This window comes from Phascolarctos cinereus, unplaced genomic scaffold (genome assembly GCF_003287225.1).
Source record: "Phascolarctos cinereus isolate Bilbo 61053 unplaced genomic scaffold, phaCin_HiC Scaffold_5;HRSCAF=322, whole genome shotgun sequence".
Classification (NCBI taxonomy): Eukaryota; Metazoa; Chordata; class Mammalia; order Diprotodontia; family Phascolarctidae; genus Phascolarctos; species Phascolarctos cinereus.
In genome coordinates, this window is record NW_027555958.1 from 353,188,199 (window position 1) to 353,260,287 (window position 72,089).

Genomic DNA, 72,089 nt, shown 5'->3' on the forward strand with positions numbered 1-72,089 from the left:
ATTCATTAGCGCTTCTGACAACTGGTTCAATGCATAGAAGATTTAGATCTGAAAGGGCTCTTAGAGGATATAATTTCTAACCTTCTTATTTTACAGATAAGGAAACTGAGGCCCAGGATGGTGACATGACCCAAGGTCATACAATAAATGTCTCAGGCAATATTTGAACCCAAGTCTCCCTCTCTCTAGGTCCTGCCCTCAGTTCACCATGCCTTGCTGGTGAGGAGGGCAAAAAGATGGAAATCAAACCTGTCATCTTTGCTACCTAGGAACAGTATAGTCAAGGCTGGTTCTGCCACCAACTTGCTGTATGACTTTAGGAAAATCGCTTTACATTTCTGGGCCATGGTTTCCTTATCTTGATGACAATGGCACGGATAAATATAGAGTTTTAAGATTTACAAATCACTTTTCTCCCAACAATCTCATACAGTAGGTAGAGCAGGTATTAGTATCTCTAATTTACAGATGAAGAACTAAGCTTCATAGAAATAAAATAACATCTTTGGTCACAAAGCTAGGAGTCACATCTGGCTCTTCTGACTAATACTAGCGCTTTTTTAAAAAGTTTTTAACTTAAATTTTCTTTGTTGTTAAGAATGAATATAAAAAATATGAACATTTTGATACACAAAGAATGAGAAAAGAGCATTATATATGAAATTGTGAATCTCTATTACAAGATTTTTTTAAAAGCATGTTAAATTTAACCTAGTAGAAGCAAAACTGCCCAGCTTGTTTCTGTCCCCTTCTGAACTTCTTTCTCTTCTCTTCTGTGTCTCCACAATTCTTTCCCCTTCACCATACCATCTCTGCTTAAAATTTGGGGTTGAATTAGAGGAGCTCTCTTTTTTTTTTGGTAAGGCAGTTGGGGTCAAGTGACTTGCCCAGGGTCACATATAATAAGTGTCAAGTGTCTGAGGTCTGATTTGAACTCAAATCCTCCTGACTCCAGGGCCCAGTGCTCTATCCGTTGTGCCACCTAGCTGCCCCTAGAGGGGCTCTGAAAATCCCTTCCAGTGTTAATGGTCTGTGTCTGAGGTACTTACTGCCCAAGCCTTTGGTGCTTCAAAAACCCAGCAGGAGAAATATATTGCATGGGGGTTTGTGGTGGTGTTGTTGTTGTTTGTCAAATTGCTTAGCCGTCATCTCCTATTCAAAGTCTAGGGTCTAAGAAAGATGCTAAATAGAAATTTTTGGATTGCAAAGGAGAGTAATAAAAGATTCAGAGCTTGAGTTGCTGGGGGCAGGGGTCAGAAGCATCAGGAAGGCACTAGACATCTTGGGCAGAGTAGAAAGGGGAGAAGGGGAAGGCAATAAAGCAGTAAATGGGGCAGGGCTACTAGGGCTTTGTTCCTGGGTACTGACATGGGAAGGCCCTTCCTCCCTCAAATGATCCTCCAGCCAACTGCTTCCACAGTGTGTGGTGGGACCTGACTTCTCCAGATTCCATGCTGAGTTCTGGGCCACTTCCCTTGGAATCCCACTGTCACGGCCTCCCTTTCCTTTGCCCACCTCTACTTGGCCATTGCTATGCTCACTACCGTTCTCCTCTTCCTGCTTCTTTCTGGGGTTTGGAAGTAGGGGGTGGTGGTTATGGACACAGAAAGGCTCTCTGAGGAACAAGTTGGCCCTTCTCGGCATAGAACTGTATCCAAGGAAGCAGGCTGTCCTTTGTTTCTCTCTCCCCAGCCTCCACTGAATTTGGCCTCAGGACCGGGAAGACAAAAATTCCTAGTTAGGAATGATCTAAAAGGCACATAGCAGAAACTCTGAAGACAAACTTGATCTACTCCATAATTTTGCTTACAACCATTCCTTTTAAGGGTTGAAGAAGGGTCTTTTTTACAAAGTTTTGCTTGAGGACCTAGAGTTCAGTTGATACCATTAATTAGCAGCATTGATTTTTTAAAATGCACGGAGGAAATATTTTCTCTGAGGCTGAGGTCATCCCATGCACCATACATAGGAAGCGACCTTGCTCAGTTTCCTTACTAAAGGACATGTTCAATCCATTGGCTCCCCTGTCTCAATGACTGGACCAGTGTCAAAGATGATTGATGATAGAGCCAATAGGAGGTGCTCCCTTGGCAGTGTATAATCTGGAAAAAGGTTCCATCTTCGCTTTGTGGGCTGGCGGGCACTAAGTAAGCAAGGAGTTTTCTCTTTCCTACTCCCACTTCCACCCCAGTAGCTATGACAGCTACCAGAGAGCACTTGGTGATGGTGCTCAACACGTGCTTGCCTCAGTGAGTATGAGACAAAACCTCAAGTCCCTGGCCACTTCTCTGTGTTTCTTTCCTTGAGAATAGGTAACCAAACAATAAGATATGAATATTTCCAGCCTCGACAGCTATCTTGAGAGGTACAGCTTTGTAAATAGGGACTAGTTGTCCAGCAGGAGTTGCTTTCAAAAACCACGCCCTTCTTAGAGGTGAGCACTGCTAGGAGGATGCTACAGCTAAAAGGACTAAGAAAGCCCCGCTCATGCATGCCTAACCAGAAGATTTGGATTTTGTGAGTTGTTTGGACAGTACAAATCTGAGGTGAACATGAAATACGTCTATATAGCAATCCCACAAATTTTTTGGGAATCTTCATCTTCCTCAAGAGTATAAAAGAAGTGGTAGGTTATTGTTTTATGCTTTAAATATTTGTTGATGTGCACTTAGGAGTACTTTGTGTTTTAAGCATTTCCTTTGCCATAGAGGAAAATATATAGCTGTTCTACATATGGTATTTACTATTTTATTCAGTATCTTTCTAGAAGCAATACTGACATGAGCCAGATCTAAGCTTTGTTTAAGAGTTTTTCTCCTAGGAACTCCTGAATGGGAGCAATGAATCAGAGAAAGTGAGAAAAAGACAGGTTCTTCTCTTTGGGATCAGGGTTCCTTGGATTGAATCTGGTGCATCTGGGGCATAGATCTGAGGGGTGACCTCTGCTCCATTAACTTCCCTATTACATCCTCCCAATAGTACAGATAATCAAGAGATGACTTATTAAGCTCAAACTAAGTACAACTTAGGATCATAGCTTAATAGGATTTAGAGTTGGAAGGGGTCTTGAAGGTTATTTCTCTAACCAGTTCATTTTATAGATGAGGAGATTGATGCTCTTATGTTTGCAAAGGAGCAAAATACAATGAAGAGTGTTGGATTTAGATTCAAAGGTCCTCAGTTCAAATCCTTGCTCTTCTACATCTAGCTGTGTGATCTTAGATAAGTCACTCAACTTATCCAGGTCTAAGAGGGTTAGATTCATTGATTTATAAGGTCCTTTGCTACACTAAATCTATGATCAAATGATTCTATTTGACTTGAAAGGGTTAAACTAGGTATAATGGGTAGAAGTCACAGAGGCAAATTTTGACTGAGAAAAAGTTCTGAACAATTTTGAATTATCGAAAAGTCCAAAATTGTGGTCTCTCCCACCACTGGAAATCTCTGAATGGGAGCTGGATGACAATTTTCAGGGACCATTTAGAGGAAATACCAGTGCCTTCTGAGGTCCTCTTCAACTCTGAGATTCTTTGATTATGTGAAGTGTTAAAAATGATAGAGCTATCCATCAGGCACTGAAAGCATAAGTAATTTCTTTGCAGAAAACAGAGAAATTTTTAAATGCTGTGGATAAATTCACTCACTCACTTGGGCAGTATACTTTCCAGAGAAGTACACAAAGATGATGAAGTTGATGAACACATTGCCAGAGCTAGCTCAGTGTTTGAGAAGCTCCAAAGGAAAGTGTGGGAGAGAAGAGGTATTAGGCTGCCCACCAAATTGAACACCATTGTGCTGACCTCATTGTTGTATGCCTGTGAAACCTGGACAGTACACCTGTGTCATGCTAGGAAGCTGAATCACATTCAGCTTCCATTTGAATTGTCTTGGGAAGATTTTTGAAGATCACTTGACAAGATAGGGTACCAGACACGAGGTCTTTTCTCAAGCTGGACTGCTAAGCATTCAAACTCCACCTCAGAGAGCACAATTCTGATGGGCTAGACACATTGTTCAAATGCCAAATGTTTGTTTGCATAAACGACTATTTTATGGAGAATTTACACAAGGCAAGTGATCACATGGAGGTCAGAAGAAGTGATACAAGGACACTCAGAAGGTCTCTCTGAAGTACTTTGGAACTGATTGTGAAACATGGGAAACATTGGCACAGAACCACCCATCAAGGCATACCCTCAAAGAAGGCTCTGTGCTCTATGAGCAAAGTAGAATTGCAGTAGCTCAAAAGAAATGTGAGATCACAAATTTAGAGACATCACTCCAAATGTTCACATGGACTATTTGTTCCTGACCTATGGTAGAGCCTTCTAAACCCATACTGGTCTGATCAGCCACAGTCAGACACACTGTACCTTGACTCTGGCATAGTGATGCCATTCTTGTCCTCTTCAATCACAAAGGACAACCCCCAACCCCCCCCCACCAGTTTCTTTGGTTCACTTATTTACATCTTTTTGGGGGTGGGGGTGGCTTTATTCTCTAATTAAAATGAACTGCCAAATGGTGCTGGAATTGTGGTCCAAGAAAACAGTGGTTTCTGACAAAAGAATTGTAATAGTCTCTAAGTTTGAATAATAGCTTTTGTTTGAAACTAATAATAAAAAACTCTATGAATTAATTCCTATTTGTCCCTCCCCCTCTCCCCCCCATTTATTAGCTTGTTGTAGAAAGGGAGTTTAATTCTTACAGTGTGGTATATAAAACATGAACACATTCTCATCTCCCTCTCCCTTCTCTACTATTCTCCTATCCGTTTCCCCCTCGCAGTGTGCTACTTTTGAGATAATCAATGCTGAAACAAGATAAATATTTTGTAAAGTGCTTAGCTTAGTGCCTGGCACACAGTAGGCACCGTATAAATGCTTCTTCCTTTCCCTTCCTCTTCCTCTTGGTAAGCAAAACTGGCCCTGTGGTCTCTCTCTCTCTCTCTCTCTCTCTCTCTCTCTCTCTCTCTCTCTCTCTCTCTCTCTCTCTCTCTCTCCCTCTCTCTCTTTCTCTCCCCCCTCCCTTTCTCCCTCTCCTCCCTCCACACCACACACACACACACACACACACACACACACACACACTTCAAAGGTGACAAAAGGAGGATTTTCCCACTTACTCACTTGGAACTAAGGCTAATTCTGCTCAATCAGTTTATTAAGTAACTACTACGTGTCAGGTACTGTACTATATGGTCAGGATGCAAAACAAAAACAAAAATGAAAGAGTCCCTGTTCTTGAGACTTACATTATATGCCAAAAGTTTCCGTTTTCATGTTTACCAAGAGATTATCACCAGAAGATCAGTGAGTGTTATTTATCATGAGTGTTATTTAGTTTTTATAGTGTCTATGCTTCATGAATTTTGGAGAATGATCTCTCTTCCCTCTCCCCAACTCCTGATCTGAAAAAATATTCTAGTGGGCTCTATAGTTCAGTATGAGGCTTCAAAAGAGTCATAATAATAATCACTGTCATTCTAGGCTGTTATAAAAAAAATCTTTCATCTAGAGATCTCAAAGCACTTAGCAAGCATTAATTAATCTCACATTATCCCTGGGAAGTAAACTAACTACTATTATTCTATCCCTCCTCTCCCTCTCTGGTGATTCTCCATACTTGCAGTAAAAGTCCCTTCTTACTCATGCAAAGTTTATCCCCCTTTTTTGTACTATTATATCTTTAAAAACAAAATTTTAAAAGTAGGATTGGGGGGCTGCATTGTAACTTTTTATTTCTATGAAAAGGAACTTAAAGAAAAAAGGAGAGGAGTATTGGAAATCTAAATGTAAGTCAACCTGCCTGATGCATGAGAGCCAGTATATGTGACTAGTTTCATACAAATCAAAACTAAAGAAAGAGGAAGCCACATCTCATCCTCCAACATTATGTTACAGGGGTGGGAATTTTAGTTTAACTTCTTGTTCCAACTACTAGTTGTCAATTACCTGGATTATAGCTTCAATTGTAGCCAATTTATTTTGGAGGGTGAGGGAGGAGGCGTGTTTTCCACTTCACTTGCATTATAAAAAAAGGCATAGGATTTAAAGTTGAAAAAAACTTTGGGTATAATTTAATCCAATACCTTCATTTTGTTGTTGTTGTTGTTCAGTCATTTCAGGTATGTCCAATTCTTTGTGACCCCATTTGAGGTTTACTTGGCAAAGATACTGGAGTGGTTTGCCATTTCCTTCTCCAGCTCTTTCTACAGATGAGGAAACTGAGGCAAAAAGGGTTAAGTGACCTGCCCAGGGTTACACAGCCAGTGTTTGAGGCCAGATTGGACTCAGGTCTTCCTGACTCCAGACCTAGCATTCTATCTACTGTACCACCTAGCTGCTATGTTAGTTATTATTATTACTATTATTATTATTATTAGTTGTCATTGTTATTATTCAGTCATGTCCAACTCTTTGTGACCCCTTTTGGGTTTTTTTTGCTAAAGATAATGGAGTGGCTTGCCATTTCCTTCTCCACTCATTTGGCAGATGAGGAAACTGAGGCAAATAGGGGTAAGTGGCTTACCCAGGGTCACACAGCTAGTAAGTGTGTGAGGCTAGATTTGAACTTAGGAAGATGAGTCTTCCTGACTCCAGGCCCAGCACTCTATTCACTGCACCACCCTGAGGTCCAGAAGGTCACAGAAGTTGTAAAATGCTGAGCTCAGAAACTTTAGAAAAAGTTTGCACAATGACATAATCCTGCTGTGGCTCAAGGAATTACCTCCAGATAACAGATTCCACCAGAGTTATGACCCAAAGATGGAGGGCCAGCTGGTCTGCTCTCTGTAGTGAAAGTTGCCAGCAGCTTAAGGTTTCTCTGTCAGCTAGTTGTCATTGGATTGTAAGCAACCTGAGAGCAGGGACTGTCTTTTGTCTTTCTTCACATCCCTAGCACTTAGGTAGAGAGACATGCCTTATGACAAAGGGAAAAGAAAGAGTTCAAAACTGAGCAGCACACAACTAAAGTCCAGTGTTGTGTTCTGTGTTCCACAACCACTGCTTCCACCTCTGTCTGCAAAGAAGGAGAGCAAGTGTCTTCTCCCATCTCTTCTCCAAGATCAAACTCAGTCATTATGATTTCCTAGGACTCCATTTCTCTTGTTTTACTGTTGCTTCTTCCATTTCCACAGTGCATGTTATCTTCCTGGCTCTGTTTCATTCTTCATCAGTTCATATAAATCTTACATACACTTCTGCCTTCATCATTTCTTTCACATGAGCACCATAGTTTCTTTAGCTATTTATCCACCAACAGGTAGTTACTTGGTGTCCAGTTCTTTGCTTCTACAAAAAGTGCTACTAAAAAAAAAAAGACATCCCAAAAAACCCTAAACACCTAGCCTAGCACATAGCAAATTCTTAATAAATACCTACTGACATACTACAAGGTTCTTATTTTGGTTGACTTGGGTTGATTCTATGTAAACAGAATTCTGAATTTAGAAATATTTTGTTAAAGTAAGGAAGCATGGTCCAAAGGAAGAAACATTGGAATTGGAGCCACAGCATCTGAGTTCAGATACCGGACTTACCAGATTCTACTTTGGACAGCTCACTTCCTATCTCTGGGCCTCAGTTTCCTCTTTTGTACAATTAGCAGTTTAGACTAGCTTAACTAATCCAACTCTAAACCTACGATCCTTCCTCTGAAGAATGTCTTTCTGATTCTGTAAATATGAAGAAAGAATAGCTCCAATGCTGTTTGCAGGCCTGGGCGTAATTAAGCACTAAATCACATCAGGATTGTAGTATGTTGGAAGCTATCAAATGCTATCACCTGCCAGCAGGGGAAAAACCATAACTGCCAGAAAGGCCTTTTCTGGCAAGGCTTGTAGCTTATGTTCGCTAAAACTTCTATTTGCCCACATTTTGGTATGAAGCACAAGAATCAACATACACCAAAAAGCACTATAACACCTGGCAAAAAAAAAAATCAAATTCTCTATCTTAGAAGATGGGTCAGGTAAGACACAAGATATCACCTTTAAGGTATATACGGATTGTGTAAAAATGAATAGGCTTAAAGGTACCAACTTGCTATGAGAGGTTTAGAGTGTCATGCTTAGGAATGCTACAAAATATTTTTAATAATTTTCCCCACCACTACAGATTGTAAACCATCTACACATTCTCATTCTTTGCAATTTTTTACCCATGCCTTTCCATAGATCCTTCACAGAAAAACTACCTAACATCTTTCATTTACATCCTATTCTCTTCTTTGATACTTCCACCACCCTGGTGAAGGCCCTCAACACTTCATGTCTAGGCTACTGCTATAGCCTGCTGGTTTCTCTCCCTGCCTCAAGTCTCTCCCCACTACAATCCATCTTCCACTCAAGGGTCAAATTGATCTTCCTAGTCACAGGTCTACCATGTCACTCCGCTATTCATTAAGCTCCTATGTGATCCTCCAGAATCAAATGTGAAATCCCCTTTTTGGGTTTTAAAGCTCTTCATAACTTAGTCCCTTCCTATGTTTCCAGTCTTATTATACTTTACTCTCTTCCTTCATGTACTCCATAATCCAGTAACACTGGCTTCTTATAGTTCCTTGAACAAGATACTCCATTACCCAACTCTTGACGTTTTCCCTGGCTGTTCCCCCATGCCTGAAATTCTCTCCCTCCTCATCACCATGTCCTGGTTTCCTTCAAGTTTCAAGTAAAATCCCCTTATTCAAGAAAACTTTCCCAGTCCTTCTTAATCTTAGGCTTTTCCTCTAAAATATCCAATTTATTCTGTATATGTCTTACTTATACATAGTTGTTTGAATGTTGTCTCTTCCATTAGAGTGCCAAGGGTGGGGAACCTGTGGCCTCAAGGCCACATATGGCCCTTTAGGTCCTCAAGTGCGGCCCTTTGACTGAAGTTGGATTCCGTCAAAGGGCCTACCTGAGGACCTAGAGAGCCACATGTAGCCTCAAGACCACTGGTTCCCTACCCCTGTATTAGACTGTGTACTTCTGAAGAGCAAGAGTTGGTTTCATCGATTAACACAGTGTCTGGCATATAGCAGATGCTTAATACATACTTGCTGACTGTTTACTGCTCTGTAAAAAAAATTATAAATATGAATTCAAAGAAGTATAGGAAAACTAACATAAATTGATAGGGTAAATTAAACTGAATTTAGAACATGATATACACAATAACAATGTAAGTAAAACGGAACCTGTGTAATTATAATGATCAAGGCAACCCTTTAAGAGGTGCTGAGAAAATATACCATTGCTCCTTCACTGCAGATGTAGGACCAGTTACAAGTGTGGAATATTGCCTATCATGTCAGATGTAACTTATATGTTGGTTATTTTACTGAACTTTTTTCTTCTTTCTCATCTTTGTTATTAGGGAAGGATCACTAATGTGAGAGAGGGGAGCTATAATCAGAGATTAATATGATTTAAGAACAAAAGGGATCAATAGAATGAAAAGTATTTCAAAGATGGCAGCATACCAGTTATTCCTTACTCTTGCTGTGTCACGGGTCCACTTCCTTTTTGGAACATACATGTGCTTAATAACTTTTATGTAGTTTCTCATGCATAATTTATCATGATTAACATCTACAATGCATCTTTTTACTGCCCTTTGGGTCAATAGCAATTTTGAGTCTTCTGCAAGTATGGTATTCCATTATTTGTAGCTATATAGCCTCACCAGAATTTTTGCGTCAAACAGATGGGCTTTTGCAAAAGCAAACAGCTTGGGATTAATTGGCAGTTGAGCTAAAACTAAGTGTGCATACAAAGGTTCCATCAGAGGAATGTAAGTTCTCTCTTTCCTGGTAGCAACTGAGGAATATATGGTGTAAGCTTCTGGGTGGAGAATAGTGGTAAACGCTGCTACTGGACACCTCATCTCCCCACAAGGCTTCCATGCAGTTACAAACCCATAGGACTGCTATTTTTTGTCTCTGCATATTTCTTTCTTGATTTTAGGTGAAGGAATAATGGAGATGGAAGGTACGAGTCTACAATTTTATGACCTTCAAAAGTTTGGAAGAGCCTTCAGAGGTCCCCCTTTTAATTGGGATTGGTAGCTGTTGCAAGGGAGCCAATAAAGTCCTGAGGAGTGACCTGTTTGACCTAGTCCAGCAGCGGATTGATCTGGCAGCTGAGACACTGCATTCTGCAAGCAAGGGAGGGACTTGTCCATTTGGTATGGCACATGCATAAGAATATTTGGTGCAAAGAATACTTTATAGCTACCATTTTAAGTGTGAACCCATCCTCTTTAGGGACCAAGAAATAGAGTGGAGAGGGTGCCCCTTTGGGGGGAATGCTTTTATACTTTGGTTCTTGCCCATTTTTCTTTGCAAGTATCCTCCATAGAAGTTAATTGATATTAATTGGTTTTGAATGATATTGAGGAGATATCAACTGGTGTGCTAATCACTGGTTAGACAAGATTGAGGAGATGTTGAATGGTCAAATGATATTGGAAGAACCCACTGGGCAGAGGCTAATGAAAAATAGCATTAGAAGGACATTCACCACCCCTCGAGGTTTCTTAGAACCCTGAAGGAAGAACCCTAATTGAGCTCTGGGAACCTGATTTTTTATGCTAGTGAGCTGAGTGAGCCCAGAGCCTATATGTGTTACACACAGAATCATTTAATGAGCTATATATCAACTGTATTAGTATTATTAGGAAAACAAATTGCAAAGAACTAACAAACTTTTGGAACATCATCTCATTTGTAAGGCAGTGAGATTATTAATAATTACTTTTAAAACATTTTCAGAACTCTGGATTAAAAAGGACATTTTACAGTGATAATATGATTATATTATTCATTCAGAAAATACAGTATTCATATTTGTGTAAAATAAGTTTTGTTCTTTATTCCATGTCCTAATTTCTCCATGTAATGAGTCTGATTTTCTCCTTTGCCCCAAAAGTGCTGAAAATTATCTTCCTATATGAAGAACAGACCCTCTCATCAGAATTCTCTTCTAAAATCGGGATTCTGTTCAGTTCAAAGAGCTTCCTCTGAACAGTCTTCTTGGTCACTGAAGAATTGCTTCTTTGTGCAATTCAGAAGCATCCTAGGGATGCTGAAGTAAGGGATGTTCAATCACAGCTGCTGGATGACTGGGAAAATAAATATGTTATTATGCGCCATGGGAGGGCTCCTCCTTCTTCTGGGGCTGCCCAGGCTGGGAAACATATGGTAGGAACAACCATGTGTAAGCTTACTCTGTTCCTATGTGGGTGGGAAAGCTGATGGCCTGGGTTATCCCACTGCAGGAATAATCAGCCTCAACGATCCTTTCAACCTGCCTCACCAGGGTGTTGTCAGAATAAACGACAATACAACCCTGAATGCTCTCAGTGATTTGAAAGAAAGGTCCCGGAGTACAAGGATTCTTTCCAGAAGCATGAATTTATATTTGCAATATGAACCTTTTGTGTGTCAATCAATCAGTCAATCAACAAGCATTTAATTAAGCATGTGCTGCTTACCAGGAACTGTATTAAGTTGAGAACTCAGAAACAAAAGGGAAACAATCCCTGCCCTAGAGGGGCTATCTTCTAATGAGGGAGATGATAAGAGGGCTTCCACAACCCTCTTCAATTAAGGTGATGAAGATTTAAATGTATAACCAAGATAGTTTACTTCCTATGATCTCTTTTGGAAGGACTAGATACCCTAACTAAATCAACCATTTAAAATCCCCAGAGGTAACTAACTTGGTTAGTGTGTTTGGTTGGCTAATCAGCGATTCCCTTCTCAATGCAATCTCAGTTCATACTTAGTAAGGTGGGCACTGGGCAAAAAACATCTTTACACATTTAAAACTTAACCTGCCTTTTCAATGATTATGTGTGTGGGTTCGTGGGAAGGGGGTTAAAATCATCTTCCCTTTTCATATGCACAGACTTTATTTTTACAAAATGACTACCAGGTAAGTTTGGGAGAGAGGGCACTAGCAGACTGAGGAGACAAAAGGCTTCATAAAGAAGGTGGTATTTGAGTTGAGTCTTAGAAAGCAGAGGTTCTAGGAGGTGCAGATGAAGAAAAAATGAATTACAGGCACAGGGGACAGCCAGAGCATAGTACCTGCGATAGGAGATGGATCACTGTTTACAGAACAGTGAGTTGGCGAGTACAGCTAGACTGAAGAATTCGTGGAGGGTAGTGACATATAAGACAACTGGTGAGGTAAGAAGGACCTAGGTTACGAAGAGCTTTAAATGACAAATAAATGTTTATATTTGATTGTATGAGTGATAGAGTCACTGGAGTGTGCTGAAGAGGGGATAGTGGGGGAAAGCACAATTTGGTTTAGATCTGCACTTTAGTGTAATCATTCTGGTGGCTGTGTGGAGGATGACTTTGCATGGGACAATTCTTGAGGTAGGGACCAAATAGAAGGCTACTGCAGTAGTCCAGGTGAAAGTGATGAGGGCCTGAACTTGTGTGGTGCCCAAGTAGAGAGGAAAAGATCTTTTAGAGATGTTGTGGAAATAGAAATAAAAGGTCTGGCAACTCATTGGATATTTGGAGGAAATGAGAGTGAGTAGCTGAGGATAACACTGAGGCTATGAACCTAGATGACTGGAACAACAGTGGTGCCCTTGAATTTGGGAAGAAAGGTGAGTTTTTTTGGGGGGGAAAGATGAGTTCTGTGTTTGGACATGTTAAGTTTGAGATGCCCACAGGACAGTCAGGTTGAAATGTTTCATATGCAGTTCATGATGCAGGACTACAGCTCAGGAGAGAATTAGGGCTAGATATATGGATCTGGGAATCAACAAATAAAGATGGTAACTGGACCCACGGGAACTGGTAAGATCACCAAATGAGAGTATGAAGAGAGAAGAAAAGAGGGCCTAGAACAGGATACACCTTTCATAGGTATATGAATGAAGAACCAACAAAGACTGAGAAGTAGTGGTCAGACAGGTAGGAGTTTTATCACTTAAATCTTATTGTGTATCCCCCAACATTATATAAATTTAAGTATAAACTCCTTGAGAATAGGGCCTATGTTGCTAATTCTCCTCAAGCCAATAACCCTATAACTAAGTACCTAGTATATTCACTCAATATTTATTCAATAAACAATTACTGAATGCTTAATGAATGCAGAGATAACTTATTTTGCTATGGTGCGTGTATGCAATGGGTGATTAGTAATTATCCATTAAAATATCAGACCTCTTTTCTTCTTCTCTACCAGGGGTTCTTAACTTGGGGGGGCCTATGAACTTTTAAAAATATTTTGATAACTATATTTCAAAAGAATTATTCTCCTTTGTAATCCTATGTATCTTATGCATTTAAAAATATTCTGAAAAGGAGTCTTCTGGCTTCCCTAGATTGCTAAAGGGGTCCATGACACAAAAGGTTAAAAATCCCTGCTTCATATTATTTCCCTTGGTGATCTCATCAGTTCCACTGGGTTTAATTATAATTTCTCTGCATATGATTCTCAGATCTATTCATCTAACCCTAACTTCACCCTTGATTTACAGTATCATATCACCACCTGTCTCTTATACATATTGAATTGGCTGTCCCATAGACATTTCAAATGCAACATGTCCAAAACAGAACTCATTATCTTTCCCCACAAATTCTCCCCTCTTTTGACCTTTGTTATCCCTGTTTCTTATAGCATTTTATTTTTCCCAATTACATGTAAAGACAATTTTAACATTTTTTTTTAATTTGAGTTCCAAATTTCCTCCTTCCCTCCCTCACCTCCCTCCTCCCTAAGATGCTAAGCAATGTGATATAAGTTATATATGTGCAATCATGTAAAACATTTCCATATTACTCTTGTAAAAGAAAAAACAGACCAAAAGAAAAAAAACACACCCCAAAAGTTGAAAAATATTATGCTTCAAACTGCATTCAGACTCCATCAGTTCTTTCTCTGAATGTGGACAGCATTTTTCATCATGAGTCCTCTGGAATTGGATCACTATTGCTGAAAATAGCTATTATTCATAGTTGATCATTGTACAATATTGCTGTTACCTTCTCCTGGTTCTCACTTCACTTTGTATCAGAGTTCATGTAAGTCTTCCCAAGTTTTTCTGAAAACCACCTCCTCTCATTTCTTACAGCACAGTAGTATTCTGTTACATTCATATACCACAACTTGTTCAGTCATTCCCCAGTTCTTTGCCACCACAAAAAGAGCTGGTATAAATATTTTTGTTCAAATAGGTCCTTCTCTTTTTTTAAAAAAAAAATCTCTTTGAGATACAGACCTAATAGTGATATTGGTGGATCAGACGGTACACACAGTTTGGCTGTCCTTTGCACACAGTTCCAAATTGCTCTCCAGAATGGTTGAATCAGTTCACAACTCCACCAACAGCTTCACTATCACTGTTTGAGAGCACTGTCAGCCTCCCAATCACCAAAGCTCACAACTTTAAAACCTTATAGCCTTGGGATCTTCTTTAACTCCTCACTCGCACTCAGCTCACATATCCAATTTACTGCCAACTCTAGTCATGTCTACATGCACAGCTCTTGTATTATGTTCCCGTCTCTCCACTTGCACAGACTAAGTCTCATCACCTCTAACCTAGACTATTGCAATATCTTTTAAACATTCATCCTGCTTGTATCAATGGCAGCCAAAAAAATTACTGCTTAATATGCAAAGAGAGTACAATGTGTAAGACAGCGAGGTCAAGCCTCCCTAAAGTCAAGCCTATGTTTTGAGATGTGTCAGGAAATAAGATTGGATAGGTAAATAGGGGCAGACTAAAGATGCAGAGGAATTTGGTTAAGTATGGTGAATGATGGCTAGACGGCCAATGAAGTAGATATATTGCTAGACTTGAAGTCACAAAGACCTGTGTTTGAATCCAGCTCTGATACTTGATTGGCTATGTGACCATGAACAAGTCTGAAGCCTTAGTTTTCTCATCTGTAAAACAGGAATAATAATACCTGTAGTAACTTTATAGGGTTGGTGTGAGACTCAAATGAGATAGTATAGGGTTGGGGCAGCTAGGTGGTACAGTGGATAGAGCTCTAGTGTTGGAGTCAGGAGGACTTGAGTTCAAATTTGATCTCAGACACTTGACACTTACTAGCTGTGTGACCCTGAGTAAGTCACTTAACCCTGACTGCCTCCCCAAAAAGCAAAAGAGATAGTACAGGGTATCCTAAAAGCTTTGGTGTGATTTTAAACTTTAATAGCTTAAAACTACACTAAGACTTTTGGGAAACCGTGTATATATAAAGACTTTGAGCTGGGAAAGATTGAAGGCAAAAAGGAAGGGGATGGCAGAGGATGAAATGGATAGACAGTATTATGGAAACAACTAATATGAACTTTGACAGACTCTGAGATACAGCAGAGGACAGAAGGGGCTAGCAGGCTATTGTCCATGGGGCCATGAAGAACTGGACAGGACTGAACATCTGAAAAACAATAACAACAGTGTATGTAAGTTGTTTCGTAAACTTTAAAATGCTATGTAAATTTCATCATCATCATCATCATCATCACAACAATAATAATTGTTACCAATATCACAGAGCTCTAGACTAAGATTCAGGAGATATGGGACCTACTGCTGGCTTGGCAACTAATGAGTTACTAAGTTTGGGCAAGTCTCTTTATTCTCTGACAAATAAAGGGGTTGAACTAGATGATCTTAAAATTCTATGATCCTATGAATACATCTCTCATTACTGTATTTGTTCAGAGGAATACCATCCAGGATGACTAGCTTATACCTGAAATCAAATGTGGTTAGACTTCTTTACCTGCAATTGCCTTCATAACCCCATTCCTGGCTCTATTGGAAGAACTGCAGCCAACTTGAATCTGTGGGTTTCCTATCCACATGGGCATCAGTGATCTTCTCTTGCAAACAACTGCTGTGAGTTTAGTTTTGCTTTTATCATGACTCACAGTAACCAAATTATCATGGATAACAACTGAATATCACTGTAAATTTGTGATAAAATCAATAACAGGCTGCACATGGACCCCAGGTGTCCAAAGAGAAAAAGGATAAGAAGGCACTCTGCAGTCAGTCTTTAAAGAACAAAAGCCCAGCCAGGATTTCCTGCAGCAGAGATTTTTCTGCCCTGTACTTGATCCTGAGGGTTTATAGTTCTACTGTGGGAAGGAAAAACTCAAGATCAACTGAATTCCTTCCTGCTGTTTCCTCTATGACCAACTATTTAGAGTCTGGATCCAAGATCCAAATCCTCTTGGCCACTAGTTACTACTCAGCAAACCTCCAGAGTTTTTACAGCTTTGTTGACAACAAATCATTTAGTCACCAATTTTAGGTCTCTATGACCTTCAGCTCTCTCAGTTCTGTAGATCCTCCAACATACATGACAAGTTTCCTTGTACAGTATTTATTAGCTCTGCCTTTCTCCTTGCCTTCTTGGTAATGCATTGGCTTGGATTTAATACATAAACAGGACAAGTAATTTAGTTTGGTCCATTTCCTGACCATGACCCACCATGAAAAAGAAGTCAGGAAGAATGCTACCTCATCAGATTTGGCCCTAGCAAACAGAACAAAGTATGGCTATGTGGATTTGTTATTGTTAGCATGAGAGACAGCTTCTTCATTATTATTATTGTTGTTGTTCTGAAAAGTTACTGAGCCCTCCAACTTATTAAGAAATAGAGAGTTACTTTGTGATGAGAATCTCTGGTGTCTAAGGACACCATATTAAATCATCTCCCTAGCTTAACATTAATATTTGACTACTATATCCTAATTCTGTCACACTCCTTAATAGGAAAACATCCAAAAAATTTCCTCTATTATTTTACCAAATGTTTTAAAGACAGTTGATAGGATAAATATACAGTTCATATTCTGTCTACTTCTTAGATGTATGAATTGGGACCAATGTTAAACCTTCAGAGAAATGTCCTCTGATTTATGAGGCGCATGGGGGAAGAATATATGTCCCTTTTCCATCATTGATACTCTTCCCCAAGAATGTCACAAGGGGAGAATTGGGCTGGTTGTATAACAAACAAATTTGAAAAAGTAATATGCTTTTTGAGAGGCAGTATGGTATAGTGTATAGAGATCTGGTGACATAAATTATTAGAGATGGAACTAAATTTTTATATCCACAAATACTGGTTGTGTGACCCTGGACAAGTCACTTAAGGCATTCCCAGGGCTTTAAGTTGCAAAATAGCTGCTGATTTGTATTGGTGGAGGGAATTTCTCCACCAGGATACATCAATGAAATCTCAACCACAAAAAACAGCATCTTTTAGCTTGATGATATCACACCAAAACACACTTCCCTGGATACCAAACATCTATATATATCGTATCCCCCTATTAGAATGTACACTCGAGCTTTCTTGGCCACATGATCAACAAGATAGAGGAATAGATGTTTTCTCTGATCCCCTTGACCTCTGGAACCTCTCCAAAATAGAAATTATGTGTCAAAGACACAGCGACTATTTAATAATAATCTCTACCCCACATGTAATAATAATGTTAATATTATTATACAATATACAATAATAAGCTCAATCCCACATCCTATCCCTGATACCTTCTTCCCAGAGCCTCAGAGACATAAACTATAGAAATCAACCCTGTAGCACCAGTGTAGCAACTGAACCATCAATGCTGGGCAAAAGAATGGAGGAACAGAGGGAACAGGACAGGATGCCAGAACAGGGCACTCTGTGTGTGTGTGTGGGGGGGGAAGGGTCTGTGGCAATCCATTAAGCCTGAGGAAAACAGATCAGCACTGAGCTATGGCCAGTACTGGGATTCCAAAAGTCACTTGGGACAGATACCTAGACCAGTAAACTGTAAATTGCCCAATGTGGGAGGAGGCTGAGATGCTTTGAGATCCAGCTCCCAGGGAAACCACCCCATCAGAGGGGAGGGAGTCAGAGAATGAGCAATAGGGGAAAAAAGGATGAAAAAAAAAAGACTGAAATTACTAAAGATCTCAGGAAGAAGAAAACTCAAAGACCCTGAATTTAAGCAGGTAGATCAACAGGGAAAATTAACAGCAGAAGAAAATATGGCCTTCAGATCTAGTAAATGAGTTTAAGAATCTATGAATAAATACTGCAAAACAAAGACAAATGAGTCAATACTTGATGAGACAGATGACCCTCTGGGATTTGAGAACATGGAATGGCAACAACTCTATTCCTGAGTGGTTTAAAAGAGAAATGAAAATTATAAGAGGAAAATTTATGTCCTGCATGGCAAAATTAATGGGGAGAATAGAATATAAACTCTTTGACATGAAAGTCTGTCTCACTTTTGTAGGTAGCTAGATAGGGAAGTAAAGAGAGTATTGGCTGTGAAGTCATGAAAACCCGAATTCTAATCTTGCCTCAGATATTTACTAGCTGTGTGACCCTAGGCAGTGCATTTAACCTCTGACTCAATATCCTCATCTGTAAAATGAGGATAGTAACAGAACTTACTGCATATGTATTTGCAAGAGTACAGCTTTGAGAGAATCAGGGAAACCACACAGGATTTAGAGCAAGAAAGCATCACAAAAATCACAAAACAGAGCTAATGTGATAACACCAAAAAGACTGCTAAAAGGACTGCAACAATCTTATCATTTTCACTTTTTAATACCTCTTGTATATGTCCCCTTCTCTACACTCACACACCCACCACCACCATCTCCTCACCAGGACTACAGCAATACCAGTTTTAGTTGGTCTCCCATTCTAGAGTGATCTTCTCAAAGTTCAGGTTGGACCAGGTCAGTTCCCTACTTGATAAACACCACTGTCTATCTATTACCACCAAGATCAAATATAAAATTGTTTGTCCTTCACAACCTGGGCCCTTCCTATCTTTCAAGTCTTCCTACACTTAACTCCTCTCCACACACTCCACCATCCAGGTACATGAGAGGACCTACTGTTCCTTACATCCTCCACTGCACTTCTAGCCTTCATGCATTTCCATTGTCTGTCCCCCATACCTGGAATGTTCTTGCTCCTCACCTCTGCCTCCTAGCTTTGAGTGCCTTCCTTTAAAATTCAGCTCAAATTTCACCTTCTGCAAAGAGACCTTTCCAGGTCGTCCTCACTTGCTAGTATCTTCCCTCTGAGTTTAACCTCCATTTACATTGTATATACCTTGTATGTACATAGTTATTTGTAAAAGTGACCTCCTCTATTAGAGTTTCTTGAAAGTAGAGAATGTGCTTTTGCTTTTTTTGTGTCTCCAGCACTTAAAGTAGTTGGCACACAGTAAACATTTATCAATTGCTTATCGACTGATCTGCCAGCTATTTAGGGACTAGAGGTGCCCTGCTTCTTTACCATTACATATTTGCTTGCCACACACCCACACAGGAGATACAACAACCTTGGTTGAGGTAAATTGTAGCCACAATTCACTCTTTTTCCCTCATCTTATCTTCCTTACCTTCTATGACATTCTTCTGGAGTGGGTGGAACCTGCTATGGCAAAAAAAGTAATCTTTATGGGTGGCCAGTAATGATACCTCAACCATTAGACCCTCCTCTCAGCTAAGCCTTATTTCTTCCTAGTTCTCCTACTAATATGTCTTGTATGCCTGGCTAAATTATAAAATTTCAGGGAAGGAAGAGATCTTAATCCCACCCTCATTTTAAAGAGAAGGTGGTCCAGAGAGATAAGTGATTTGCCCCAAAGTCACACAGGTAGAGTGACTGAATTAGGATGAATCCTTCTTGCAAGGCAGTTCCAATCTGAGGAGGTAGTGTGGAGTACTGGATAGTGTGCTACATGCAATAAAAAATTTTGGGGTTCAGATCTTGCCCCAGACACTTGATAGCTTTCTGACCCAAGGCACTTAACCTCTCTAAGGCTCAGTTTTCCCATCTGTAAAATGGGGACAATAATAGTACATACCTCTCGGTATTGTTGTGAGGTTCAAATAAGTGTATGCAAATCTTTAAATGATACATAAATGTGAGCCATTATTATTGACTGTCAAAGTCATCAGTTTACCAAGGAGAGCAGAAATCTGTAAACATTTTCCAAGAAATGTTTCCACAGACAGATATCATGGGTGCCTCACTGGCTTGATGCCTCAGTTTCCTCTTTATAGGAGGAAGCCAACACTAGTCCTCAAGTTGTATATGGTATTTTTAGTTCCTTGGGATAAAAAGTCAAGTATGAGTATAATGACAATACCAGACAAACAGCGGTGGATAGAGATCTGGCCTTCAAGCTAGGAAATCCTTCAAGTTCTGCTTCTGACTGTGTGACCCCAGGCAAGTCACTCTCAGTGCTCTAGGTGATTCTTGAAATCTGTAAATTGCAGAGAAGGTATCAACCTGAGTTGGTAGAGGGAGTTTTTGTCATCCCTTTTTTTCCCCTATACCAACGAAATCACCCTGTATTTCTTTGGGTCTACATTATAGTTAACAAGAACCCACCTGTGTATTCATCAGCCAGGTGATACCATTAGCTCAAAGCAATGCATTTACTGAAATGGCATAGTATGAGCAGGAGTAACCAAACATTTTTTCTGTAAACCTGGAAATCACTCCTACAAAAACAGACATACTATCAGTGGAAAGAGTAGGCACACACACATAGCATATTAACTAGCACAGAGGCACACATGTGGTGATAACATGGCCAAGACAGTCATGCTTCTAATACTACATCACCCTAATATCTTTTCTCTTTTCCTACTGTTCTCACCTAATGCTGGGCACAGTACCTCTACTGGGCACACTGCTCTGCTGGGCTCCCTGGGCCCGCTCTTTTTTGCAGCTTAACTCAGCTCTCCAGCTGGACTCTCTCTGGGTCAATTCTCTGCTGAGTATATTAGCTCCTAAGGGGCCCTATCTGAGCAAGTTGCCCGATGGCAAGATGCCACAGCTGATGGGGTGGCAAGAGAGGTATAAAAGCAAAAAAACCAATTCCCTCAAAGGCTGAATTCTTTCTCCATAGTTGTTTATTTTCTCAACAGCCAAAAATGAGTCTTCCACTGACAGAAATCATTCTCATGACTGACTTCAAAACTGGCTAACCTGCTTTTTAAAATTAGCTCAATCCTGGTTCAATACTTCAGCCAATCCATAGCCAGCTACCTTATTTGATGGCCTCTTCAAATCTCCTAAAGGAGTAAGAACCATAAACACTTTTCTATAAGCAGTTTATTAAAATAAAGGGTGGGGCACTCTGTTTCTTACTCTTTACACTGTTGAATGGGGGAAGGGGTTGGAAGAGAAGTCAGAGTAGGAGTTATTCAGTCTCACACATCTTATTAAAAGGTGCAAAATGATCCACTCGAAATTTGAAAGGGCACACCCATACCTTTTACTAGGTGCAAGCGGTACTGAAAGAAGACTGAAAGAAGCAAAACCATGATACCTTATTTTTCTCTGTGACACCAACATAAGGACATTCTGTAATTTCATCCCTTAAGGATGCCTCATTCCTTCTCACCCTTCCTGTGTCATCCTGCTTGAGAGACCCTCCGGCCCATTCCTCTCTTGACAAAAGTGAAAGTCAAATACCAGGATTTTAGAGGCCCTGAAATTCTGGCATTGCCCATTGCATCTCTGCACTTATGCTATTCTAGACTTTTTTACCCCCCCTTTAGGTTTGCAAATGTCAAGCATCTTTATTAGCAGAGAAGCAATTCCATAGGCGGCAACCTACGTCCTTAACATGTGAGTCAGAAACTAGGTGTTAGCATATAACCTTTCTGACTTTCCTCTACCACCCATCTTTAAAACCGTTCCAAATTCTGGAAACAAATACTGGTGTATATTGGGAGGCCTCCCTGTATCTGGAACCTTTGCAGCGCTTGTGCGCGATGCAATCATCGGAGGCGCCCCGCCCCTTAATTACTTTAAGGTTGGTGTAGAGGAGGACGGCCAGTGTGTCTCCTCTAGGATGAGCAACTCCTCCTGATGGGGGCAGGGCGCAGCCGGAAAGCAGTCGGGACGTGCGGGGCGTGCAACCTGAGGCTAGCTCTCGTTCAGGGGAGGGAGCCCGATGGTGGCCCGCGGCGGGCCCGGGTAGGGCAGGCGAGCTGAGCCGAAGCACAAAGCCTCCCCCAACCCCGGCGGCCAGATTGTCCCGACCCTGCTCCGTTCTCGGCGGGCCTCAGCGCCCGCCTTCCAACAACAAAACAGCGGATTGGCTGTGGGGCACACGTGACGAGAAGCGGGGCTCCACGGCGCGATTATCCTAGACAAACAGGCCAGCCGGGAAACCGGAACACGGGGCCAGTTGCGGCCACGGCCCTTATATAGAGCGAGTCCCCGAGCACCGCCCTAGCAACCGCCCCTTAGCAACGCCTCGCCCTGGTTCCGGACTCCCTTATCGGCCTCCGCCAGACCTTTCCTGTTCCCCGCCGGAACCCCCGGGGGCTCGGTTCACGTGACTCTTCTGGGGCGGGGAGGGAAGGGGGGAGGAGAAGCGGCTGGGGGGCGGGGCGAGGCTTTGCCGTGTGGAGAAGAAGGTGGGCCTAGGAGTGGAGCCGCTTTTGCGTCATCAGGACGCGCCGGACGCGGTTGCCGTGTTGCGCTTAGCTGTTTAGTCTCTGGCTGAGAAGATGGCGGCCGGGCAGCCCGTGTTGGTCAGCGGCCCCGGCCCCGAGTGCTGGGCGGTGCCGTGGTCTTCGGCTCGGGCTTTGGTACGGGACTTCATCGGCTCTTACTGCCGGCACAGGGTAAGGGGGCACGGGCGCGGATCGGGGAGGCAGAAGAGGGGAGAGACGCGAGCGACAGAGGCTCTTCTTGAGGTCCCCAGGACTGGGCTGGGCTAGGCTGGGCCAGGCTGGAGGGTCAGGCTGGTTGGGGGAGTCTCTCCGTCCTCGCATTTCCCTCGAGCCTCTGAACGTTCATGGCGTGAGCCCCTCGGACATCAGGAGCGCGCTGGGGGATGCCCTGCTTGGTGTCAGCCTTTCTGGGGCTGGGACCCCATCTCCACAGCAGCCCGCGGCCACCGGGGCTGGTTGTCTGCCATGAGGGCCCCAACTCCGTGGCCAAGATTTATCGTGACCCTGAGCTCGCCTCCTCAGGAGGAGGCAGAGGAGATGAGGGTGTTGACGTGGTCACGGGTGCGTAGCTCTTCTAGTTTAAGAGGCTTGTGTTATTTGAAGCATTTCCCCTTTGTATTGGGCTGTATTTTCCTTTCTCGTTCACACATTAAACAGGCTAAAACAACAGTAGTTATGAGTGCTTTCGAAGTCTTGGACTGTTTCCATAAGGAGGAAATGTCTGTTTGCAAATACTCTGGTTTTTCAGCTTCCTCTTTTTCTTCCCACACACAATCTACTTTACAAACTGCCAACAGACCTGTTTCAACCGTGACCATTTGAATTAGAGAACACTTCCAAAAGTGAGTCGGATGTTAGTGTTTCTGAAATGTCTAACTCTTAATCCTTTAAATACAGGTTTTAAATCGATAAGTTCATGCAAAATGGGACCAGGGGAGGAAAATGAGCTCTTGCCAATGGAAAGTAAAAAGTTAATCAGAGCTAAGAAAATTGAAAGTATTAGTCAAGTGTTTCAGAACCACCACAATGATGAAAGACTTTACCAAACTCCCTATAACATTTAAAGTTGCCAGGGAGACTGTGTAGTACAAGAGAAAGAGCACTGGCTGGAATCAGAGGACCTGGGTTAAAATCCCCTCTCTGGTTACCTTGTGTTACCTTGGGCAAGTCACTTAACCTCTCTGGGACTCTGCTTCCTATCTGTAAAATGAAGGGGTTGGATTAAATGGTCTCTAATATCGCTTCCTGTTTTAGAGCTATGATCCTTTGAAGTAATCAGGTTTTGGACAATAAGACTTTGAATATATTTCTAATAAAACACAATAACTATATTCTCAATGACAACAAAAAAGAAAACCCATGGGGGAGGTGTTCATCTGTGAAATGGCTAATAGTTTAGGAAGTCAGCAAACATTTATTAAATATGTGTGGTGTGCCAGGCATTGTGCTAAGCCTTTGTTTACAAAGAAAGGCAAAAATGGTCCCTGCCCTCAAAAAGTTCACAACCTGATGGAGGAGATAGCATGCAAACAGCTATGTACCAACAAGATATATACAGGATACATTGGAGATAATCAACAAAGGGAAGGCATTAATATTAAGGAAGACTGGGAAAGACTTCTTTAAGAAAGTGGGATTTAGGGGGGACTTGAAACCAAGAGGGAGAGAATTCCAGGCATAGGGAGAGCCAGGGAAAATGCGCAGGATCAGGAAATGGTGTGTGTTGTTCAAGGAATGGAAAAGAAGTCAGAGTCACTGGATCGTAGAGTATGTGAAGGAGAGTAAGGTGCAAGACAACAGGACAGGTAGGAAAGGACCAGATTATGGAGATCTTTAAAAATCAGAGGATTTTGTATTTGATCCTGAGGTCAGTAGGGAGACTCTGGAGGTTATTGACTTGAAATTCGAGGCTGGGGTGGTGACATGATCCAGCTTGCACTTTAGCAAGATTAATTTGAGAACTGAGTAAAGGATGGATTGGAGTGGGATGAGACTTGAAGCAGGAAGGCCAACTAGAAAGCTATTAACAATAGTCCAGGTATAAGGTGATAAAGAGCTTTTCATGATAAGGAAGAACTTTTCATGCCTTTTTTTCTCTCACTTTATCACTGAGGGCTCCTAGAATGTACTAAGTGTTTATTTTGTGAAGTGAAGCTAACTAACCTGGTGCTTTGGGGAGCCAGGGCTATTGCAGTGATTGGCAGTGATTCAAGGAGGCAATTAGCAGAGCCAGCTGGCGCTTTAAAAAAGAACAGCAAAAATGGTAATGTAGCTGTACAGCTCCTTAAGGCACCCCTCCTTTTCCATCCCACTTACCCACACCTCAGGCTTCTTTTTGCCTTTTTGTGATTTGTTTTTCCCCTCTTCAGGCTCTTCTTTATAATTCGTTTTAGCTTGATTTCACTGGTATAAAAATATTTTATGGAAATCACTGTGTAATTTGTTCTTGGCCCTAAAACTTCTTAGTATGGCCAAGCCAGATGCTGTGCTATACAGAAGGTAGCAGTTTTATAACTAAAAGGGGTATGAGAGTCTTTTAAAATATGCTCCAAGAATCTGAGTTGAATTATACCTATAATCCAGTATCTACAACTTATTTCTTTTGTATTTCTTGTTTTTACATACATTCATACTTATTTTTAAAAATTATTATAAACTAATTATCAACAAAAAAAGATACAAAATAAAGACAGATATCTTACATAAAGCCCCTAGTATGTGACAACATGAAGCCAAACAGATGAATGAGGTAACAAGTATATTTTCTTTTCAGGTGGACCTTCCAAGTCCACCTGAAGTTCTTGGCTTTGTTTGTATATGTAGTCAGTGTATATACAGTTAGTTTTCCTGATCTTGCCTGCACTCTTAATTTTTAAAAATGTTTGGCATTTTTTGAAGAACTTTTTATTTTGTTTAGGGTATTCCAGTGGATTGTTTCTATGTGAAGTGTAATGGACAGCTAACTAATACTGAAGATGTCATTCAATATGGAGCAGTTTATAGTCTGGAGCCCAGACTCTGTGGAGGAAAAGGAGGTAACTTATGTTTGATGTTACCAGGGAAATGATATATCTAGATAATTATGTCCTATTTTTGTTCCTATTTAAATATTTTCCTTTAATTTTTAAAAGGAAGAACTTCTTCCCTAGCATTCTGACAACTCCTGATCTCTGAAAACTTTGGTAACAAGAGTCGAAGAGAAGTTATTGATTAAATAGTTTGCTTAAAATAAAAGGAAGAATATTATCATAATATTTCTTCTTCTACCAATTTTTCAATTGGTTGCTAGAGATCCAGTGGAGTTCCAAGTTCAAACTAAGGACTGGAAGTGAAAGTGAGGCAAAGAGTTAGTAGAAAGATTATATTTATAGTTTCAATTTGCAGGAATAATTTGTCTACAGTAAAATATTTGAGAAGGATGAGGGAATAAATTATGGAAGTGAACACAGCATGTAAATGCTTCCTAGGATTTCTTTAGATATAACACACAGCGTCTGTTTGGAACCTTAGATAACTTCAAATGTTGGGGGAGCTAGGAAATAGCAACTTGGAATATTTAACAACTTTGAATCCCACAGGAGGAACTCATTAGACTAACTAGTTATAGCTTAAAATTATATTTCCTTTAGATACTCTGCAATCTTCTACCAAATGACTTCCAGAGCTATTCGTCTCAGAACCCTTGGCTGGCTGCCTGTCCTTTTGGAATATCTTAGCCCAGCACAGGTGTTTTTATGAGAGAAAGAACTGTTTCCATAAGGAAAGAAAAAGAACCTAAAAGGAAAAAAATCATTTAGTTGAAAAAAAGTGGTTTGCAAATTCTTTTATGTATGTTGCTTGGGGTGGTCAGAACCTTAGTTTGTTTTGCAAAATTTTCAAGAGCACTGTTAATCTTTAGAGTTGTCAGTGGTACAACTTCTTGTACAATTAAAAATGCTTTATAATCCTTAGATAAAACTGCATGTAACATATTATGTTTTTAATGAGCTTTTCTCTCCCCCCACCCCCCAGTGGATTTAAAGTTTGCATAGCAGCTGTTTAGTGTTATAAAATTTAGCAACTTGGAAATAAAAAAAAATGTTTATCTATTGGACAATTCTTCATTTGAAATTTTATCACTTTTCCTCAGGCTTTGGATCTATGCTTCGAGCTCTTGGTGCTCAGATTGAAAAGACAACTAATCGAGAAGCATGTCGAGATCTCAGTGGAAGGAGACTTAGAGATGTCAACCATGAAAAGGCGTAAGATAACTTTAAAAAAATAAAGCTCTCTAAAAACTATAGTCTTGTATTTAACTATATAGATTTAAAAAAAAATGAAAACTTTGAACATTTCCCATCAAATTCATAGGATCGTAGATTTAGACTTGGAAGGGACCTTTAGAGGTCATCTAGTCTAGTCCCTTCATTTGACAGATGAGGAAACTGAGGACTAGAGAAGGAAAGTGACTTGCCCAAAACTATACAGGTTATTAGTGGAAGTCCTGGAATTTAACTAATCCCAGCTCTAAGTCTAGTGCTATTTTCATTGCACCACAGTGTTTCCTCAGGAGATTTTTGTTGCTTTAATTGGAATGAAACCTGTGCCTCCCACATTACAGATGAGAGTTATAACACTGAATTACCATTGAAGATGATGGTAATATTGTTACACTGAAATTTTGTTATTACTGGTAGAGAGAAGTTATTTTTTAAAATTCTAGTCATTCATAGTCAACCTTGTTAACCAGCGGTATAATCGTAAGGCTAGGGGACCCTTAGAGGTAATGTGCCCAGCATTTCTCAGAATCTTAAACATCCTTGCAGGTCACTGCCAAAGATCCGTTTGAAATCCTCTGCTTATATTTGCATACTGCCTTTAAGGGGGTCCAGACATTTATAGGAACATTGATGGCCTGAGCAACTTTGAAAGGTATCCTTAGAAGCATACCTTTCATTGGCTTACTCAGGTACTCTGATGGATCAGTGATCTCATCAGTTTGGTAGTTCCCAATGATGTTACATGTTGAAACTTGTTTATATTCCTCCAGAAGTTCACCGCAGAAAGTCCCCCCAACAAGCTGGAGGGTTTCCTCACTCCTGATGTTTTGTGGATGCCAGTAGAGCATTCTGGCTGTCACCCTGTCATCTCTTGCTCTTGCTACATGATCAGCCCATCTCTTTCTATTACACAGTTCTTTGATGACATCCTTTTCCCTTGTTCTTCAAAGTTGTTCGTGTATGGGTTAGATAGTGCAGCCTGCAGACACCAGCTTCGTGATGCACCATTGCCCTGTGTGTGACGTTGATCCTTAGTTCTTAGGCAGTGGTGGTTCACATCTTGCAGCACATTGTAACACTGATAAAATGTCGGTATTGAATGACTTTGCTTTTATGGGAAGCTTGAGGTCAGTAAAAGAGCTTTGCAATTTCCTGAAAGCAATCCAACCAGCTCTCCTCCTCCTTTTCAACTTCCAGTGCCCATCTGTATTGTGTTCCACATTTTCTTATTATTTGACAGGTTCTATAATAATTATTTCTTAACTTTGTGTCATAGACATAAAATAATGAGATCACAGATTCCATTTGGTAGTCTGGTGAAAGTTGTGAGCCTCTTAAAATAATTTTTTAAATATGTGAAATAAAATACATAGAATCATAAAGGAAATCAATCAAGTTGAAACCAAGTATCAAAATATTTAAAAACCAAGTTCATGTTTCCAAGTTAAGAACCCTTGCTTCACAACACACCTGATAAGGGGGCATCCTACTTCAAGTTCTCCAATAATGAGGCACCTTCTGAAGCAATCCATTTCACTTTGGGACTGTTAGGAAGCATTTCTTTATATTACGCAAAAAGATACTTCTTCAACTTCTACCCATTGCTCCTAATTTTGCCCTCTGGGGCCACCCAGAACAACTCTTTCTCTTCCATGTGACAGGCATTTATATCAGAGGTGATCAAACAGGTATACCTCTGAAACCATATTAAAATATAAGTGGAAAATATCTAACAAAATAAATGAAACTACAGTAGAAACAGAGACAGTGTTAATAAGTGGTTTTCTATGTCAGTATGCACCTGAAGGGATTCTTTCTGCACTATTTGAGTTTGATGCCACTGAATTACGTAATCGACAGATACCATTCCTCATAAACGATCTCTTTTTTTTTACCGTAAATATTTCCAGTTCTTTTGATCCTCATATGGCATTACCTTCCCAGTTCCTCTCCCCTGAATGCTTTCTTTTTTTTTACCAATTTTCTCCCTAAAATATGGCCAGAAACATGTAATTCTCCAGATGTGGTCTGACCAGGGCAGAATAATATAGGACCATCACCATTCTTGGAAGCTCCATCTCTCTTAATATAGCTCAAGGTTACATTTTTGGTGTCATTTTGCTAACTTCTCCTGAGCTTGTGATTTACTAACTTCCCGAAGTGGTCAGTTAATGTTTATTATTAATCACCTACTACATGCTAGGAACTGTTCTAAATATTGGGAATACAAAAAAAGGCAAAAACCAGTCTGTGCTCCGAGGAGCTCATGGTCTGAAGGGCTGAAGGGGAGACAGTATGAAAACTGTTATGTACAAACAAGTTATGTACAGAATAAATTGGAGATAGTAGACAGAGGGGAAAGTACTAGCATTAAGAGGGATTAGGAAAGATAACCTGTAGAAGTGGAGTTTTAGCTGAGGGTTGAAGGAAGCCAGAAGGCAGGGATGAGAAGGGAGAGCATTCCAGGCATGGGGGAAGACCAGTGAAAAAAGTTTTAAGAAGCCTGGAAAGGTTAGAGGACGCCAAGTTAGTAAAGGTTTTGAAAAGCAGAAGATTTTATATGTGATCCTGGAGATAATAGAGAGATTCTGGAGTTTCTTAAATGAGGGAGGCATGACAGTTTGGCAGCTGAATGGAGGCTAGACTGGAGTGGGGAAATGCCTGAGGCAGGGAAGCAAGCTGTTGCATTAATCTAGGGACGAGGTGATTTACCACAGGGGTGGCAGTGCCAGAGGAGGGCGAAGGGAATGGAATAAGCATTTATATAGCTCTTCCTATCTGCCAGGCATTATGCTTAGTGCTTTTTACAAATGTTATTTCATCTGATCCTCACAACAGCCCTGAAAGGTAGGTGTTATTATTTTTATTATCCTCACTTTACAATTAAGAAAACTGAGGCAGAGAGGTTAAGTGACTTGCCCAGCATCACACACAATTAGTAAATGTGTGAAGCTATATTTGAACTCAGATTTTCCTGACTCCTGGCCCAGCATTCTGTCTATTGTACTGCTGTGTCTCTAAGGAGGCAAAGGAGGGAGGAGGGTACCTATTAGAGATGTTATGAAGGTAAGATTGATAGGCCTTGGCAACAGATTGGATATGGGAGGTAAAAGAGAGTGAGGAGTCAAGGACAACATCTAGGTTGGAAGCCTGGGAAACTGGGAGGATGGTGGCACCTTTAATAGAGAAGTTCACAAGAGGGGAATATTTGACAATAAAGCCTGCTTTAGAACTGTTTGGGTCTGGGAGAATGCCTATTCTCTTGTATTTTTATTAAGGACTTCCTTAATAATCATTTCATTTCCATAGATAGTTTGTAGACAGGGGAAAGTAGGCATATGGGTTGGTAGTTATTGATGGCCTCTCACTTCCTTTTTTGAGGGATAATTATAGCATCTGTGCTTTTTTTTCCCTAGTTATTATTTTCCTGTTTTTGCGAAATCTTGAAAATTGACCTTTCTTGTGCTTTCAAAATTGTTTTGCCTATAGACACATGGGTTTCTTCTGTGTCTATTTGGTTTGGTCTACCCATGATTTCCATCTTCCTTAGTACCATTTCCACATCCTCATATAGCAGATTGGGATTTAAGGTGTTGAGTCCAAATGTAGTGCTTTCACTGTAAATGATGTTAAGATTACTATAGAAATTTAGGCAAATGTGTTATATTTTCTATCTATTTGATATTTTTTATTTCATTGTGAGGTATAATGGCATATATAAAATATATATATATATATGTATATATATATATGTAAACCAAACTTGGCTTAGTTAAGTTTAAAGGCAAGCTTTCTGTAGATTTATTTTCCCTTCTATGGCTTCTTGCTGTTTCATGAGGTTACCCTGTTCCTAGGCTTTCACCATCCTCCTCTTTTGGAAATGAGTTTTACCTTTGACTGCCATGCTCTCATTTTGGCAAGGTCCTTTTGGCTTTTTTTGTGGCACTTGCTTAACATAAACTTTTTAAAAAGCAGCTATAGTCCATGTCAATATCTTCATATTTATCTTATTTACCAATTTTCAGCATTATCCACTTGTTTGAATGGATCATGCTGGAGGCATTCTTTTTTTCCCTTTTCTCTTTTTCAAAAAATTTGTTTAGTATTTTTTTTCCCCAGTTACATGTAAAAACAATTTTTAACATTCATTTTTAAAACTTTTGAGTTCCAAATTCTCTTCCTTCCTCCCTCTCCCCCCCCCCATTGAGAAGGCAAGCAGTTCAGTATAGGTCATACATGTGTCATCATGCAAAACATTTCTGTAATAGTCATGTTGTGAAAGACAATATAGACCAAGGGTGGGGGCCTCAAGAAAAATAAAATTAAAAAGTATGCTTCAATCTGTATTCAGACACCCATCAGTTCTTTCTCTTGGGATGGATAGCATTTTTCATTGTTAAGTCCTTCAGAGTTGTCTTAGATCATTGTATTGCTGAGAACAGCTAAGTTATTCACAGCTGATCATCTTACAGTATTGCTGTTACTTTGTACACAGCACATTTCATATTGCATCAGTCCATGCAAGTCTTTCCAGTTTTTCTGTGAGCATCCTGCTCATCATTTCTTATAGCGCAGTAGTATTCCATCACAACCACATACCACAATTTGTTTAGCCATTTCTCAATTGATGAGTATCCTCTCAGTTTCCAATTCTTTGTCCCCAGAAAAAACATGCTGGAGATTTTCAACATCAACTTCTTTGAATAGATCATGATTTCACATAGTGTTTTCTTCTCATCTTTATCCCTCTGATTTGGTGTTGATTTTCAGATCTTTGCCCTAACTAGTAAGTAATCTTGACTGTACACATCCATTTCTGCAATTGCTCCCACTTTAATAACCAGTCATTTCTTATTTGTTAACAAATAGTTTTGTTTTCATAGTGGTATTCGGTATACAGTATGTCCAGTGATTTCAAACAGCTCCATGTCTACCCGTCCCCTGCCGTGATTCTGTGAATGCATTTTGTAAAGCTTTACTCAGTATGGTTGTTTGGCCCACTGAAGGAGTTAAGGTATATCATAAGCTTAACTCATTTCTATGGATACCCACAGAACTGTCATATATTGTCAAGATGGCATATGTTGTCAAAAATACATGTTAGGTTATCACCTTCCTTTTCCTTTTATCTGCTTGTGATTCACTTGTGGCTTTACTTGCTGGCAACATGTAGTTTTTCTTGGAATACCTAATTGACCTTTAGTAAACACACCAATCCAGGGCACAAATCTGCGATCCAAATTTTCTACTCAGTCCAGATTATGGTGGCTCTTTAAGTCCTGCCTTTATACTAGAGGACTTAAATATTCAAACAGATGCATCCTCAAACTCCCTAATCTCTCAATTCTCAAACCTCCTTAAATTCTATGACCTACTCCTTCCCTGTACCTCAACCACAAAGAAATGGAACACGTTAGATCTCAATGTGAACCACAAGTGTCCTAGTAGGAACCCTGACAGTCCTCTATCTGACCATAACTTCTATCTTCTATATTCTTCTTCCTCTGCCTTTACCTAACTAGGCCTGTTCTCCACCATCATGGACATCTCCAGTCTCTACCCTCAATATGTTCTCAGGCCATTAACCCTGATTTTTTATTTCTTTCTCTCTCCAGCCTCAACCCCATAGTTAGTCATTTCAGTTCTACACAATCTTTTTCTCTTGAATCCATCATCCTCTTGTCCTGTTCCTACTTATCCCTTGCCATATAAGTAAGTTAAAGGCGGTTGTGCCTGTTGGCTTTCTCCTTCCAGAATGGCTGAATGGGTCAAACAGCAAGCTGATCGAGAAGCAGAAAAAGAACAGAGGCGCCTCGAGAGGCTGCAGCGGAAGCTGGTGGAGCCAAAGCACCACTTTACCAGTCCTGATTACCAGCAGCAGTGTCACGAGATGGCTGAGAGATTAGAGGACTCGGTCCTCAAAGGTAGGAGTGGAGGCTGCTGGGGAATAGTTCGCATCATGACAAGAGCTGTTGCTAACTTTAGGGTACTGTTTTTGTCTGGATTTGTGATTTCATTGGTTTGAGGACCTACGTTAAGGAAGTTCCCTCCACTGAGGCAGATCAAACAATTGTTCTTCACCTTAGAGTGTTAGAGTTAGTGGCTTTACCCAACAAGTTGCATCCATCAGAGGTGGGTAACCGGGTCTTCTTGACTCTGATACCAGCTGTTTACCCACAATGCCATGCCAGCCTTTGTTCAGGTATTTTATCTCCAGTTTAGACTCTTCTCCATCTGCTGATGTCACTCCTTTCCTTAGAAGTCCAAATTAAATGTAGCATTTCCCCCTCCCAGGTGAAAGTTATCTCTTTCCTTTCAAATAGCCCTTAATCCTTTGTTTAGACAAGGGGTGGGGAACCTGTGGCCTCCAGGTCACACATGGCCCTCTAGGTCCTCAAGTGTGGCCTTTTGACTAAGTCCAAGTCCTCTTATTAGGAGGATTTGTTCTGTAAAACTACCCCGGATTTAGACGATAGTTGTCAAACTCTTGGCCTGCCTGCAAAGCTCTAGAGTGCCCTTCCTCCAGCCTGCCACCAGATTAAAATAGAATTGGGAAATGTTTTGGAAAAAAACCAACAATATAACATAAAAAGTAGTAATATGCCACCCTCAGGGAATCTGTTTCTCTTTGAATTTGACACCACCCTTTTAGACCTTTTCTTTGCACTTTCCCCATTAGATTGTCAACTCTGAGAGCAAGGTCTGTAGGTTCGTGTCTTCAGTGCTAAATACAATGTCTTAATAAATGACATTTAATAATAAGGCACATAATAAATGTTTGATTTGGCTTCCTGTGAATAAGTTTATACTTTAACTAAACTGGCTTTCAAGAGAAGAACAAAGGTTATTTGTTTCTAACTTCATCAGAACTTTAATGCTTTTGACTGTATGCTGTTATTGAGAGTTTCCAGTTAAAATCTAGTAGAATATATTAAGAAATGGCTCACATGTTAATCATAAAAAAAAATGAAGTCTTAAGCAAGTTGGATCCTAAGGTGGTGTTTGTTTGTGTCTGTGAGTAGGTATCCATGCATGCATGCATGCTTGCCCCTTTTTAGTTTAGACAGCTTTCATAAATGAACTAGATAGGAAAAACTAAGTTGTTCAATTTTCTGGTCAGGTATGCAGGCTGCCTCCAGCAAGATGGTGTCACCTGAGGTGAGTGACAGTAGGAAACGACCTAAGGAACCTGAGATAAGTGGTGGAATCAAATCAAAGAAAAGGAAATGCTTTTGGTAAGTTACATAATACTAGTTGCAGTGTTTAAGGCCTTAAATTATTGAGCAAATGACTGTGGAACCACCTATTAGCCTTATGTAAAAATGTTTATATGATAGTGAAATGGGTGCTCAAAAATATTGTAGTGGAAAAAGTGTTGGAATTTGGAATCAAAGTACTCAGGTTTCAATTCTGCCACTCATCCTTCCTATATCTGTGACGTTAAGTTATGTCAATAATGTAGGGAGGTTACATTAGATGATCTCTTGGTTCTGAATCCTAGAAACCTTTTCAGGGCTGCATACAGCCTTTAAAATGAAATACTTTCCACTTTGCTTAATTTAATAATGATGGCTGAAATACTGCTATTATAGATTATTACAGAAATAGAAGCAACAAAATTCTTTTTCTCATAATCAGGGTGGAAAATCACAGAAGAGCAAATGTCTTTATTTTCAGGGCTTTTGACTTATGGGAGAAGTCAACTTCATATACTGTGCAATAGATAGATTGATTACTTGTTTGTGTTACTCTTTGTGTTGGCCTATTCTTTTCCTTCTTTTCGTCATTATTCTTCAGGAAAAAAAAAAAGAGTAAGTCCCTAATTGAGAAATAGTTCAAGGATATGAATAAGCTGTTTTCTAAGAAAGAAATCCAAGCTATCATAACCGTTTGAAAAAATACTCCATATCACTAATTAAAGAAATGCAAAGTAAAGCACTTCTGAGGTGTCATCTCACACCCTTCAGATTAGCAGAGTTGACAAAAACAGAAAATGACTTGTTGGAGGAGCTGTCAGAATGTTGGAAAATGGATATATTAATGCACTGCTGAGGAAGCCGTGAATTTGTCTAGCTAATTTGGAACTATGCCCCCAAACTAAACCGCATTCATTTTGATCCATTGATACCACTACTAGCCCTTCATATCAAAGAGATAAAAGAGGAAAAGAACTTGTGAGCAAAAATATTTATGGCAGCTCCTTTTTTGATGGCTAAGAACTGAAAACTAAAAGAATACTCATCAATTACAGCATGGATGAACAAATTATAAAGTGGAATACTATTATGCTGTAAGAAATGAAGGTTTCAGAGAAACCTGGAAAGAGTAGTATGAAGTAATGGCACCAAGAGAACAATTTACAACACTATAAAGAAAGACAACTTGAAAAGATTTAAGAATGCAGTGATTAAGAACAATTCCAGGGGCCCATGATGAAGCATGCTAAACATTTCCTGACAGGCTCAGGATGTAAATTAAGGCATATAGTTTTGGGATGTGACCAGTGTAGGAATTTATTTTTCTTGGTTATACATATTTGTTTCAAGAGTTTTTTCTTTTCTTTTCTTTTTTTCTAATAGAGAAAGGAGAAAAGGAGAGGGAGAGAAAATAGATTTTTTTAATTTAAAAAGTGAATTTTAAAGTAAATTTTGACATTTCCTTTTAATATTTGTGGCTTTATCTAATTTCTTAGGATTGCGGTTAAATCTAAAATAAAAAATACTTTTACAGATTAAATGAATCTCTTAAAATATAATTTACTAAAAATCAAAATTCATTATGAAACAAGGGTACTTTCCAGTTTCTGGATCTGTTATACCATTGTACATCCTATATCCTTAAAATTCTCTTACTTCTCCTGCCAGTTAAGCTCCTTTTTACTTACACTAACCCTTTCTCCTGGACAGATAAATAGCAGTTTTTCAAAACTAGTAGCTATAAATCATATTGTTTATTTTCTGACAGGATGGGCATGGAAGGCCTGGAGGATGCTGGAAGTTCAGATGATGGGGACAGTGAAGAAGTCCCCAGCACTTCAGGAACGAGCTTCTACTCGCCAAATGGCTGTACCGATAATGCTGACAAGTCAGCAGAATTTTCCAGCAATTGTAAGGATTCTATAGGTTTGAGTGTATCAGAAAAACTACAGGTGCCCACCATTAACCCTGAGACTGTTGCCCCAGTGGAAGTGTGTGGTGAGCTGGACAAGAAGCCTGCAGACAAGCAGGTATTGGGGAAGACAGAAGAAATGGAAGTGGAGAGAGAAATCGGTGTAGAGGAGGAAGCATGTGTGGCAGGAAAGGAAGAAGAGACAAATATAGCACAGGACAGGAAAGATGAGACCAAAGGAGCGACTGAAAAGATGCCACTTGATAAGCCTGAGGGAAGCCTGACAGGAAACAAAGTAAGTCATCATCTTAGGGTGGGTTTCTTAGAAATCCATTTTCTTCTCATATTTATGGTAATGAGAAGTGTGGCTTTTTCATGTACTTCTTGCCCTTTTTTGTCATTAGCCACTTAGTGAAATGGCTTGCTTGTTTAAAAGTTCAGATAGAAATCAAGTTTATATGCTCTGGTTATTCCTGTAGGTCTCTTCTGTTACAGGGCGCTGGAAATTTATGACATTTTGTCACTAGGTGGTGCTCGTGTATTGGATAGTGAATATCTTATCTTGTGTAAGCAGTAATGATTCATTCTTTCCTCCTGAGTAGAAAATAGAATTTGAATGTGTGAAAAGGCTTTCAGGAGAGGAGAGCCCTCTTTTTGAATGAGTGGTCATCAAACCTTAGTGACTCAGGCTTCTGTTTTATAATGATAACATAAATAATTTTCATTTCATATTATTCAGAATAGGTATCCAAAGTAACCTTTAGTTGTCTTCCTTGAGTAGATTTTAGGAAGGCTTTTCAAAGGTCATGCTTTGGTTTAACAGGTTTCTGGATAGAACAGAGAAAATCTGAACCAACAGGATAACTTCTTTGGTTTCCTTTTACATAATTACATTGCATCATTGATTTTATAAATCAGCATCTTGTATTCAAGACATCGCATGTAGCTTTCTAAAATTTCCTAGAGCATTGTTAGTAGAATCCTGCAACAAATAATGAAGCTGGCTTTGGTCAGTGCATCCAGTCTTTCTTGAATTCTTAGGTATTTGTAGGCAAGAATAATCTTATTTCCCCACCCCACCTTTTGGAATATCACAGTTGATAATCTAATGCATAAGGGAGTTTATTCCTTATATTAAGAAAAGCTCTGTCATACGTGCTATCTTGAGTCCCTTACTTTGCAAATGGTACTCCAAGAATGATGTAATAACATTTTTTTAAATTTATTGCGTTGTCTTTGGAAATAGGAAAAAGAAATGAGTAGTCTATCCCTAGAGCTTTATCATCTCAAAATAACTTAAGAGGAAACATTATTCTTGTTCAAAGTTAATGCTTTTAATAGAAAAGGACAGTTCTCCTCTTAGCTAACCTATCACCATTAGAAATTTTTGTTTTGATTAATTTGTTGTTTGTCTACCAAAGTAGCAAGGCTAGAGAGAAGTTAAATATATTTGAATTTACTAAGCCCCTAGGCGGAATCTGCAGCTCCAGCAACACCACAGTTACGCAGCTAGAATGAATGACAGCAGATTACTAGAGTTTATGGGTTCAAGTCAACAGAGGTTTCTTTGAGATAACACCTTTATTCTAGATAACAGTGATAAGGCATTTTTTGAGCATTTTTATGGATAATTGGGGAGAAAAGATTGAACTGAGTGATCTTACACATTTTAAAAGGCCTTTTATTCTCTTTATTATAGTTTTAAAACAAAAAAGTGGTGCTTGTTTATATGAGTATAGGTTATAAAAGATTCTTACTTGATTACTGATAATAGCTACTGAAAAGTTCCTATCAGTGAATGCTTTTGGGGGGAAAATATCAATTAGATGGAAGTTCTACAAAATGGATATTTTGTAGTTTTGTAGTTGAGAAATCTATATTCATGGAAACGTGGGATTTGAATCATTATTTTCTTTTTTCTGTTTCTTTTAGGATGTTCAAGAACCTATAGATCTTCTGGCATTCAGCTCTGTTGAAGAAATCGAAGTGTTGGGTTTGGATAAGCTTAAATTGGAATTAATGGCATTGGGACTTAAATGTGGAGGCACCTTGCAGGAAAGAGCAGCAAGGCTCTTCTCTGTCAGAGGACTAGCAAAGGAACAGATAGACCCTAGCTTATTTGCCAAGCCCACTAAAGGGAAGAAGAAAAAAAATCCGTAAAGACTCATTTCTTACTGTTTTTGTACCAGCATATTTCTTTCTCTGAAAATGTTAACCTCTATTGCTTTCTACAATTATTGTTGTTCGATTAGAACTGAACTTTTAAATTGATTTAGTGGTTTGAAAACTGAAAAAGGCACAACTCTAAATTACAATAAATATATGTTTTATAAGTTATACAAAAGGAGAATTTTATGTTGTAGAAGTCATTACTACGTGTTGTGCTTTAGGTCTTCGTAAAGAAAATAGAAAGCTGCTTTATTTAAAATGTGACTATTATGAAAAATATAGAAATAAAATTATTTCATTAATTTTATTATATTCAGAATATTTTTTAGACAGTGAGATGGGCTGGAAATGGTCAACATGCCAAGTCAAATCAACAATCATGTATTAAGCCCCTGCTGTTATGCCAGGCACTGTGCTCATTGGTAGAAGTACAAATAAAGGTAAAAAACCATCCTTTCTCTCGTTTGAAGAATGGTTGAAGGAGCTGGGGATATTTCTACTGGGACCTGATAAGTTATCTTCAGATATTTGAATGACAGTCATTCTTTGTAACTCCAGATGGTAGTAAGTTTTGAGTTCCAGATTCTATTCCCTCTCTCCCCACAGTAAACAATCAGATACAGGTTGTACACGTGCAATTACGTAAAACATTTCCAGATTAGTCATTTTGTATGAGAAGATTCAAAAGAAAAAAATGAAAGAAAAAAGGTGAAAAATAGCATGTTTTCAGTCTGTATTCAGTCAATATCAGTTCTTTCTCTGGAGGCAGACAGTATGCTTCATTAGTCCTTTGGGATTGTCTTGGATCATTGTATTGCTGAGAATAGCTAAGTCATTCATAATTCTTCATCAAATAATATTGCTGTTATTATGTACAATGTTCTCCTGGTTCTATTCACATCACTATGTATCAGTTCATGTAAGTTTTTTAAGTTTTTCTGAAATCATCCTGCTTGTCATTCTTTATAACACAATATTACATTACAATTATATACCACAGCTTATTTAGCTGTTCTTGAATTGATGGGCATCCCTTCAATTTCCAATTCTTAGCCACCACAGAAAGAGCTGCTGTTATAAAATATTTTTGTACAAATAAGTCCTTTTTCCTTTTTTTAGATGTCTTTGGGATATAGACTAGCAGTGGTATTGCTGGCTCAAAGGGTATGCACAGTTTTATAGCCTTTTGGGCATAGTTCCAAATTGCTATCCAAAATGGTTAGATCAGTTCACCAACAGTGCATTAGTGTCCTTGTTTTCTGTATCCCCTCCAACATCCAACGTTGTCCTTTTTTGTCATATAATTTGCATTTCTCTAACCAATAGTGATTTAGAACATCTTTTCAGATGACTGTACATAGCTTTGATTTCTTCACCTGAAGACTTCATCTGTTCATATCCTTATCAATTGAGGAGTGATTTGTATTTTTATAAATTTGACTTCAGTTCTCTATATATTTGAGAAGTGAGTCCTTTATCAGAGATACTTGTTGCAAAAAAAAATTTTCCCCCAGTTTTCTGCTTTTCTTTTAATATTAGTTGCATTGGTTTTGTATAAAAACTTTTAAATTTTATATAATCAAAATTACCTTTCTTACATTTTGTAATGATCTCTGTATTTTCTTGGGTCCTAAATTCTTCCACTATCCATAAATCTGACAGATAAACTATTCCATGTTCTCTTAATTTGCTTATGGTATTACCCTTTATGTGTAAATCATGTACCCATTTTGACTTTATCTTGGTATACAATATGAGATGTTGGTCTGTGGCTAGTTTCTGCCACACTGTTTTGTACTGTTCCCAGAAGTTTTTGTCAAATGAGTTTATGTTCCAAAAGCTTGGATCTTTGGGTTTATCATATACTAGATTACTGTGGTCATTTACTATAATGTAATTTGTACCTAATCTTATATTACTGATCCACCACTCTATTTCTTAGCCAGTATGGATTGTTTTGATAATTACTGCTTTATAATACAGTTTGAGATATGGTACGGATAGACTACCTTTTTTCCACATTTTTTTTATTGATTCCCTTGATATCCTTGAGCTTTTGTTCTTCCAGATGAATTTTGTTACTTTTTCTACACCCGTAAAATAATTTAGTAGTTTGATTGGTATGGCACTGAACAAGTAAATTAAATAGAATTGTCATTTTTATTATATTAGTTTAGCCTACCCATGAGCAATTAATATTTTTCCAGTTATTCAGTTCTGACTTTATTTGTGTGAAAAGTGTTTTATAGTTGTGTTCATATAGTTCCTGGGCTTGTCTTGGCAGGTAGATTCCCAAGTGTTTTATATTGTCTATAGTTATTTTAAATGGAATTTCTCTATCTAGTTGCTGGACTATGTTGGTAATATGTAGAAATGCTGATGATTTATGTAGGTTATTTTGTATCCTTCAACTTTGCTAAAGTTAATGGTTTCAAGTAGTTTTTTAGTTGATTCTCTAGGATTTTCTAAGTATTACATCATATCATCTGCAAAGAGTGATAGTTTTGTTTCCTCAATGCCTACTCTAATTCCTTTAATTTTTTTCTTCTCTTATTGCTATAGCTAACATTTCCAGTACAATATTAAATAATGGCATCCTTCCTTCATCCCCGATTGTACTGGGAAGGCTTCTAGCTTATCCCTGTTACAGATAATGCTTACTGGTGATTTTAGATAAATATTACTTATCATTTTAAGGTAGAGGGTAATCTTAAGACCCATGGAAGATAGAAGTTAAAGGGAAGCATATTTTGGTTTAGCATAAAGAAGGGTTTTCTAATAGATCTTTGTTCCTTTATCATCTACTTTGCCCAGGAATGAGTTCTCTATCATTGGAAGTATTGAATGATTTATCTGTCAAATATGTTGTAAAGGGGATTCCTACTTCTTATTGGAAGGTTAAACTAGATTATTTCTGAGAGCCCTTCTAACTTTAAACAGGGAAAATTTTGTCTTATGTGGGGGAACAGACTTAAATGTTAGAGAAAAGGAAGATGATCCTCATCAGAAATGTTCCTTGTCAATTTTCACCATGGTCTTGCCTTTTCATTAAAAGCAAAAGAAAAAAACCTGCCCAATTCCTTGGAGAACAGGAAGGTGCTCAGTAAGTGAATGCTGAGTCAGATTTACAAAAATAATCTGTTTTATTTGTGACTAGCAAATCAGGAGAAATTAATAGAATATCATTTACAATAGTAACAATGCTTGAATATCTGGGTATGCATTTCACTTTAACAAACTCCAAATGCCTTCCTTATATGTGCAAAGGCAGTTGCCATGGTGTGCAACAAACCTATGTAAAGAAAATTATAAAGTGATTTTATGCAAATGAAGACCTAATTAAGGAAGAGGGATGTTTTATGCATCATGGCTAGGTTGAGGCCCTAAAATCAATTTGGGAAGTGTCAAAATTTTTACCAATAGCTTCAGTACAATACCAGTCAAAATGCTGGCAGTTATTTAATAAAATTGGATAAAATTATAACAAAATTTATAAGTAAAAACAATATCAAAAGGAGCTATGAAAAAGTGATGAAAAGGAGACTTACGCCTGCCTTCTCCATTCAGAAAAGTTGTGGATTGAAGATTTCATCAGTTCATACCATTTGTAACCTGTGAGATAAATCTTAGTTGCTTGCAGCTTAGTTCGATTAAGTAATTTGCAGAAACAGTTCCAGAGGAAGTATTTGATCTGGGTTCTTACTGATTGTATGTTCAGTCCTCTGTCAGCTAAGCCACGTTGCCTCTCGATTATCAAAGAACTGTTTATCAAGCTATCTGGTGCTACATTACAGAAGACAGGAAAGTAGATGAGTGGGTGAGAGGCAGCATGGCATAGTGAATAGAGAGGTAGCCTTATGTGCCACCTCTGGGGGGTGTATACTGGCCATGTGATCCTAAGCAATCACAACCTCCCAGTTCTTGGCAGCTTTCTAAGACTATGAGGTACAGGGAATGTGGCAACCTAAATTGATAGGAGTTTCCTACCCTAAGAATTCTCTATCCTAGATGAGTGGGATGGATTTAGGGAATCCATTAAATTAAATCCAAAATTTTATCTGAAAAACCTAAGATTGGGGAAAGAAATTCAGTAAAATTTATTAGGAAAATAGCAAAAAATGAATTAAAATCTGCATTGCACACCATAATGAATTTCGGTTTGATCAGTAATCAGATGTAACTTTTTACCCAGAAAATTGGCGAATAGTTGACAACAACAAAATTGTGTATTAGCTAGGTTGTAGGAAATAGGGGCATTGCTGCCTTGAGGAGCTGTGGAGTGGTACAGTTTTCTGAAAGATATTTTGACCCTAGACCAGTAGGTTACAAAATTGATTCTACTAGTTGGCCTGGTGATCCCAATGCTAGAACTACGATTACCTGTCTATGGGAAAAAACCATTCATAGTAGTTTTTGTTTTTTCAAAACCACTTCAAGTCTTGGGGAGAATGGTTGAAGTGAATTAATTGAATGTATTATTATTGATCTATAAAACATGACAAATATGGAAAAAATGTAAAGTATCATAAAGGATCAGAACAATAGACCCTGATTGTCACTACATATATTTTAAAGGCAGAAAATCTGATATGTGGACAGAAGAGGACATAGCAAATAAGATATTTTGCCAGAGTGACGTATGGGGAAGCATGTTGAATTTAGAGTCGGAAGACCTGGGTTTGAATTTCAATAGGAACCTGTGTGACTGTGGCCAAGGTACTAACCTCTCTGGGCCTCAGTTTCCTCATCAGTAAACTGAAAGGCTTAGACTACATGACCACTGAGGTCCCTTCCAGCCCTCCTTTCATGTATTCAAGGTGTTCCCAAAGTCTCAGTGCCATTTTAAGCTTTAATGGCTTACACATTCATTTAAGTTTTAATAGCTTAAAAATCCACTAAGACTTTTGGAATACCCCATGTAATGAGGCGGGTGTATTACAGAGTCACACACCTATTACACATGCAAATAGTAGAATATTGAGGGGGTGTTATGAGCAGTGGCCACCTGAAGGCTTATTAGTGACACTATAGGCTGCAATTCTTAAAGAATGCTTGAATTCTTGATGTAGGCACTTTCTCCATGGATGCAGATTGTAACTCCCTAGTAGTAGATAGTTTTCACCTCATTGGTCAGATCAACAAATACGTCCCTACTGGGCACCTGCCATGTGCTAGGTACTGGGACACAAAGCTCAAAACAACAGTGCCTGCCTTCTGTGAGCTTACAGGTTCACAAGCATCACAAAAAGTAAACTGAAGAGGAAGAGAGCATTAATGAGTTGGGTGAGGAGGCAGGGAAAGCTTCATTTGAGTGGTAACACCTGAGCTGAGCCTGGAAGAAAATATGCAGGGTACATGAATTCTAGACACTGGCCAGCTTGTCTTAGCTGGACTTGACTCCTACTCCTGCTGGGGTTGTCTTTTCCATTTGTATCTGATCCAGTGCTTAGGACGGTTGCTTTCCATAAAGTAAGCACTTAATAAAGGTTTTTCATTAGTTCATTCACAAGGAGGCATTAAAGGCTTTTCATAGAATTTGAATTTTTTTTTTGATCTTTTTTTTTTTAACATCACCACAATTTCTCCTGGTATCCCTCTTCCATTACCCTTCCAGAGAACCATCCCCAAATAAAGATTTTTAAAGGAAAAAAAATTTTAATCAGCAAAATCAATCAATACATTAAAAAAGTCTAAAAATATCTGCAGAGTACACAGATGAGACCCTGCTACCTTCTGCAAGTGACTAGGGTGCGACTTATCTCTTCTTTGGAGCCAGACATATTCTTTGTAATTTTGTAACATTTACTTTTGATTGTTTTGTGATCCTTTCCATTGAAATTGTCATAGTCATTGTGTATGTTTCCTTCACTCTGCAACAGATCCTGTAAATCTCATGTTTCTCTGTATTCATCATATTCATTATTTCTTACCACACAGAAATTCCATTACATTCATATACCACCATTTCTTTTGCAATTCCCCAGTCAATGGCATCTACTTTGTTTCCACTTCTTTGCTATCACAAAGAGTTCTGTTACATATATATCTTGGTGTATATAGGGATTTTAAAAAAAATTATCAATGACCTCCTTAGGGTATAAGTTAAGTTGTGGGATCTTTAAGAGTCAGCTGGGTGGTATAGGACAGAACATTTGGCCAAAGTCTGGAAGACCTGAGTTCAAATCCAACCACACAGCTGGTAAGTGACCCTGGATAAATCACTCAACCTTTATCTGTCTCAGATTTCTCATCTATAAAATGGAGATAACAGCATCTACCTCACCAGGGGTGTTTGTTTTTGGTTTTTTTTTTTAGCCGAAGACAAGGTTTATTAAAGATCCACCATATTAGCCAGACTCTTAAGGAATCAGAGTGCCTGTGAGCTGTTGGCTAGATTGTAAAAATCAGAGCATTGGATAGATTATAAGAATCTGAACATCTTAATGGAGACCGGGTGGGCCTTACATACAGAAAGACTATGGGAGGGATCTAGGAGTGGCCAAGTAGTCTATGAGATAATAGAATTCCAGGGACCTAGATCACAGTGGCCAAGGGAGAATGGAGCCTAGACAGGATTAAGGCTGGGAAGTGGCCTGGGGCCATAGGGAGGTAGACAATGGCCACAATGAAAGGCCAGTTGATGGGATTATGGCCTCAGGCGAACACCAGACGTTTGGCCATGTGGGAAAGTCTAGGGTTTTTCCTTTTTGGGGTCTAGATACATCCTCATCATTCCCCCCTCAAACAAATGGGACCCAAATTCTTTTGGGGTAAGGGGCGAAGGTCTTGACTTCTGAAACTGCTTCCTGCTGGAAAGGGGCTTAGAGCTTCCTGCCTCGAGGGGGTCCCAAAAAGGAGGTTGACTAGAACCGAGCACAGACTGCATCCAGGCAACGATGGAGGGGACATTGGCTGGTACTTGCTGTTTGCTGCCAACTGTAGGTGAATGGCCTGTAGTCTGGAAGACGTGAATCTGACAAAAAAGACTGCAGGGCCCAGATATAAAGCAGGGATTAGATTTAGGGCCCAAATGAGAGGATAAAGCATCTTTAGCTCTGTTTGGATTCAGATAATTCAGTTTTCCAACCAGGCAGTATCAAATCCATGTCATAGCCAGGGGGGTAACATTCCCTTTCAAAGGAACATAATGGGAAAACTGAGCCAGGAAGATCCCATCTTAGACTAAGGCTAAAATTGTCCTCTCAGCTTTTCCCAATGCTGACTTCCCACCAGTATCACATTCTCTCTGAGTAGCTTGTGGCATGTCTCAGATGGTAGATTATTGATTTGTGGATGGATTATTATAATCCATTAGACAACTCAAAATAAAATCGTGAGCTTTTTTTTACCTCAAACAGCAAGTTTCACTAATCACAGTTTAGGAAAAACTTTTCCAGGATTTACATCTCAAATTTAAATTTGTCCTGGTGTAAAAAGCCAATCATTAGAGATTATTTCTATATACTTGCAAATTCTCAGCAAGTCAAAACCCAAACAAGCTTTTTATCAAGTTTACACATTAAAACAATAACTAACAATAGCCGAATTATTTTAGCAGTAATCAAATCATGAAGTTGCTTGACATAACTGATACAAAAAGTTCACCAATTTGAAACATGAAACAAACTCATTACCAATCAGGTGATTTCAGTTTTGTTAAATGAATTTCCAAATTACACAGAGAATCAACATATCATTAATAATTAAAACTACAATTTTAATAGAGTGTGCTTACCCAAATTCCAAGCTAGCTTCTTTATCTTGAACAGGATGTGCTGAACCTGGGTGATGCTTCCACACAAAGCCCCAGGGCCCAAGGCCATTGCCAGTGCAGCCCACGCTGTAGTGGGCAAATTCAGAGTGGGGGGAGGGTGCAACTCTCTTCTATGGGAGGGATTAACAGATACCTTCTAGACTCAAGGGAAGGAAGTGGGAGAAGGCAGTGACCAGGGCTGTAAGGAGTCATTTCAAAACTTTAATGTTTGATCAAAAAACCTCCAGAATCTACTAAAATGTTTTTAGCTGTTAACTTTTCCTGTAACCTCCATGAAGAAGAATCCAGGGATTTAGAGGGAAGGGAGTAAGTAAGCCTCAGGGAACCAAAAAGCACCTGAAGTTTTTCCAATTCTCTAGCTCCGAGAGAATTGACAGAATTGGGCATACAATTGGGCATCCATCCTTGTCCTCTGTACTGCAGAAGGTGTACCCAGGTCTATGGCCTCAAACTGAACCAGTGGACCCAGAGCATGAGAATGTCAGCAAGTGCGAGACAGCCTTGTGACTCCCTGCCTGAAAAGCAACTCCAAGCCTTCCGAGGTGCTTGGAGAGCGACCCCAACTGCAGGGGAAGGAAGAAGGGGGGGAGCGGCTTGCATACCTTCCAATCTTGGCTAGAGAAGAACTTGGGGTTGGACAGCTTTCCAGTACAGGGAACCATATGATGAAGTCTAGAGGTGTAGGGGTCCTGGGACCCTGAGATCACGACATGTGGGTCCTGTCCAAAAGAATTCAACCCAAGCCTTCTTTCAGCCAAAGACAAGGTTTATTAAAGATCCTCCATATTAGCCAGACTCTGAAGGAATCTGAGCACCTGTGAGCTATTGGCTAGATTGTAAAAATCCAAGCAGTGGCTTGATTATAAGAATCTGAGCCACCAGGGGTGTTTTGAGGATACAATTAGATAATATTTATAAAGCACTTTGCAAACCTTAAAATGCTGGTAATTACTATTATCTCTGAGTGGAAGAGTATGGATGTTTTAATCACTTTATTTTCATAATTCCAAATTGCTTTTCCTAAATAGTTGTACTGATTCATAGCTCCACCATCAATGTACTAATTATCCTGTCTTCCAACAAACCCTGCAACATTGACTATTCCTGTTTTTTTAATGGGTGTGAAATGATATTTCTGGGTTGTTTTGATTTATATTTTATTAGTGATTTGGAGCATTCTTTCATATGCTTGTTCATATTCTTGTTTTACAGAACAAATCCTTTTATTAAGGGGATTTGTTCTGTGAAGTTTGGATTCAGTCAAAGGGCTGCACTTGAGGACCTAGAGGGCCACATGTGGCCTCCAAGCCACAGGTTCCCCATCCCTGTTCTAGAGCCTTTGTTTCTCCAAATGAATTTTTTCACGATTCTATCATGTTCTGTAACACTAAATATATAAATATATACAAATAATATATTGTAACACTAAATATAAATATATAACACTAAATAAATATAAAAAACAAAATAAATATACTTTTGGGATCTTCTGGGTACTGGCCACAAGAGTGCCGCAAAAGAAAGACGTAGTTTTGCCCAATGAAGATTTTTAATGGACTGTATGAAAAAATTACTTGCTCAACAAAAGTATCCCTTTGATAGTTTGATTGGTAAAGTATTAAAACTATAAATTAACTTTGTTAGCATTGTTATTCATATCATATCGGCATGTCCTAGGCACAAACACTGAATTTTCCTACAGGTATTTAAGTTGTTCTCTATTTAAAAAGCATTTTGCAATTAAATCTATGTAAGTATTTTGTGTACTTCAGTGACTGATCCCAGATATTTTATGTGTTTTGTAGTTATGTGGAATGGGATTTCCCATTCTATTATTGCTTCTTGGATTTTATTATATAGAAATGCTATTAATTTTTGTGGGATTTTTTTGTAGGCTGCTACTTTGTTGAAGTTGTTCATTGTCTCAATTACTGTTTTTGTTCACTCAAGATTTTCTGACTAAACCGTCATGTCAGCAGATGGGGGTGATTTTGTCTCCTCTTTGCCTGTCTTTATGCTTTTTATGTCTTATTGCTCTGGCTAGCATTTCTAGAACTGTATCAAATAACTGGAGAGTGGGCATCTTTGCTTTACAGCTACGTTTATTTGGAAAGCTTGTGGTGTAGCCCCATTTCATATGATGCTTTTGGTTTCAGATATTTTTTATGATATTAAAAAAAGGTCCCTCTGTACCCACACTTTGTAGGGCTTTTAGCATAAAAGTGATTTGGGATGCTTTTGTTTTTTACAATACAAGAATCGTGTTGATTGTTTTCCTATTGGCATATATCCCACTTGGTCATAATCAATGATTTCTTTGATAAATTGCTGTAGTCCATTTGGCAGGATTTTTGAGTTGTTTTTTTAATGATATGTCTGTAGTTCTTTGATTTGTCCTTCCATGGTTTAGCAATTAATACTGTATTTGCCTTATAAAGGGAGTCTAATAGAGTGCTTTCTTAGTTCTTGAGAATGGTTTGTGTACTATTGGTACTAATTGTTCTTTAAAAGTTTGGTAATGTGGCACGGTGGATAGGGCACTGGCCCTGGAGTCAGGAGGACCTAAGTTCAAATCCTGCTGCAGACACATAACACTTACTAGTTGCGTGACCCTGGGCAAGTTACTTAACCCCATTGCCTAGCCAAAGAAAAAAAAGTTTGGTAAAATTCTATGAAGCCAATAGGATCAGGAGTTTTTTTCCTTTGGTAATAGAAGTTGAATTTTCCAAGGAATAATGCCACACATTTATATAGTGCTTTACAGTATACAATGTAACTTGCTTATAATACCAAATATGTTGGGGGTCAATAATTTGAAAATCTTCTGAGTACTGGCCACAAGAGTACCATAAAATAAGGACATAGTTTTGCCAATAAAAGCATTTAATAGGCTACAGGAAAAAGTATTAGCTCAATAATTGAATATTTATCCACAAAAGTATGAACGTTGTAAATGAAAGCCTATCAGGCACATGGAGATTCCTAGCTCAGTACAAACATGTAGATCTATTAAAAATGATTCCTATGTAATGAAAATAGAACCCTTAAGCCTAATTCTAAAAATATGACAGACTGATTTCTGGAAAAATATAACAGATTAATAATCAATACCTGTCCTGGGCACAATAGGGCCTTTCTACACATGGTCTCCCAACTCTTTGTTGAGAAAGAGGAAAAGAGAAAGCAAAGGTAAATCTCGCCAGTTGATACTCTGCCCACCAGAAGAGTAGCCTACCTACTTCTGCCCACAGAAATTGTCATCAGCTACTGTTCTCCCTACTGCTCCAACCTCCAGGAGAAAACTAAGCAAGAGAAAAAGAGAGAGAGAGAGAGAGAGAGAGAGAGAGAGAGAGAGAGAGAGAGAGAGAGAGAGAGAGAGAGAGAGAGAGAAGGCATCTTCTACTACCCTGGCCAATCAAGAGAGAAGAATGAGGAAAAGAGCGCTAGAGCAAGGTCAAGCTTCTCTTCCTCTACTCAGTGAAAGGAAGAAGGAAAGAGTGAGACCAAACGACAATCAGTTGCTAAATGGAAGGAAAAGGAACAGAGTCAAGAGAGGCTCCCGAAGACCCAAGTCTTGAAGCCCCATCCACGACCACTCGTTGAGTCTCATCACATGCTCCCAATCATGTTCCTTCTTCCAAGGATCCAAAGATGTTCCCCAGTTCCTTTACTGAGGATGAACTCTTATTTTACATCAAACTGTGCCAGCCCTGAAAGTCCATAGAGTTGGTTTCTCCTTTTCCAAGGCAGAAATCAATTTTGAATCAAGAACTTACCCAATTCACAGTAGAAAATTGTCCCCTTAATCCAGCCTACTTTACTACTCATCACTCCTGTACTGCCTGGAGCCCACAATACTTAATTCTATGAATGCTCCCTTGCTCCATATCTAAACAACTAGAGCATGTCACTTGTAAACTGTGATATTGGTAAGGGTGGTTGGGCTGAGCTGAGGAAGCCTCTTACATCACCCAGTTAGTGGGTTGATGATTTCCATTATCATGCACACTGCATTTGACTAAGAAGGCAAACTCCTAGTATCTCAAGAGACAGGCTGGAATAAGTCCCCCTTCCCTCTTCCCAGTGGCATGTCAATAATAGTAGTCATGCCCATCACATCAGAAAACATGTGTATGGATTTTTCTGGTTATCTGTGCATTAATGACCAGTTCTTCTGAATATAAGGACAGGAATTTCCTACTAGTAGGAAGATTAAGACATAGTTACTTTTTATTAACACACAATCACAGTTGTACTTAGTTATACACATGAAACTTGACAACCAAATACAAATCAAAAACATTTCACAACCTTGAATTTTATTATTATATTCATTATTCCAGGCTGTGCTTATTAAAGCTCTCAGTATTAACAGTGTGTTCTTAATGTTTTGCCCTATGTGGTGCACTGCAAAGTTCCCAGTTCTAAAATAGTTTCTTTATACACAGGGAACATATCTTGTCTCTTCCCTACCAGTTGCAGTCTTGAAAATCTCTTGGTACTGATGCCGTGGCTCCCACTAGAGAGTCTACCTACAAAGCTGGCCTTCCCAGGCTCTCAGTCCAATGTGGAAGGGAATTCTTATCCCTGGTTTTCACAAAATTTAAAAGAACTTAATACTATGATCCAAATCTAATTTAAACAGCAACTAACTCAAAAGAGTAACATAAGTAAATCCCTAGAAATACAATAACATAGCTTTCTATATAATTAATTCCCTTAATATTGTAACATCCTAATAAAAACCAGTGTTCCTGAAACTCAATACATCTCCAAACCCCATGCATAGCCTACCTTTGGCTTAGAATTTAAGGCCAATATATCTTCATTCGTCAAAGATTAGACTCTTCCAAGACTGTAAAAGGTAAAACCTATAGATTTTCCATTGTCTGTTTTAGTTAAAGCCAGTTAATCAAAACCCATAGAATGATTCCACTTAAATAAGCCAACTATAGCACTCAGATCCTCAGAGAGGATATTACCCTAGGTGTTAACCTATGTGTCACACTCTGTTAGATATCTTCTCCAAGAATAGCACGGCCTTATAATATTTTCCAAAACATATTAAGAAAAACTTTTAAAAAGCACAAACATAAACTTATAAACAATGCAAATATAAAACAAAAGTCTTTTGTTACTAATTAAATAATATTAGTTCAGTTAAATACAGTTCCAAATTAACTCTAGGCACAAAAACTACATCATGCATGTTTCTCCCACTTTTGGCATTCCATGTTGATTGTATTCAAAAACCACTGCAGAATACATTTATCAATATTTGTGTAACAGGCTGGGCACTATTGTCCATCAATTGTATCCACAACAAAGATGAATGATCAGCCATTCCATAGATAATAATATCAATAAGATGCATTCTCAAATCGTATATATTAAATACTATTTAGTTTGCATCAAATCCAATTTAAATCTGAATCCAAACTACCCTATATTTAACTATTCTACATCTATCTGTATTTATTCTGTAGTTATACACTTGTTTCCCATTAGAATGTAAGTTCCTTGTATTCCTCCTACACACCCTTTATACATCCTTATGTAAGAGGTTTGTTTTTTTTGTGGGTTTTTTTAATTTGCCCCCCAATTTGTTTATTTATTTATTTTTAGTTTTCAACATTCACTTCCTCAAGATTCTGAATTCCAAATTTTCTCCCCATCCCTCCGCTCCTCCTACCTCATGATGACTGGCATTCTGATTCCCTCTTCACCCAATCTGTTCTCCCTTCTATTCCCCGCCCACCCCCCATCCCCTTCCACTTCTATTTTCCTGTAGGGTAAGATAGATTTCTATATGGGGTTGGGTTTTTGATTGTTTTTTTTTTTTGCATCATCAGCACCTAGCACAGTGCCCAGCACTTAGCATGCTCTTAATATATGTGTTAATTAAAATATCAAATTATTCACTTGTCAAGAGATGGGATCAAATTGCCTAGACAAATGTACTGTATATGTATGAAAATATACACAATATGTGTATATGTTTATATATTTGGTGAATGGTCAAAATCTGTAGTAGAGAGTTGCCAAATGGTCATACAGCTAGTATATATCAGACAGGATTTAAACAAGTTTTTCTGACTCCACGGCCATCCCTCTCTCTACTATGCCTCGTTGCCTCCTTGCTTCACACCCAATATTTAGAGTGTTCCAAAATTCAGGTTACTTTTCCCAAGTCCACACCAGGATTCTAACATCTGTGAAATTCAGCTTGAAAATGATTGACATTTCCCCAATTCCCTGTTGAACAGTCTCCTTTCCTAAGACAGTGTTTCCACTGGCTGCAAACTACCCTGTGCCTATCTTCATTGGTTTAATGGTCTTTCTCTTTCTCTCCAGTCTTTTCTAGATCCCACTGTCTTTGCAGCTCTTACCTTCTAGATGAACTCATGAGCCCTCACCATTGATGCCAATTGCTCTCTCCTTGTAGTCCAGGCATCTCACATTTAAAACAAGCATTTCTCCCCACAAAGTTCATGCTTCTATACTGCTGACTTGGCCCCATTTTCTTGGGCATCTTCCCCCGTCTCCAACCCCAGCAATTTTTCCTGCTCCTGAGATCCAGTTTATCTCTTTTCTCGAAGCTGGAAGAACCGTACATGGGTTCTCTATTTTCTCCCTGTCTGTGGATTTTTCTCCCTTTCTAGCTCTGATCTCCCTACTTCTTGCTTTTTCTTCCTCTCCCTTTCTTCTCTGGTTACTCCAGTGAAGTACACATTGTGGTTAGGCTAGACCCCAGTCTAACGGAGTGCTAACCTTTGAAGCATCATGCCAATGAATGGAAAGAATGTCCTTCACCTGGCCTGAAACTCATACTCCAGAGGTGAAAATGTATCTATTACATTCCTGAAGAAAGAGCGAGTATACCGGAATCACCATCAGTATCAATGGAAAGTGAAGTACCTGGAATGTGGATCTCATTCCTAAATTCCTTGCAGTCAGTTGGTTAAGATGCTACTTTATACAGAAGTCACTTGCAATCTAGACTTCAAAGTGACCAAAGTTTGTTTCACCTACCCAAGAGGAAAAGTACATAAGGTTCTTTCCTTATGTATGAAAGAAACTTGAAAAGCCCAACCTAATGGGACTATTTGAGACCAGTTCAATAAATTCTTAGGGTTTTTTTTTGTTAATTATTATGAAAAAGATTCTAGAACTTTGAGATTTAAACCATATGAAGATGACAGTGTGAATGCCACTGTAAGACACATACCCTAAAGAGGTCAATTACAGAAATAAAGGTCCCATATATACCAAAATATTCCTAGCAGCAATTTTTGTAGTAGCCCCAAACTGGAAATAAGACGGCTGCATATTAATTTGGCAATAGCTGAAAAAAGAAGAACCAGGAGAACAGTATACACAATAACGACAATAACATAAATTAATAAAATACTACCAAGACAAATCAGATTAAATATGGTGACACTTCTTGGTTTGGGAAATAGGTATCCAACTCTAGAGGGATTTTAGTCATCTTAGACCTGTGTGGGACAAGTGAAAGTTTCTCATGTAAGATGGAAGCTATGCTCCAAAAATGTAGTGAGGCTTCAGCGTGAGCTGGGCCTAAGTTTCACTTTCGTTTTAGGGGAAGGGGGCTGTGCACCAGCTGCCCGTCCCCTCCCTTGTTTTGTAACCACCCCCTCTGTTGGTTTGTGCCTTAACTTTACCAAATAAGGCAATCCTCTAGCTCCCAAGCTAGTTTTGAGTAAAATGTATCTCTTGGGTTCTAATATAGACTGTGAGGTCTCTTGCCTCAGCCAATGAGGATAAAGAGATTGAGACAAACAGGTGGGGAGGGGGGCTTTTTGGAGTGGTTTGCCTAAGACTATATAACTGCTTGCTGCTGTTTGTGCTGGGCCTCACTACTCCAGTCTGCCCTGGGTAGGAGATGTCCAACTCTCACGCAAGACTTGCTAGAATAAAACCTGTTTTCTACCTGGAGATATGTCTGAGTTTTTATTTGGGTAAGTGGTCTCAATCCCACTCAGACCTCACTAGGTATGGGACAATCAAGAGCCTGCTTTGAAGGAGACTCTAGACTCTTTCAGGCCTCAGCCTCCAGGCATTGAGGGTGTGGGGCACAGTAGAGAGCCTGCTCCAAAGGGAACTCTACCGTCATAACCAAATGTACCGGTAGAGAGGTGAGGCTGGGAAGTCTTTACTTTTGAGGACTCAGATTAGACAGTCCATGTACTCTGCAGCCCCCTGCCTGAACACTAGCAAATTCCCCCCAAAATAACTTTAAATAATGCCTCAAAACAAATTCTGGAGCATCAAAACCTACAAAAGGATGGGGTGAAACAATTTTCTAGCACAAGACAACTTACAAGGTTGGTAGGAAAAGTCTGTCACACCAGGATGAGAGTGGAGCACAGTCCAGTGCAGGCCACACTACTGAACCCTAGCAAACCAGGAGCAACTGGAAGCTACTGGCTACTGAATCAGCATGGGCAGCAGCAGCTGTTTCCAGAGTTAGGTAAGGCGGTAGGATAGTGAGTCAGAAGGAGATTATACAGGTCCTTTTGCCAGCACCAGGGACAGGACTCTGTTACATTGCCCATTGTTGCATCTGGGTTACAGTCCTGGGTCTCAGTCCCAGGGTGAGGAGGAGCATTAGCACACCAGAGCTTGCAGCAGCAGGGGAATGGGAACCCTGCTCAAATTTCCAGTAGTAAATACCTCTCCTTGGATCACACCATCTTGGAAGAGCTGAAAACTTACAGGTCTCTAGAAGCATTTCTGAAAATAATTGCACAAAAACCCTGAAGCTTAGGACAATGCCCCTTCCACCCCAGAAACAGAACCACATTTTAGCAAAGAGTGAAAAGTCAAGAAATAGGCTGGAAAAAATGAGCAAACAACAGAAAAAATTCTGATTATAGAAAGTTACTATGGTGACAAGGAATATCAAAACACACTCATAAGAAGACAACAAAGTCAAAACTGCTACATCTAAAGTCTCAAAGAAAGATATGAATTGGTCTCAGGCCATACAAAAGCTCAAAAAGAATTTTTAAATCCAGAGACAGAGGATGAATAAGAAGTTGAGTTTGGAGTGGAGGGTTTTCCATAGAGCTAGAACTTTGTGTCTTACTGCTACATGATGCCACATGTCTAATCTTGGTTTAACATTGTTGGTCTGCTGAATATCATTTTTATTTTATGCTTATTTGAAAAACTGGAGGCTGACATGATTGAAATGTATTATTGTGTAATGGGTGTAGGGACACATAGATGTCTCCTGATACTTGGTGTAGAACCAGGTTACCATTAGTGTAAAAGTAAAAGTTAAGGACATTATAAGATTATTGAAAAGGCCTGTAAAAATGTGAAGAATTATAAAACATAATAGGGTCAGACCAGGAGAAACCACTCAGGAGGTGTTTTGTGAATTTACAGATCTATTCGATCATTAAAAAGTCCTGATAACAGTAAGAGGGGGAGATATTACCTAGAAATTTATCTCTAGACCCCAATCTGAGAAGGAAGAATTGATTTAAAAACTGGATGGGGGTGGAGTGGGGGGGGAGCAGAGAAGGCTTGCTAGTAGAAAAAACTATACATGCCTAAATTGTAAAAAAGATGATTTATACATAGATATGGTCTCTGAGGTCTCTACTAAGCTCTGTGACAGATGGTATTGAGTCTAAATCTACTACACCACGTGGATATTATAGGCCCAAACTAAGAATCTTCTGAGGAATGGTCCCGTGTCCTCTGGGTAACAACCATAGAAAGTTTAAATTATCATATGACAGAATCACTACAATATTGGTACCTATCTGATTATAAAAAAGTGGATAAGACAAGCTGACAGAAAACCCAGAAGGAGCAGCTTTAGTAATTGTGCCAGGATTGAAACCTGCATGCCCTGCCTGTGCTCACGTGGCAAGGATATTTGGAAGATTAGAGAGGCTCTTGGGACAAGGTAGGATACTTGGCAGCCTGTCATTTCAGTACAAAAGTGGAAAGACCGATGATATCATCCATGGGAATACTCAAGTACAGAGACTGAGAAGGAGAGGAGCAATGAAACCTAAGGAAGCAGATGGGGTCAGACAAGTGAGTACGCTGCTGTGCTCTTGCATAACCAAGCACAGACGCTACACCTTATCGATCTTGAATTTCGACAGAAGCTACTAGATTTGAGCCGTTTGCTAGAATGAGGAAGGCAGATGGAGGATGATCTCAGTGTTGCAAAGAGGAATCTAAATTGGGAAAACCCAGTGTTGACTAGCCCTGAGCCATCTTCTTGTTTATGGACTATGAAAGCAAAGCAGCAGAGCTGCCTGGGTGTTACAGATTTAGAGGCTGGAGTCCACAGGAAGCAGGCCTGGTGAGAGCAAGAACCACAGACAAAACTATTCTTCTTGGAAAGATAAGGACAGAGGGAACATAGTTACAACATCCCTAATACAAGTCCACTACTAGCAGTTTTCATCCATTTTTTCATTTTTTTGTTTCTGTTTGACTGGTTTTTGCTCTTTCATAGAGTCATTAGTTTCCATTTGTCCAATTCTAGTTTTTAACAGATTGTTTTCTTCTGTTGGTTTTTGTACTTCCTTCTTCAATTGGCCAATTGTATTTTTAAGGAATTTGTTTTCTTCAGTGTACTTTCTTCCCAATTGGCCAATTGTATTTTTTAAGGACTCTTCTACCTCTCTCATTAGACTTTTAAAATCCTTCTTGAGCTCTTCCAAGAAGGCTTTTTGGGCTTCAGACCAGTTCATATTCCCTTTTGTTGTTGCAGATGTGGGTTTGTTGACAATGTTGTCCTCTTCAGAATTTCCGTCTTGATCTTCACTCTTCTCATAGTATGAATCTATGGTATGTTTGTTTTTACTCATGGTGTTTCTTTATTCCCTGGCCTTTAAAGAGATTGAGCTCTCCTTCTGGAGAACAGAGGGCACTGACCCAAGCTCCTTGCGTTGGGAGCCTAGGTCTTGGTCACTGGCTTTGTGTGCTTGGCCCTCTTATGCTGACAATTGGAGGCTATAGGGTTTTGGCAGCTTACCTCGTGTTGGGCTGGAATCAGCAAGGCTGGAACTTTCAGGCAATTCTAGGTTGCCTGCTCTTCCTTTCCTTTAGCTTTCTTCAGCTCCTTTTAGATGGGTGCTGCAGGGTGTTTATCTGCCTGGGGCCCCTTGCAGTGCTGCCTACCTCGTTTCTGCTAATGCACTGGGAGATTCCTTTGCGGTAGAGTGCCAAGGCAGCTGGTGGTTTTCTGAGTTGGTTTCCGCCAGTTTCCCGCCCTCACAGAGGCACTAGGAGGTCCAGGTGTTGGTGTTTGCCTGCTCTACCACCTGGGCTTCAGGATCTCCTCCTGGCTGACAGTTGGAGTTGTTGGGTTGGAATCAGCAAGGCTGGGACTTTAGGAAGACTCTAGGTTGCTTTATTCAGCTCCTTTTAGATGAATGCTGCCGGGTGCTTATCCGCCTGGGGCCCTTTGTAGCGCTGATTCCCTTATTTTTGCTGAGGCACTGGGAGACCCATTTGCTGGGTTGCTGCACTGCTGTTCCCCATCTTTCTTCTAGTTCTGCTGTTCTGGGTTTTTTTTTCTTTAGGGTGATATTTTCTGTGTTTTCAGAGGCTGATAGGGGAGGGTGAGAGTGACTACCTTTTCACTCTGCCCAGAATCTATCCTGTCTATACTCATAGGATCCTCCACAGAAGCAATAATGAAGATAGAGAATGGGGAATGCACTGCCTTATTGGACATTGGCTCTTGACAGATCATTAAATTTCAGTCATTCTATGAAAGAAGTTTGAAGAAAATACCTTTACAGCTGACAAAAAGACTAGAACTTGGTAGACTGAGTGATAACCTGCCTTCTATTTGTGACACATCAGCGTAAGCTTGAAGCTTCCTTGAAGTTGTTGAGATCAACAAGAAGGTGGACACTAGTATGTCCACATTCCCGAATTACTGCAAGACTGTCAGCATGGATTGGGACCAATTCTAATCTATTTAAAGTAATGTTACTGCAGACAAACAAGCAGGACCTGATACTGCATACTTTGATCATCCATGCAGTTACGCAGATGCCTACAAGAAGAGGCAAACAAGAGCAACCGATATCATTAGAGCACTGGCCCTGCCAGCTGAGGAGTGGATCCTGAGAAGTTCAGTTGGAGTGACTTCCCACAGCTGAAAGAATGGAAGGGTTGGTCAGGGCAGAAGTTCAGCAAGAGGATAGGAGCTTTCGCATTTGAAGGAGTGGGATGTGGGATATGTTTCAACAACTCACAGAGTTCGCTTTGCTGATTCGCTCCCGTTCTGGGGACAATCTGGAAAGATTCCACTATCTGTAATGGAAGACCTTCAGAACCATACGCAAGAACTGATTTCATCATCCTTAGAGGCCAGCAGCCTCTATGCATCACCAGTAGTGGTGGTACAGAAGAAGAATGGGAATGTCTGTAGATGACTAGATTCTGAACAGAACCAAGCAGACCAGTACACCATGCTAAGAGTTCAAGATGCTTTGGATAATCCATTAGGCTGTCAGTGGTTCTCAGTGTTGGATTTATGTAGTAGATACTATCAGATACTTATAGCAGGAAAAAAGAAGATAATTTTCATCTGCCCAGCTGGAGTGTATACCCCAAGGCAGTTTGCGGTACCAGTTACTTTCCAACAGTCAATGGAGAAGGTGGCTAGAGACATAAATTACCTTGAAGTGTTGGTGTGCTTAGGTGACTGTTTGGGGAAAGACGTGAGGAGAGACCGATGACAGTGTTAGATTAATCCAACTAAGCAAGGTAATCTGAAGCTTTCAGTTGATAAGTCCAAATTTTGCAGAGGGAGAGAGCCGGCCTTGAAATCAGGAAGATTTGGGATCCAGTCTGACTTCTGACACATAATGGTTGTATGATCTTGGGCAAGTCACTTAACCTTCCAGTGCTCCAGACAACTATATAAGAATATAAGTTGCACAGAAAGAGCCAAACCACATTAGTAGAGGGAGTTCCTTTACCTGGGAGGTCCCTGTACCAATGAAATCACAGGTCCAACCCTGATCCCTTATTCAGTTTTGCAGAACATCTATCAAATATGTGGGTCCCATAGTATCTTTGCAGCAAGGCAGAAGAACTAATCCTGTGAAGACAGAAATAGTCTTTAATTGGCTATGTCCTAAGGACCTTCAAGAGCTAAGTACTTTTCTAGTATTTGGTGGCTACTCTTGCAAATTTGTTAAGAGCTATCACACAGCTGCTAAACCACTCAACAATCTAACTTGAGGATAGATAATTTAAAAGAACCAGGGAATCAGAGGGGCAAGAAAGGTTAAACTGTTCTAAATCTCAGGAAGCCGTTTGGAGATTATAGGACAGACAAAGGTGAAGAAACTTTCAAAGATTTGATTGTTTGCCACATGTACCAGTGCTGGCCTGTGTAGATCCAAGCAAGGCTTTTGTCCTGCATGTGGATGTGAGCCTAGAGTGCTTGGTAACAGTCTTTTACCTAGAGTGATGATTAGTAGAAACTGATAATATTCATAAGCAGAAGACTGGTGGATAGTGAGATTAGCTATCCCATACACAAACTGGTACCCTTGGCTTTGATTGAGCTGTCTCTGAAAAGTTCAAACATTATGTGTATGAAGCTAAATTTCCAATGTGAACTAACAACAGTCCACTGACAGATACCTCACCCAGCGCCGAGTTAGATGCTACATGCCAGAGATGGGTAGAAGCATTAGCTAGACTATGAATTCAAGATACACTAACATCCAGGGAAAACTAACGTAGGTACAGATACTCTGTCCCAAAGGTTATATGGAACTGACATTTTGGTGATACGTAAGGGATGAAGACTATATGTGATATCCGAGTCATTGTCAAGTGGAAGTATGTCTGAGAGTCTGGGACTTCTACCAGACAACATACCAGCGAGGTATACAGACCAATTTTATTAAGCCAATGCTTTTTGCTTCCCTTTTCTGTGGATAACTGGCCACAAGAGCAGAGGGCTGATGAAGTGATACAAAAAATACTGCAAAAAGAGATACAAGCCAAGAAACAAAGATATGAAGCTAAAGGACTCAAATTCTACTCCTAAGAAGACACTTCACTATTGAGACAGTTGCGGAAGCAATGAAGTGCTGCACGAGACAGTAATTCATCCCAAACATGGTACTACAAAGCAATTGGGGCTACCCAGTGCATGTCACTCTATGGCTACGAGAGCACTGTATGATGACTTGGGAAACAGAGGCTGAGAGAACCCTAGAGCTAGTAAGCAACAGATATTCCAGGCTTAAGGTGGCAGTGAGAGGCAGTATGGCATAATGGATAGAGAGCTGGCCTTGGAGAAAGATTCCCACCCCTGACATACTGGCTTTGTGATGCTGGGCAAATCACTTAACCTGTCAGTGCTTCAAGCAATTCTCTAAAACTGTAAGTTGTAGAGAAGGTGCTGACTTTCATTGTTAGAGAGCATTTCCTCATGTGGGAGTTCCCAGTCCCAGTGAAATCACAAGTCCAGTCCCTGTTCCTCTTCCTAATATGGCAACAGATGTCATTAAGAAGGATGAGAATCATTGTATTCAGAGAAAAGCCCTACGCACTTGTGCTGTATATTTGAAGAATATAAGCACCGACAAACCTCTGAACTTACTTAAACTGTCTATTTATCTCTGAAAAAGATATTAGCCATATCTTAGTGTTGACTGCTCACTTCATCAAATATGCTTAGGCATAACCAAGCGAAAACTAGAAAGCTTCCATGCTCTTATAGAAGAAGTATTTCTCTGGGTATGCATTTCCTTCCAGGATACATTCTGATCAAGGTAGACTTTGAGAGCAACCTAATAAAAAAAAAAATATTAGCTTTGGCAAGCTACAAGAAGTCTAGAACTGTTCCTTACCATCTCCAAGGAGACAAACATGTTACAAAAACTGAGAGATGAGAAAATCAAAACGGATTCTATTTTGTAATTGATTCTATTCTCTCTCACTGCTGACACTTTATGTAACTGCCTAAGTCATGTTTCTTTGTCTTTGACTTAAGTTTGGAAACTCAGTCTTCCTCTCTGAGTTATGTTTAAAAGTTGCTTCCCTATAAATCACTTTAATTAAAAGAAGCCTGTTATTTCTATACCATTTACTGTCCTTGTACAATGAGAGGAAATCTGTTATCTATAAATCATTAGTTATTCTTGCAGGTGGAGTAAATCAATCAGAATTTCCTAGCAAGGTGGACAGACAAGTTGTTGCTAGCCCCACATTCCTGATTTCCGTCCAATCATGTTGTTCTGCATGCCTATGATGCTTCTGACTATTGTAACAAATCGTGTTGTCTTCACCATCTATGATGCTGCTTTCTGTTTTTTGGATGCTTCTCCTTTTGTCTGTAAAAATGATCTGTTAACCCTCATTTGAGGTCTCAGCTTGCTAAGGAGACTGGGACCCTGTTTATCAGCAAATTTGCCCTTTGCTAATAAATTGATTGTGCCTGAAGTTTGTGCCTCAGTTTGTCTTAATTTCAATTGCAACAGTTGGCAAACCAGCTAGGAGCAAGGGAGGGAGGACAGTTCCCTGGGCAACCTCTTAGGAGGACCCTCTAAAATGCTTCCATGGAACTTTTCACTGAGGGAGGCCTGTACTGGGGGCCTAATTCTCCCCTCAGCCCCAACTCTTCTGAGCTAAGGTAAAGCCTGTTGCTGGCAGAATCCATAACAGGTACAGGGTTTAGGTAAAGATAGATACAGCAAGTGGTATATAATAACTGAAATTCTCTGAAGATTTAGATGAATTATGGGTTCTTAATTTGATGTTTTTCTTATAGCCCTATTGATTAAAAAGACCAGCACCTATCAGGCTTGAGCAGGTTTTTTACCACATGAACTAGTCATTGTAAAACTAAATTGAGAAGATTGTATTAAATCGTACTGAATAATCTCTGTAAGTAACTTGGAACCAGAGAAGCAGATCTTCAAAGAGGAGCCCTCTTTAGAGCTGCCCTGAGAAGGAGACTTACTCCACAAATGCTTCCACAGAGACATTTCCAGGGACCAGATGATTACATGGGACATCTAGGACCCAAGATGAAAGGTATTGATCAAAAGGACGTTCCTCGTGGGTTCTTAGGATGCAAGATTTGATGTCATTTAATAGTGATGATTGTGATTGTATTACTCTGACCTTTTGTTCATAGTGGTTATGTTTGCTGAGTTTTCTTGGTTACCTTGGTGACATGTAAATTTCCCCACTCAAATTAGTCCACAGTGAGCCTTCTAAGTAGTTTGAATCTCTCATTTGAAATTGGGAAGTTGCCTCAGGCCTCGAGTGAGTCCATCTTCTCCCTTTAGGTTGAGGCAGATTCCTTAGCTATTCTTACTGTGGCTCAGGATGAGGCTTGTATTAAGATTAATCAATCAGGAGAAATTGTGACAAGCTTATGTTTATTATTGCAGTCACAAGCACCCACCCCAAGTAACCTCTGGTGGAATCCTCCTTCTTGGTTCACTTGGTTACAGGGAAAGGGCCTAATAGCCACTCTTGGTAAATGGGCCTCTATCACCCTCCACCTTATAATCCTGTTTAAACTTTGTATTAGTTGCTGTGTTAAAGCCTGTTCCAAACTTGTGCTAGAAGGCTTATGTTAGCATGCGTTGTTGATGCTGACTATGTTTAAAGTAGCTTGTAGATAATATATAGATCACTTTCCATGGGAGACATGTCTCCCATTGATCAAAGGCGGGAATTGAGAAAAGCAAATTGATTCTATTATGTATCACTGCTGACACTTTATGTAACTAACTGCCTAAGTTTTGTTTCTTTGTCTTTGAATTAAGTTCAGATGTTTATAGGTTCAGAAGTTTAGTCTTCCTATCTGAGTTATGTTTAAAAGTTCAGTTTCCCTATAAATCACTTTAATTAAGAGACACCTGTTATCTCTGTACCATTAACTGTTCTTGCACAATTAGAGGAAATGTGTTATTTGTATACCATTAGCTATCCTTGCAGGTGGACTAAATCAGAATTTCCTAGCAAGATGGAAGGAGGAGTTGATGTTAGACTGCATTCCCTATTTCCATCCAATCATGCTGTTTCCTATGACTATGATACTTCTGATTATTATAACCAATCATATTATCTTCCCCTTCTATAATGATATTTTCTATTTTTTGGATGCTCTTCCTTTTGTCTAAACAAATGATCTGTCAGCCCTCAAGTCTTAGGCAAATTTGCACTTTGCTAATAAATTGGTTGTGCTTGGTTGGAGCTTGTGCCTCAGTTTACCTTAATTTCAATCACAGCAGAGGTGAACAACAATCTCAGTGGAGTCAACGTGTGGCATTTCTAATACAAATTTACAACTGCACTAGAAATGATACTTCTTGATGTTTGGGTGAGTGCCAAATCTACCAACTGATTTGTGTTTTGGAGCCTTGGAAGATGAAGAGGACACACAAACTCACAACCAGTAAATCTCTCAGCTGAGAGAATTTGAATAAAGTCTTCCAATCAGCTATGACTTCAGTTCAGAAGAGTCCTGACATAAACAAATAATGGGACGCTGCTACATTTGTTCTCAAAGAACTTCAACAAGGTGACCGTTCTGTTGAGAAACCTTAGTGTTTAGGCAACATGCATGTTAGCGAGCGGATCGATGGAAAACCACACATATCAAATTATTGTGGCACTGAGTGACTAGGCAGTTCATAGAGCACTCTCTGAAACTCTTCTATAAGGCCAATTAATTAAAACTATCTATTGCCTGGAGGAGAGTTAATTCAAGGAGCAGAAGCAGTTAACTAAGCAAACTGAGCAGAAAAGCCTGCCTATCAGCCACAGAAAGAATGAGCCAAATAGTAGTTTAGAAGCTGTCGTTTCAAGTGAATAACATATTATATGTTGTAACCCAACAACTTTGATTAAGACTGAGGAGGATTCAAATTCAGATGGGGAAAAAGGGGGAAGACCAAACCCTAATACAGCACAATTTCCTATCTAGAACCTCAGCTGTTGAGTCTCCTAGAGTACAAAGGTGATCCATTTAATTTAGAAATACTTACAGCCAATGTGCATAGGTCCCTGACAAGTTCAGGTTCAAGAATGTAGATAGACCTAGCCCAGAGATCTAATGATCATAATGATTATGCCATATCATCAACCCACTCAGATACCAATGTAGAAAAGCCAGTAGGTTACAAAAGAGCTGGAACTATACAACCTGGAACCAAAGTGATTCAGGATGTTGCAGAAGAGGCCAGATGACAATCCTAATGCTTGCCCCTGGCATGTATGCCTTGAATTTAATCGCCTATGTGGGTATATTTTGATACATGTGTTAATTATTGCTGATGTCTTATATTTACGATAGCAAAATCTGGATGCATGATTTGCTGGTATTTGCATAAACATTAACAATTATACATGTATTGTTACTAAAAAGGCCTGTTGATATTGCTGATGCTTAGAGTTGTCTTTTTTGGTTGCTTGTGATTAATTTGCAATTTTGCTATGGATATGCATACACTGTTATAATGTGTGCATGTAAGTGTCTTGAGGAGGAAAGTATTTCTGGGTTGCTAAGACTGGGGAGATTCAGGAGGACCTTCTTAGGATCACAGATACTTGTAGGACCTTACCAGGATCCAAGAGACGTTGGAATATCTTCCCAGGTTATTAAGAAGCCTTGGGTGTTTGGAAGAAGTAACAGGTTTTGTGGTTCCTGTGGGCGTGATAAAGGGTCTTCCGCCTATGGTCTGGGAAGCAGAGAGGTGAGAGTAAGACACGAGCAGATTAGTGTGTAGACTGGAAAGTGAGAGGAGAAAAGATGGACTCCCCAGGAGTGTACTGCAGTTGGGATTGGGCAGAACCAACAGTTGTGGTGAGTTTGAAGTCCATTCAAAAGCTCCTTTCTTTATTCTGCTTTTCTTAGCGCACAGTGGGGGAAAATTTCTACCCAGAGCAACAATCTCAATTCCTTTCTTTGGCAACTCCCCCTGAGACCAGGAAGAGTAGTCTGAAGGAAGGGAGAAAAAAGGTGACCTTAGCTGTAAGCCCCATTGCCCCCTTTAACACTTTATTTAAATGTTTATCTTCATTCCTTTGTTATTTGATACTGCTAATAAATTACATGGCCATTGCAAACGATTCTTGTGTAAACCTGTAAATCTGGAGCTCAAGATTGAGAAAAAGGCAGCTAGCTCATAAGAGAAGAGATTTCTCAGCTTTTTACTCTGGGGTGGGGGCCAAGCTAATCAGAGAGTTTTTGTAATTCTGGTTCTCTACTGAGAATATTCAAGAGCATACTCTTAAGAGAAAATTTTAATAAGTGATGTAGCCAGGATCTGAGAGTGGTGGGGGTTGGTGTGGCTGTCCCTGAATGTTGACATTCAGTATTGACACTTCCATTTACTACAGATATATACTGTTCCCTCACTGGTAACACCTTTTTATTCTTCCCTGATTCACTCTGTAACTCTTCTCTACAGTAGTTACTCCAAACTTTCTCATGTCTTACAAACTTCCTATATCACCCCTTTCTCTCTCTCTCTCTCTCTCTCAGCTGAGCACTATATCTCTTCTCCCATTTATGGGTGCACCAGTCTCAGTCACTGCCTCCATTTCCTCACCACCCCCTCACCTTTCTGCTCTTCCATATGGAATTTCCCTTCACATTCTCTCTGTGACAGCTCCTGGACACAACCTTCCATCTCCTTGCCAAAGCACAGCTCTTTTACACATGGAATGCGTCCCCTTCTTACCTCTCACCTTTCACAACTTCCAATTCCTTCTAAGCACAGAATAAGTAACCCTTCCAACAAGAGGTCTTTCTTGATTTTCCCTGTTGATAATGCTGTTGCCCTCTTGAAATTACTTTGTAGCTTCATTTTTCCTTACCTGTGTATGTGCTGCATCCTCCTGGTTGAACCTAAAGGTTCTAGAGAGCAGGAACTAGTTCATGTTTGGTCTTTTTTACATCCAGTGCTTAACCTGGTGTCTTACACATGTTACACACTTAATAAATGTCTGTTGGATTGAATTGAATTGATGAGGAAACACTTCCCTCCTCTCAGTAGAGAGACTGTAGACTACAAATGTTGTCAAGTCATTTTCACCATATTGATTGGTTTTACTCATTTTTCTTCACCATAAGGGAAGTTTCCTCTATAGAATCCTACTCTGATGACTTATTGTGAAAGGGAAGTAATTCTGTGCTCTTTAAGTCTATGCCAGTAGAATGCAAAGCTATGCTAGAAAGACTTCACAGATTGTCCTGACAGACTACACCTGCTTTCTGAGGACCAGTCAAGAGAGGCTCATCACCACTGGGGGTGGGGGACATTGGGTAATGAGCTCTTTGTTCATGGCCATCCCTGAAACAAAGAGAAATTTTAAATGTCTCCTCAGTCCTGTCCTGTGGTCCCTTCTACTTCTGCAGTGACGTTAGCCAAATGGCAAAAAAGGAAGCAGAGGGCAATAAGAATTGCACACTTTTATGAGGCATGGCAAACACCAAACAACATCACAATTATAAAGCTGATAATATTTTGACAGGAAGTGACTGGTTATTGATGTGGGAGTCATCCCCATATCGTTGTTAGAGTAAAGTTCAAAATCAATAACAAATTAGAAAAACACAAACAAGAGGATACAGGATGTAACCGCAGCAACTCCAATCCAATCTATTCAATAAATAAGATGCTGGGGCCAAAAAATTGGAAAACGGAAAAAAGAACATTGACAGGCCATCACCATTTCCTAAACAAGTGCAACCTATATAAATTAATTGTCATAACCCAGAGACCCAAAGTACTGAAAAATCGCCTTAGCCAGAAAACTCTTGGTCTCCTGGCTAAGAGGAAAAAAGAGCTGTATACAAGTTTAAGCTAATTTGTAAAATCTTTCAGAGAAAATGATAGCAGTAAAAAGCAGAATTGCCTCATAAACCAGCAAAAGTCAACAGATAAGACATAGTTTTGCCCAAAGCTGGGAGTACTAACTAAGCACTCTTGTTGAGTGCATTCAAGAATGAAACTAGGCAGAGGACTGCCAATAGACAAGAAGAGAAGATTTTCCAACAAACTATTTTCTCCACCACATTTGGACTTACACATCAGTCCTAGATGTGCCTGTCACGAGAAATTGAAAACAACACTTAAAAACAATGGGAGTAACAACTGGACTAGCAGACTAAGTTTAACACAGGAGAGCTCTGTGTTAGAGGCATCACATCTGGAGGGCATTAAGGGATCAATTCTCAAGATTTGAGGGAAGGATGCAAATGCTGAAGAAAAAATATTAGAGGCTCATTAAAGCTGGCCTCCTTGGCCTTTATTGCTAAGGGCTGTGCCAGACCCCAGGTGAGGTCCGCAGAGCTGCTGAGGACTTTGTCAATATTAACTATGAGGCCATAGATAAAAGAAGAGGGTACAGACTAGATTGCACAGCTAGGTGGCACAATGGATGGCCAATAAGTGGCGCAATGAGTCAGGAAGACTCATCTTCACAAGTTCAAATCTAGCCTCAGACACTTACCAGCTACATGACCCTGGGCAAGTCACTTAACCGTTACGTTTGCCTCAGTTTCCTCATCTGTAAAATGAGCTGGAGAGGAAATGGCAAATCACTCCAGTATCTCTGGCAAGAAAACCCCAAATGGGGTCACAGAGAGTCAGACGTAACTGAAAACAACTAAATAACAACAGACTAGTTGTACTTTGATAGAGCTACTTTGTCTTAGAACAGAAGACATATCCTATCTGGACAAGACACTTTGAATAAGTTTTTGGATATTTTTGCTTTTCTGCAAGTTCCTCATACAACAGCCAAACTGTTCACAAATAAGCCACTTGGACACAAATTACTCTCCTTGTGGTAACCTGAGAAACTGTGAAGTTGTTGGAAACCAACACCACTGTTTTCACCAGAACTTGCTGTTGAAGGCATAGGCCACAGCTAGCAGCACAATGTGGAAGATTGCAACTGGCTGCTTCTATTTCCAGAATTAGACTGCTTAGTCCTGGCAAAAACAGACTGTTCTTTATTAGCCAAATATTCTTTTTTAAAACTATATGAAATTCATTCATTTTCTCCTATTGTCCAGTTCACTGCAGAAGAGCTATAAACCCAGGCTTTGTGGAGACTGATACGGTTTTAAAAATATAATAAAACCCTAGAAGCAACATTTGTGACTGCCCTGAAGAGCCCTGGAATTTTATTTGTATAATATGCCTTTAAAATACTCTGATACTGAAATTCTGAGCTTACTACTTTGTTCAAAGGTGACTGCACCAAGATAACAGTGTAAACCCGATTCCATCTCAAAAATGGAATTCTTTTTTCATATAGTGCTCCATGGGCACTCTCATTAGTTCAGCATAACATCATAGAGGAATCTTTGATGAAGGTTTGAGAAGGTAACAGGCAGGTTTTCACCAGATTCTATAACAAATAATAATCACACAATTGTCCAACAAACATAAGATTCCATTATGCTTGTTTGGGGGGGAGCTATATAAAAAAAATGTATCTGATTAGGTAGAGCAAAAGGCCTTTGCCTTAAAGGTTCTCCTACAAAGGTTCTAACGTACATGTCAAAATCATACAAGATTTCTTGAAAGATGTAGCAACAGAGATAACTTTGCTCAGCACTTCTCTGATCATTCATCTCAACCAAGCAATGAAAGAGAGACACATATGTCCACCAAGTTTTTGACACTGCCACGGACAATGTCCAGGGCAGAGTACAAATGGAAGAGGGATTCCTCATATATGTAGTGATATGCTCCATATATTCCTGTGTGAATACTAATTGCATCAATCCCTGAATGGCTGCAGAGCCTTCTCAATTAGATCCATAACCACTCAAGAAAGTATGGCCTAACTATCCACACAGAAAAAATCAAGTGGATGAAGAATGCCTATTCTCCAGACTGTGACGGGCAGTCGTATGGATAACCTGTAGCGCTAGCCCATCAGAATAGCAGCGTGGACAAATCCTACAAATAGGCAATAAGCTCAGACCCAGAGTTAAATGAGAGGAAGAGAGAAAACAGGCTTGTCACTGGGAAATTGTGCAGACTTTTTTAATGATCCCATGTTTTTCCCTAGAACAAGGGCCCATTGTTTTCATATCATTATTCTTCAGGGATGCTATATGGCTGTGAGTCATAGAATACCCCAGTCTCTGAAGAATTAAAACTGAGGGACAACCAAAGGCCAGTGGGGAGATACATAGCGGCTGTGACCAAAGAAGTGCACAAGAAAAATGGCACATTATAAGGGTGTGTGACTGGAGAAAAGATGGGCCAGTCACATAGCAAGAGTGAGAGATGACCAGTGGACCAGAGCCTATTTGCCCATTCTTGTCTATACAACAGCGGAACTACCAGAATGCTGGATGGACCCCCGTACTGGAATTATGGAAGCACAAGGACATGAGTCCCACAGGTGGGACAAGAATGGATGGGTTGAAATCTGTAGAGTTGGGGGAAGTACCTGCATCAACTACATCACAGATCCATGCAAGTAAAGGAGGGTTCTGGGTGTGTTAGGGAGTGGGGGGTTTATTGAGAATTAATTGTAGTGTAAGAAACAAAAAGCAAAACCAAAATAAAAAAACCCATCAAATTCTAATTCATTGACTTCTAATTCATTGACTTCTAATTCATTGACTGCCTTTGCCCCTTCCAGAACAAATAACTATTTCGATCAACCACATCATGAAACCATCAATAGGGTTAAGTCCCATAATGAGATATAATAAATGATGATATTTTTATCTGCTCTCTATTGCCTTGGAGGACTTTCCCAAGGATCAGGAATGCTAAGTGTCATTTATGTAGATACCTAAATACCAAACAAGTCCGTTGGAAAAAAAAATCATTGTAAAATCTAGACAAGTGGTTGCTATAAAACTTAAATGAGATATTATTCACTCTAAGCCCCTCATTTACCATCTTTGGGCATTATGGCATATTGGACAGAGTAGATTTAGAAGTCAGGAAGACCTGGGTTCAAATTTCACCTCTGACCTTTTACTGGCTGTATGACCCTGGGCAAGTCACTTAACATCTCAGCCTCAGTTTCCTCATCTGTACAATGGTGGTTGTAGGTACCACATACCTTGTGGTACCTACCTCAAAAGTCGTTGTGAGCTCAAATGAGATAATGTAAGTAAAATGCTTTGCACACTTCAAAACACTCTATGATATCTGTTATCATTCCTATTGTGATTGTTGTTGTTTTTAGAGTTATCTTATCCTGAGCCATCCAATCCAGATCACCAATGATGGCAACTTGTCACAGTTCACCATTCCATAAAACTAGGTCAAATGGAAATCAGGCATCTATGTTTATGTAATTTCTTCCATATACAGTATGGCAGCACAAGGAAAATACATTGCCATAATTAATATGACTATGGAAACCAGAAAACCTGAGGAAGGTGTCATAATGGTTTTAGAACTCTTGGAACCAACTGAATAGAAAAGTCATTAGCATCACTGATCTCCACGTTTCAACTGATCTCAGAAGAGAAAGTCAGGTCTTCATTTCCCACCTTTACAATGCTGGAACTCATGTTGAAATAACAGTAAAGACTTCTACAAGAGGATGATGGGGTCCAATTTTGACTGTAAAGAAATGAAACATATAAGAAAAAATGGCATCTCTGGAGAAAGCTAATAGTAACATGTTAATAACCAATTAGAATAAATGTAAATTTCAGCTAGGGAAGAACTCTATAAGGAATCTTATGAATATTCTGTGTAATCGATATTCTTTAGCATGATATCCTTTTTATAATAACGATGGCTAGCATTTACATATAACACATTAAAGTTTACAAAGCATTTTACAAACATCTCATTTTATCCTCACGACATCCCTGGGAGGTAGGTGCTATTGTTATCCTATTTCATAGATGGGAAAACTGAGGCAAAGAGGGTTAAGTGATTTGCCCAGGATTGTACAGCTAGTAATTGTCTGAGGCCAATTTGAACTCAGATCTTCCTGACTCCAGGTCTAGGACCCTATCCACTATGCCACCTAGATGCCTTTGAAAGATTAAAGAATACTATACTTGTAAATGTTTTTTCTCTCTCCCTCACCTTTCTTCCTTCTCTTCCCCTCAAATCTTATCAGTGTCCTAGGCAACTCTGCAATAAGACTATAGCTGTAGGACAATTGCTGATTTACACTGATAGTGATTTTCCTCACCAAGAATTCTATGCACCAATATACAATATACAATGTACAGGTCGGGAACAACAAAAAATCATGGTAAACTATCCTTCTTTTCAGTGGGTGGCTGTTCAGAATCGACACATTGCTAATATCATGTTGTTTGACTCCCTCTGGACATGTGGTGGTCCCATGCTCTGCACCACCACCCCAGCTACACAAAGGTGCAGTTCAAACAAACTTCAGGATTCTCTGCGGAGGCAGAGTGAAAGTATTGGTACAGTATTAATGTCTTTCAGTATGTGTAGCCTTTGCAGGTACGTGCCTTTGTAGCTCACGTGGTGGACCAGCAAATTGGTGAGCCATCTGTTTGCTTGAAATTAGTGGAACTCTAAATTGAACACTTCGTAATTTTCGACAGTATTTCTAATTCTAGTTGTCTTCAATTTTGTTCCCTGTCAAGTATTAAGACATAACTCATATGTCAGTAGGGCAGCTAGGTGGCACCAGACCTGGAATCAGGAAGGAGGACCTGAGTTCAAATGTGACCTCAAATACTCACTAGCTGTGTGACCCTGGACAAGTCACTTAACCCTCTTTGCCTCAGGTTCCTCACCTGTAAAATGAGCTGGAGAAGGAAATGGCAAACCACTCCAGTATCTTTGCCAAGAAAAGCCCAGATGGGGTCATGAAAAGTCAAACACGACTGAGCAACAGCAAAGTGTTGATTTAAAGGTTTAGGCATAGAATTCCAACCAAACTTCAAGTTTTTAAATAAGTTTCCATTATTTGGGGGATGTCTGTGTTCAAAGGTTAATTTTGGTATTGTAACGTAACAAAGCTGATGAGAGAAAAAAAAACCAACTCACAGACTGGCAAGATGTGGAAGTGTATTCTATTCTCCCATACAGCTTCTTGGAAGACCAAATAGGAACATAATGTTGATTTGATAAGAACCTCCAAATCCATGATGTCTCTCCTTAAATGGCTTCGAATTATTTCTGTGTTGCAAAGGAAAACAAACTCTAAAAACAAATAAGCAAATAAACAAATTAATTAAAACTTCCATAAACATGTTTCCATTTCTGGTACCCTTAAGCTGTTGCTCCTGCCTCAGTAGTTCA

The 72,089-nt window shown here is 39.5% G+C and overlaps 1 protein-coding gene and 1 long non-coding RNA gene across 2 annotated transcripts; one reads left to right on the top strand and one right to left on the bottom strand.

The window, feature by feature from the left end:
- Nucleotides 1-11,384: 11,384 nt before the first annotated feature.
- On the bottom strand, nt 11,385-22,361 carry LOC110205403 (uncharacterized). The gene is made up of 4 exons (XR_002323571.2): nt 21,840-22,361; nt 20,411-20,523; nt 20,166-20,282; nt 11,385-15,414 (listed from the first exon to the last, which is right to left on the bottom strand). It is a non-coding gene; the product is annotated as an uncharacterized LOC110205403 (long non-coding RNA).
- Nucleotides 22,362-22,485: 124 nt separating this feature from the next.
- On the top strand, nt 22,486-38,483 carry SDE2 (spliceosome associated SDE2). Its single transcript, XM_020982145.2, has 7 exons — nt 22,486-22,665; nt 25,412-25,529; nt 26,624-26,735; nt 32,508-32,677; nt 33,874-33,988; nt 35,718-36,156; nt 37,794-38,483. Exons 1-7 carry the CDS (start codon nt 22,549-22,551, stop codon nt 38,019-38,021), a joined length of 1,299 nt encoding a protein of 432 aa, XP_020837804.1. The 5' UTR covers nt 22,486-22,548; the 3' UTR covers nt 38,022-38,483.
- Nucleotides 38,484-72,089: the final 33,606 nt, after the last annotated feature.

Excerpts from the sequence above, each read along its gene's own strand:
- SDE2 (XM_020982145.2), top strand. The coding sequence starts at position 22,549 with ATGGCGGCCGGGCAGCCCGTGTTGGTCAGCGGCCCCGGCCCCGAGTGC. Across the intron at positions 22,666-25,411 it reads GCTCTTACTGCCGGCACAGG|GGTATTCCAGTGGATTGTTT; the intron begins GTAAGGGGGCAC and ends TATTTTGTTTAG. Across the intron at positions 36,157-37,793 it reads GAAGCCTGACAGGAAACAAA|GATGTTCAAGAACCTATAGA; the intron begins GTAAGTCATCAT and ends TGTTTCTTTTAG.